The sequence below is a fragment of the Neltuma alba genome, unplaced genomic scaffold, assembly GCF_004799145.2.
Source record: "Neltuma alba isolate B1F8T4 unplaced genomic scaffold, ASM479914v2 tig00010215_pilon, whole genome shotgun sequence".
In the NCBI taxonomy this organism is placed as follows: Eukaryota; Viridiplantae; Streptophyta; class Magnoliopsida; order Fabales; family Fabaceae; genus Neltuma; species Neltuma alba.
Window position 1 is genome coordinate 77890 of NW_021635149.1, and position 72089 is coordinate 149978.

Consider the following 72089-nt stretch of genomic DNA (forward strand, 5'->3'; position numbering starts at 1 on the left):
GCAGGGTGGTAAACACGAAAATTTCGCAGAATTTTAAAAAAAAAAATTTTAACGGCGGTTATACATATAACCGCCGTTAAAACCCTTTTCCACGGCGGTCAAATATAAAACCGCCGTGGAAAGTGGACTTTCCACGGCGGTTAAGTATAAAACCGCCGTGGAAAGTCCACTTTCCACGGTGGTTTATAACCGCCGTGTTTTCCTTACCTTTCAACGTCGCCTTTAACAACCACGCCTTCAAAACCGCCGTTAAAAGCCACTTTTAACCGCCGTTAAAAGCCTTTTTTCTGGTAGTGAATACTAAACTTATTCTAGATGCTCAGAACATTAGGGTGACATGGGAAGTGTCCTAGAACAATTCCATGAAAAATATTTCCCGAGGCCAGTCAGGGATGAAAGGGAAGCAGAATTCCTAACCCTGAAGCAAAAGGTTAATGAGTCATTTGATGAGTACTTAGCTAAGTTTATCCATCTCTCTCACTACTCTAGTTACTTGCGTTACTGAGATGATGAGAGGTGGATGACTGGGAAAATAGTCAGAGGACTGAAGCAATCTTTAAGGGAGATGATTGCTCCCAGGCAGTTCGAGCACTTCAACAAGGCTGTTGAGGCCTGTCAAATTATAAAGAACAGCCTGAACCATCATCTAATGGTTAAGTCTACTCCTAAGTTAGTAAAAGGAGATTAGGGTGGCATCTCTTCTGATACCAACAGGAAGAGGAAGAGGCCATGAGACAACTAAAGGAATAAGAAGGGAGGCAAGCCCCCAAATGGCAAGGAATGCCCAACCTGCGATAAGAGTCATAATGACAAATTATGTATGGTTAGACAGAATGTCAGCTATGCTTATGGTAAGCCCAAACACATCTTAATAGAATGCCCGCAAAACGTAGAAAAGTCGAGACCGAGCACCCAAGGACGAGGATTTGCCCTCATAGGGAAAGAAGGCCAAAAGTCACCATCCAAGGTACGATCATTATTAACAACTCCCCAGTGATTGCAATCTTTAATTTGGGTGCTACTTATTCTTTTATCTTATATGCCTGTGTTAAAAGACTTGGCTTGATTATGAATACATTGCCGTATGACATACATGTGTCCACACTAACACATAGTAGGGTAATTACATATGATGTGTGCTTAAACTGTATAGTTTGTTATGAGCACTGTTGTACTACCTTAGATTTGATATGTATGCCCTTCCATGAAATTAGTGTGGTAATTGGGCTAAATTGGTGGTCGCCCCATAACGGCAAGAATAAAACCCTGATTCTACCCCAAGAGAAATGGAGTTAAATTTGAAAGTTAAGTTGAACTTCGTAACAGAAGCCCAGATAGGCAATAGTACGATGAATGAAACTAAGCAAGACTAGCAAAGGTTAAGAGAAAAGTGTGTTTCGTCATGATGAACTAAGGGAATTGGTGGCGATGAAAGAATATAGAGTGATCACCAAAGGAGATGGTAACTTCCATCACTGCAAATAAGGATTCTGGTCATGATGAATAAACACAATAACTCTCAGACGTTGAGGTGGTATCTCAACGAGACATAATAACTTTCAGAAGTCGCAGAGAGTAAGATAAGTAAAAGTTAGAAAAAGAGAGGTAGCCATTATTCAAAGTTATCAGATTTCCCCTTAAAAGAATAAGTAATGACAAAGAGTTAAACAAGACAGTTAGGGGTTGAGTCTATACACCACTAAGAAGGTGTAGTAGCCACCTAAGCTGGACAAACTCTTACAACCACGTTATGGCTAAGGCACCATGACAGAGTAGCTATCTCAAATCCTATAAGAGATGAATAGGAACTTGGAGATAGTGAAGTCAAGATGGAGAGCCCTAATGAAATTTCTTAAGAATTAAGAGGAAGAGAACGAGACAGATAGCTATGCAAGGAACTAGCTTAGAAGTTAGCATGTTCCCGTTAAAGTTAAGAGATGCTTAGTCACTTAGGGTTAGGTTGAAAGGCATCCTTTTTAGGGGATAAAGTCTTCGCCAGGAGTCTTCCTAGAGAAAGTGAGAAATTGGTCCTCCGAGTCAGAGTTGATGTTGCTCCTAATGGAGCAAGATACCTTATCTGAGCGGGACAAGGAAGCAACTGAGGCAAGGTAAGCGAAGTTACTTTACCCAATGGAAGCATGACTAGCCAAGAACAAAGCTAGGTATGGATGTACCTGAGCTTAGCAAAGTACTAGAGTAAGCAGAAAGAAGAAGAACTTCATATGTCCTCTCCCTATGACTTCCAAAATCAGCTACAAACAGAAAGAGAGGCTCCCCCTTATAAGGATAAGATGTCTGGATGGCATGCTACGGACATGGCAACCAGTAAGAGCTTGTACTCCTTGAATTGAAATGCCAGGCACTATACATGTTAGAGTATGCTCATACTGAAAAGTAAAGTAGAGGAAAGAGAAGTTGCATAAGTCCTCTCTCTGTACCATTCTAAAATAGTAAGAGACGGTAAGAGCAGCTAGAGGAGTAAGAGAACTCCTGAGACAAATTGGCTTAGGTACCTAAAAAGACAAATAGGTGGCTTGGGGAATTAACACGAGGCCTAAGAGAATGGTATTGGTTCTTGGAACAGTCTTGGGGAATTATCAGTTAGGTGACCATCTGAGTGGAGGTGACCTTACTTAGTCATATAGTCTAAAGTCTCCCAGAGATCTTAATGTAGCTTAGACTAACGATAGTATTCCAGGGTTATAGTAGATCCTGAAGAGGCTTATAGTAGAGCGCAGTAGCTCCTAAGGTCACGGTAAACTGAGCCTAAAGGAAGTGTAAACTGAGCCTAAAAGAAGTGGCTAAGCCATAAAATGTAAGAGTATAGTACCTCTTTAGGAAGATGAAGACCAGGGATGAGTTGGAGATATAGAAACCTCCTTTGGTTGTAAACTGATACCAATAGAGTACCCATGACTTCCTTCCAGATAACCTTATCATTGACTAGGCTGGTCTCAATTTTCTTTCGATTAATAGAGGAAAACCAAAGTTAGAAGAATTATAGTTGTAAGACCTGAACAAGAGACATTTAGGCTAGCTCCAGATACAGGAAGAACCCCTTGTGATACAAAGACAGACTAAGTATTGATGGGCAGATCCTTAAGATGAGGCTAGAGACAAGAATGTAAGCTAAAAAGACCCAACTAAAGATAGAACAAGAAGGGTCTAAGACAGTAAAGTACCAGGGTTGGGCCTACCAACATCAGTGCCTTAGATTCCCGTGAGCACTGTTCAGTTAAGCACGCTTAGGCAAGAGTAGCCCAATAAAGGGTGACCTTGGGAAGTAATGTAAGAGGGTGCAAAAGCCAAAAATGTTAGCCATTTTGGCAAGAATGCATAAAGTCCAGCAGAAATGGAAGATAAAGTTAAGACAACTATGAGGCTACTTAATATCCCCAGCAATATTCTTTCAGACTGAGACCTGAGATTTACTCGAAGTTTTGGAGGTCCTTATAGAAAGAAATAGACACTACTCTCAAATTCAGTATAGCTTACCTTCTGCAAACAAATGGGCAGACATAGAGAACAATACAGATGTTAGAAGATATGCTACGCATATATGTGCTTGATTTTGGCGGTAACTAGGATATGTACTTACTGTTAGCCAAATTCACTTAAGATGACAGCTTCCACTCAAATATCCAAATGGCACTATACGAAGCACTCTATAGGAGGAAGTATAGATCTCCCTTATGCTGGACGAAGCTAAGTGAAAGAAATATTTATGGTCCTGATATAGTGAATCAAACTCTCAGCAAATCAAGGCCATTCAACAAGGACTCCTAACAGTTCAAAGTAGACAAAAGAGCTACATAGATACTAGAAGGAGACTGCTAGAGTTTGAGGTTGGTGATCAAAGTGTTGCTAAGAACGAGAGTCAGTCAATCCCTAAAGACTAAGAAATTGAGTCTGAAGTACATTGGATTGTTTCAAATTTTGTCCAAGGCTGGACTATTAGCTTACAAGTTGGCCTTTCCCCTAAATGTGAATCAAATTCATGATGTCTTCCATGTCTCCTAATTAAAGGAGTACCATCCAGACCTGACACATGTCATAAGCTATGATGGCATTATGCTTCAAGACAACCTTCCTTTTGAGGCGGACATGAGTGAATCATCAATCTAATAGTTAAACAACTGAGGAACAAGTAGATTCCATTGGTCAAAGTAGTTTGGAAAGGTCTTTTCCTTAAAGAAGTCATATGGGAGATGAAGACTGAGGTAAAGGAAAAGTATCCTGAACTTTCCATTAAGTTACACTTTAAATTTTGAGGGGAGAAATGTCACATCGAGGAATATAGCAATTAGGAATAAGGATATTTCTAAACATTTAAGGGGTAAAAAATGATAAGGAGAAATAGAAGAATTATGGTAAAATATTTTCAAGCCTTAGAAAATTAAGAAAAAATAAGGATAATATTACTTGACAATTATATGAGGTTATATAATTGGTTTTATGACCAAATTACCCTTGAAAAAATTACAAAGGAATTTAAGAGTAATCTAGGCCAATTTAAGGTCTTTTATTTGGAAAATTCCAAATAAATATTTTTAAAAAGATGAAAATTTTAAGAAAATTCCTATGATATGCCAAGGAATTATAAGAGATTATGGAATTAAAAAGAGACCCTTAAATGTCCAAGATTTTTTCTAATTCCTTTGAAAAGTGGAAAAATCACTAAAAGGAAGGAAATTAGTTTTCCTTTTTATTTAATTATTGAAAAATTGATTTTGAGACAAAGAGGGAATTTTGGAAAGATAAAAATGAGGAGAATAAATTATGGATATAACAAAAGATAATTACAGAGGCTAGATTACTGTAATTATAGAAAAGAAATTAAACCCGGAGTAAAAGTGTACCGATAAAGTGAAGACTAGAGTCTTGCACCTTAAATGACCCACATTTTGCCATGTGTCAAGCTCTTAATGGAGAGGACTTGAAATTGCCAACTGTCATACCTCAAGTAGAGAGGATTTTGACTCTTGGTAGTTAATTTTATTTGGATTTAGTTAATTAAGAAAGAGAATGCAAGAGTAAAAGGGGGATTGACACTTGGATCTTCATTTAATGTGGTGGTTGGGATATTTTAAGCATTAAAGAGAGCTCTTCCTCTCCTATTTTTAGTTTTCCATTTAGCCAAAGAGAGAAGACAGTGAAAAAAAGAGAGCTTGAAGTGAAAACAAGGAGAAAGCAACCATCTTGGATCAAGTAAGCTTGGAGTTAAGGTTACTAGTTGATTTTATGTTGTCCCTTTATTGATTCTCTTGAGTTTTATGGTTGAAATTTCTTGTTTTCTTCCTTGTTGGGTGCTGGAAAAATTGATGTTTGAGTAGGGGAGGAAGTTTTGTTGTTAAACATAGTTAGAACACTATGATTTAAGGTGGTTACAAGTGGTTTGGTGTTGTATTGGAAAGATTTTTTTGTTGAAACTTAAGAGATGCTGCTCGGTCACTTTGAATCTAGAAAAAGGAGATGTATTTTCTTATATCCAAGTATATATTTGGAATCTACATGAAAAATCATGTAGGAATAATCAAGGTAGAATTTTCAGGGCGAAGGAAACAAGCTCTAAAAATTTAAGAACAAAGATGGAAGCTTTCAAGGGTTAAAAGAGTTATTTGAGTTATGTTGTTGATTTTTATATAGAATAGTGAGTAATCTTGCTGCCCCTTTGTGGTTATCATGTTAGGGTTGACATTTGTAAAGGAAAGGAAGAGAAACAAAGAAAGCACAAGTCTTTGGAGCAAGGTAGCAAAGTTGAACCTAACTACTAACATTAACTTTGCATTGTTGATTATTGCATGATTAATTGCTATTATGTGGATGAACTTCCTTGATTGTGATGTGGCTGTTCCTTGCACTTTATTGCCTTGGCTTTTGCATGATTGAAATTGCCAAATTATAAGAATGTTAGTTTTTTAGTGGTAGCTAATGTGGTTGTGCATAATAATGATGCTTGTTGATGATATAGTTGGTTAATTTTGCTATTGGGGTTTCTTGAAATCTCATCCCCAAATATAATCTAACATTTTAGAAGCTAAAAGATCCAAGGGCAAGCTGCAGATTCAAGGTTAATTATAGTGCCAAACCATAAAAATCGTTGACTTTTGGTTATGTAATTATTCTATTTGTTTAGTTCTGTAACCCTAACTGCGCCGTCAAATTGAAGCAACATTTTGACTAAATTCTTGAACGCTTTAGATCATGATATTTGGCATGAATGTAGATCACATACCGAAATTCATTTTGGTAGGTAGCACGTTAAAAAATGACCAACTACACAATGTTTGATGATTTTTCAAAATTAAGGTTCAAAATCTGGAAAAGGAATTTTTACCAAAAGGACAGTAGTGACTTCCACAAAAACTTGACACTTTCTGAAATGGAATTGATTCACAAGATTGTTTTTTCTTAAATGAGAATTCAAAGAGATTTTCATAGAATTTTGAACCACTCCATTTCAATTTTTCTATATTAAGTTATGAATTTTTGAAGTTGATATAGAAAACTAGAAATTTCCAAATGAACAGTCAATTTTCGAAAGTCAGCGGTTTTTTTGGAATTTTTTAGCCCAAGACCATCCAATGTGGTCTGAAATAGTTTTAATTGAACTTTAAGTTGACCTGATAGTAAGATGTAAGAACCATTCCCACCTTCTCATGGTTACATTTATATCCTATTAGCTATAGACTACTACTCTAGGTGGGTAGAAGCAATTCCAACAAGAAAAGATTATGCTCCCACATTTTTCAAGTTTCTGAGGTCTAACATCTTTAGTAGATTTGGTGTGCCCAAGTTATTGATTAGTAATCAGGGAACCCATTTCTACAACAAGTTGCTTACTAACTTATTAGCTAACGATGGGGTTGCCTATAGAGTCCACCCCATACCACCCCTAAACTAATAGCCTAGCTGAGGTGTTAAACAGAGAGATCAAGTGCATTCTAGAGTGTATTGTCAAGCCATCTAACAAGGATTGGAGTTTGAGTTAGATGATGCACTATGGGCCTACCATATTGCCTACAAAATGCCAATCGAAATGTCTCCATACTAGATTATCTGTGGAAAATCATGTCATATACTAATGGAATTAGAGCATAGGACGTATTGGGAGGTTAAGATCTGCAATGTTGATTTTGAGAAAGCTAGTCTAAAAAGACTTCTTCAAATTCAAGAGTTAGAAGATGAGGTTGGATGTGTTACACCTTACTATCAGATCGACTTAAAGTTCAATTAGGACCAATTTAGACCACATTGGATGGTCTTGGGCTCAATTTTATCACAAAAACGCTGATTTTCATATTTTTACTGTTCATTGGGTAAAAATCCGGTTTTCTGGCCCAACTTCAAAAATTCATAACTTAATCTAGAAAAGTTAAAATGAAGTGGTTCAAAATTTTGTAAAAAGCTCTTTGAATTTCTTTTCAAGGAAAAATAATCTTGTATTAAGAAGGTGTCAGGTTTTTATGGAAGTCACCACTGTCCTTTTGGTAAAAACTCTTTTTTCAAATTTTGTTCTTTAACTTTGAAAAATCATTACAAATCATGGAGTTGGCCATTTTTAATGTATTAGTATCAAAATGAAGCTTAGGACGTGATCTAAAATCATGCCAAATTTCGTGATCAAAAGCATTTGAGAACTTAATCACAACATCACTTAAAGTTGGTGGTGTCATTAGGTTTACAGCATTGCCCAAGCTGAATAATTACATAACCAAAAGTCCATGAATTTTTATGGTTTGGCACCATAATTATCCTTCAATCTGCAGCTTGCCTTTGGAAGTTTTAGGCCCTAAAAATGTTAGATTGTATTTGGGGGATGAGATTTTAAGAAATCTCAATAGTAAAATTAACCAACTATATCATCAATAAGCATCATTATTATGCATAACCACATTACCTACCATTAGAGAACTAACATTCTTATAATTTGGCAATCTCAAACATGCAAAAGCCAAGGTAATAAAATGCAAGGAGCAGTCACATCACAATCAAGAAAGTTCATCGACATAATAGCAATTAATCATGCTATAATCAACAATGCAAAGTTAATGTTAGTAGTTAGGTTTAACTTTGCTACCTTTCTCCAAATGCTCTTAATTTTCTTGTTCTTCTTCCTTGCGTCCACAATTTCCAAACCCTAACATGGCAATCCACAAAAAGGGCAGCAATAATCATCAACCAAACTAAACACGAACAAAAACACAACTCAAGGACAACCTTTGTCCCTTAAAGCTTCCACCTTTGTTCTTTGAATTTTAGAATTTATTTCCATAAACCCTAAAAATTTCCTCTTGACTTATACCTCTATGATTTTTGATTTAGATTTTAAATATCCACTTGGATTTAATAAAATAAAACTCTTTCTTCCAGTTCTGGTCTGACCGAACCATTTGGGTTCATTTCCTAAAAATTTCAACTTTGGCTTTAATGCTTCCAACCCTTGTTTTTTAAGTTTCTTCTACACCATTTTTCAATTTGAACCCAATGGAAGTATGAAAACAAAGAAAAATACACCCTAGAGTCTAGTTCTTGCTTTAGCCGAAATGGCCCTCAAGAAACATAAGAAGGAAATCTCTTTAAAACAATCCATAATCACTTGGATCTGTCACATCCGGCAATAGGGTAATTAGGAATAAGGAATATTCTCAAATAATTAAGGGTTAAAAATTTCAAGGATAAATAGAAGAATTTTGGTGGAAAATTATTATTATGGTTTTCCAAGCTAATTATGAAAAGTTTGACTAACTAAGGAAAATTGGTCAAGAATAATTATGGAAAAATATTTCCAAGCCTCAGAAAATTAAGGAAAAATAAGGACAATTTCCTTTAGAATTATATAGGATTATAAAATTAGTTTTATGACCAAATTACCCTTAGAGAAGTTACAAAGGAATTTAAGAGCGATTTAAGCTAGTTTAAGGCCTTTTATTTGGAAAATTCCAAATAAATATTGGGAAGGAGAATAATGTCACATCCAGCATTATGATAATTAGAGATAAGAAATATTCTCAAATTATTGAGGATTAAAAATAATAAGGAAAAGTCAAAGGATTTTGGTAAAAAATAGTTACAGTAATTTTCCAAGCCAATTATAGGAAATTGACTAATTAAGGAAAATTGGTCAAATGTAAATAAGGAAAAATATTTCTGAGCCTTGGAAAATTAAGGGAAAATGAGGATAATATCTTTTGAGAGTTATATGAAATTATAAAGTTGGTTTTATGACCAAATTACCCTTAGAGAAATTATGAGAGAATTAAAGGGTGATTTAGGCTAATTAAGGGATTTTATTTGGAAAATTCCAAATAAATATTTTTAAGGGGAATAAAATTCCAAGAAAATTCCTATGAGATCCTAAGGAATTATAAGGAATTATGCAATTAAATGGAGACCCTCAAGTGTCCAAGATTTTTCCAAATAATGATGAAAAGTAGAAAAATCCCTAAAGAGTAGGAAATTAATTTTCCTTTTTATTTAAATATTAGGAAATTAATTTTGAGACAAAGAGGGCAATTTGGGAAGATAATAATGAGAAGAATAAATTAAGGATCTGATAGAAAATAATTACAGAAGCTAAGCTACTGTAATTATAGAAAAGAAGTTAAACTCAGAACCTAAAGTATACTGATAAAGCAAGATTGGTGTCTTGCAAATCCAAGGGATCCTAATGAGCCAAGTGTCAAGCTCTTGAAGGAGAAGATTGGAATTAGCCAAGTGTCATTCCATGAATGGAGAGGATTTTGACTTTAGTAAATAATTTAATTTGGAATTATGTTAATTAAGAGAGAGGAATCAAGACTTAGTAGGGTAATGATACTTGGATTATCATTAAAGAAGGTGGTTGAGATATTTTGAGCCAATAATCAACTCATTCCTCCCCCATTTTCAGATGTCCATTTCGTCCAAAAGAGAGAGCAAGAGAAAAGAGAGAGCTTGAGAGGAAACAAGAAGAAAAGGAGGCACCTTTGGTCATTCAAGCAATCTTTCAAGGTAGATCTTGGTACTAGAGGTGTTCTTACTTTGTTTTCTTTCATTTTTATGGTTTAAAATCTGTCTCTTCCTTCTCTTATGGCTGGCCTAACTAGTTATTAAAAAAGGGGAAAGGAGTTTTGATTATTACACGTGCTAAGATACAACAACACAAGCTAGATCCTAGTGTTTGCAAGTGAGTTTAAGTTGTTTTAAAGCATTTTTTCAGGGTTGTTGTTGTGAGTGATCATTTCGGCCAAGAGGTAAACTGAACCCTAGGATGAGTTTTTCATTGTTTTAAGGCTTCCATGATGCTTAAAATGAGGAATGGTGTAGGGTAAACCAAAGGAAACAAGTGTTGGAAGCTTTAAAGCAAAGTTGTGATTTTTGGTTAAAATCCCTAGTGGTTCGGTTAACATGAAACTGAAGGAGGCCATTTTATTTTGCTAGATTTGAGCATATATTTGAGTTCTACATGAAAAACCATGTAGGGTTAGGTCAAGGTGTGATTTTTAGGGTTAAAGAGAACCAAATCCAAAAAGTAGTGAACCAAGGTTGAAGCTTTATGGTTCAAGAGTTGTTTTAATTTGTGTTCTTGCTTTTTTCATGGTTGAAAAATGATTATGGCTGCCCTTTTTGTTGGATCACATGGTTAGGGTTTGATATTTGTCAAGGAAAAGAGGAGAAGGAAGAAAAGCTAAGACTTTTGGAGCAAGGTAGTAAGTTAAACCTAGCTACTACCACTAACTAGCATTGTTGATTATTGTATGGTTAATTACTATTATTATGGTTGAGCTTTCTTGATTGTTATGTGGCTGCTTATAGTATCTTGCTTTGGCCTTTGCATGTTTGAGTTTTCCAAATGATAAGCATGTTAGTTCACCAATAGTAGCTAATATGATCATGCATAATAATGATGCTTGCTTGGTGTTATAGTTGGTTAATTTGCTACTGGGATTTTCAAAAATCTCATTCCCCAAAAATGATGTAACATTTTAGAACCTGAATCCTCCAAGGAGAAGCTGCAGATTGAAGGCTAATTTGTGGGGTTTAGCCACAAAATTCGTGAGCTCATTTTGGTTATGTAAATATTAAACTAACAGCGCTGGAAGCACACTGACACTGACTGGTTCACGTGACTTTTGATTATGTTCCCAAACGTGTTAAATCCTAAAATTTGGTATGATGAAAGATAACGTCCCGAGCTTCAATTTGATAGCTAATATGTTAAAAATTTCCCAGTATACGATTTATAATGATTTTTCAAATTTAAAGGTCAGAATCTGGGAATCAGGGTTTTTGGCAAATGGACAGTGTTGCTTTTCTCAAAACCCTGACGCTTTCTCATAAGGAATTGGACAATGAAATTATTTTTCCTTGAAAGAGGACTTAAAGAGCTTTAAGTAGAATTTTGAATCACCCCAATTGAATTTTTGTAAAATAAGTTATGAATTTTTGAAGTTGGGCCAGAAAAACTGGATTTTTACCTGATGAACAGTAAAATCCGAAAATTAGCGTTTTTATAGAAAAAAGTGAGCCCAAGATCATCCAATGTGGTCTAAAATGATTTTGGAAGGAACCTAAGTCAATAAAATAGTAAGATGTGACAAATAAAATCTCAAGAAAATTTCTATGATGTTCCAAGGAATTATAAGAAATTATGGATTAAAAGGAGACCCTCAAATATCCAAGATTTTTCCTAATTATTTGGACAAGTGGAAAAATCAACAAAGAGAAAGAAAATTAGTTTTCCTTTTTAGTTAATTATTAGAAAATTAATTTTGAGACAAAGAGGGCAATTTGGGAAGATAAAAATGAGGAGAATAATTTATGGATCTGACAGAAAATAATTACAGAGGCCAAAGTACTGTAATTATAGAAAAGAAATTAAACTCGGAGTAAAAGTGCACTGATAAAGTGAAGCCTAGAGTCTTGCACTTTACTTAACCCACAAGTTGCCACTTGTCAAGCCTCTAATGAATGGTAATTAAACTTTCTAAGTGTCAAGTCTTAAGTGGAGGAGAGTTTGACTTTTGGAAATTAATTACAATTGGAATTAAGCGATTAAGAGGGAAATTTCAAGAAGGAGTAGGCTTTTGACACTTGGCTTCTCATTATTGTTAGTGGGTGAGATATTTGGGTGCATTAATTTAGCTCTTCCTCCCCCTAAATCAGATCATGTTTCAGCTAAAGAGGGAAAAGAGAGAGCTTGAAGAGGATTCAAGGGAAAAACTACCAACTTGGCTCAAGTAAGCTTAGAGTTAAGGTTAGTGGATATTTTACATTGTTCCTTGCTTGTTTCCCTTGAGTTGTATGGTTGAAATTTCTGGTTCTCTTCCTTTTTGGATGTTGGCCAAAATGTTTAATAAGTAAGGGGAAGTTTGGTTGTTAAAACTTGCTAGAACACTTCAAAGTATGATAGATCCTAGTGATTACAAGTGGTTGTAGGTTGTTTTTGAAGTGTTTTCTTTGATGTTTCTCTTGAGGTTCATTTCGGCCAAAGCAAGAACTAGACCGTAGGATGAGTTATTCAATGTTTTGGTGCTTCCATTGTGTTCAAAATGAAAAATAGTGTAGGCTAAACCTAAAGAATAAAGGTTGGAAGCATTAAAGCTAAAGTTGTAATTTTTAGAAAATGAACCATAATGGTTCGGCCAAGCTGAAACTGAAAGAAGGAGTTTTATTTTGTTAAATCCAAGTAGATATTTAGAATTTACATGAAAAATCATGTAGGAATGACTCAAGAGGGAATTTTTAGGGTTCAGGGAAACCAAACTAAAATTTAAAGAAAAAAGGTGGAAGCTTTAAGGGACAAAGGTTGTCCTTAAGTTATGTTGTTGAGTTTTTTGGAATAGTTGATGATTCTTGCTGCCCTTTTTATGGATTTCCATGTTAGGGTTTGCCATTTGTGGAAGCAAGAAAGAAGAACAAGAAAATCAGAGAGCTTTGGATCAAGGTAGTAAGATTTAATTAACCTTAATGTTGAGTGTTGCATTGATTGCTATGCAATTTCATGTGTTCTTATGTGGTTGAGCTAAATAATGTTGATGATGATGATTGTGTAGCTATACTCCTTGCTTTAAGTGCCTTGGCTATTAAAAGTTAGAGTACTACTGATCAATGTGCCAGACTGTCACCTTTCGGATCGTCAAGAAAGAGAGTTGCACCAGATAAAATGCAGTATAGGATGCAACCAGTCATTCTTCTCGAGGAGCTTGTTATTGGAAATCCTAGTCTAACTTGGTTTTCAAAAACATTGTAAAAAAAGGGGGTTTTAGTTGTTTTAAAAGTGGTGCAACAAATATAAAGTGCAGAAAGTTAACTGTTTTTGGTATTTTAAATGAATGAAGAAATGTTTTGGATTAAAAGGGAATTATGGTTAAACAGTCTCTTGATGATGAAAGCTCAACTATCACTGCTCTTTAGAATGATTGGGAGTTTGGAAAACCTCTAAGTCTGAAGAAAACCCCAAGTAACCACTTGGGTCTAATGTCTTAATTAATGAAAACTCACTTTAATCAAAGTTAATTAACACCTCTTGAGACACTGTTGAAAACCACTTAGAGTGTAAATGAATGAATGATGCAAATGCCCTCTGAATGTCAATCAACAGCCATAGAATACCAAGCACATAGATTAATCAATAATAATCATTGATGATCAAACTGAACACAAGGATTCAAACTGAAATATTAAATAGATTAATCAACATTAACATCATCCAATTCAAATACAATAGAATAGTCTAAACACAAGATTTACAATCATAAACCAAGTTTGATACAAGTGCAGAAAGTTCCTAAATCTAGAAAAATTCAGCACAGCATTAAACAAAGGTTTAGACTATAGAAAGAAAACTCCCCGATTAAGTCCTTGAGCTCAAGCTTTGTCTTCCATCACCAAAAGGCTAAGGGTTTAGCCTCTCATGCCTTCAAACCAAACGCAATCGCTCCAGGAATGAATAGCCATGGTTAAAGCTAAAAATAAGGTTGGAAAAATAGAGAAGAAGGGTGTTGGAGTGATTTGATCGGTTTAGAAATAGAGAAAATGATGAAGAGATGAAGAAAAATGGAAGTTTTGGGTATAGGATCAATGGAGACTTGAGAGGAGATGATGGTGGCTCAACCTTGTGCAAATCTGCATAATGGAAGAGTCCTCTCTTGTGGTGGCTACCCTCCTTAGTATAGAAGCTCAAAAACCTATTCCAAAACGCACAGCTTCACTTAACGCACTCAGGTCGTGACCTTAGGAATGTAAGGTCGCGACTCAGGGGGGTCAGGTCGCGACCTGAGAGGTTCCATGTCGCAACCTGGGAAGACATAGAGCCCTCATCTTGACTCAGGTCCAAAACGCGTAGTTTCATTAAAAGGGCATCCAGGTCGCGACCTAAGTAGTCCATGTCGCGACCTGGGGAGGCAGAACACTCTTAACTTTTGTGTTTCGATCCTTGTAACATGTTGGCTCCATCCATACTCCATCATGATTCTTGGGTCCTTCTCCAATTGCCTGAAAATCACAACAAAGAGCTTTGTAAAGACCAACTGATTACAGATCAAGGCATAATTAATATTTAGAAGAGAAAAAAATGACCCTTTTTACCCCTTAAACAGCAAAATGCAATGCATGACTCAATGTAATCAAATGGATATAAATGCATGCATAATGAGGGTAAAAGTGTTGTAAAACATTAGAAAACACTTGAGAAAACCATATAAAGATTGGGTTCTATCACTCCCCCACACTTGAACCTTTGTACTCTCGGACAAAGACTTGAATCATTCTAAAGAAAGTACAGCTACAATTAGAGAGGCTAGCATGTTCAAAAATGATCTCAAGAGCTAATCGATCAACCTCTTTTTAGGAACACAAGAATGATAACATGAACAATGCCAAGTAATCAGATACAAGGTGCAATTGACTCAAAATGCATGAACAACAGAGATTTTCTCACAAGATATAAGTGTTTGAATTGCTCATCTCTCCTCATTGGGGTTCTTTTCTCTCAAACATCCAAGCAGTAAACATTCTACCATAAGCTTGTAATGACTCTAAAATCTCCACTACTATTCAGCATTCATGTAAAGAATCAAGAGGACTTTTAAGGTTATAGTGATAGAAAGGCTACATGGAACAGAAAAAAGTGAAATCGAGTGTCAAGAATTAAAGAAATGTGAGTTAAATAACATCTATTTTTAGACAAGGAAGTTCAGATCCCAACCTTCTACCACCAAGGGAATACTTTATTCAACTTTATTTTGTTGCTCTAGCTTATGAACATAGAAAGTATTTCTTTACTTTTCTGTGTTTTTTTTTTACTTCTTCTTCTTCTTCTTCTTCTTTTTTCAAACTTCTAAATAAAAGTAAAATTCCCAATTAAGACCCATGCAGATCAAGAAATTGTAATTGTCGAGACGGAATCAACTCAATTAACATCATTGTTCTAAACACTCGAAATGGTAAACAAAATAAAGGAAGTGCAGGCTCAAAAATGGTTAAGCAACGGATAAATAGTTGTGGGTAGTGTTTGGGTAGAAAGATGTAGAAAAGAATGCCTCCATCATATTCAAAATCATAAATGCACATGTAATTTTGACCAAGAGCTAAAACAAGTTCTAGAGAATGTAAACCACATGAATAATCACTCAATAAAGGATTAAGGCTCAAGAATATCCTTCCAACAAGGGTTTCACATCTCAATTGCTCATACAGGAAGTTTCAATCAATATGCACTAGTCACAAGGCATTACGACACTCATCATAAAAGCAACCCATAAGATGAGGATTAAAAAGATCAAAATAATTACTTAAGAACATACTTGAATCTCAAAAGTGACTATAAAGTCATTAGAAAAAATCATTTTCAAAATCAGTGTTCTTAAAAGCCCAAGGATGGCACAGTTTTCAAGAAAAACTGTTTGATGCAATGAGGGTATATTAAAAAGGCAAAGGTTTGCTTGAAAAAGATGCAAAGGTAGCTTAAAAAGGTTCCTCCTACACAGCAATGCAAAAAGCAAAGAGAAGGGAAGTGGTGCACAGTAAAAGAGTCCAGAGGTCGTGACCTAAAAACACAGAGAGCACCAAAAATAGGAAGCGAGGCTGAGGTCGTGACCTGAAAACAGTGAGGTCGCGACCTAAACTCACAGAGAGCCCTCCCTTACCAAAATCACTCTTCGAGTCGTGACCTGAAGCAGCAAAGTCGCGACCTGAAATCACAGAAACTACCAACGAAAACTTTTCAAAGCTTGGCCAACATTTAACAAATAAAACCCTTTTCAGCAAGCATCAAATGATCCAATTCACAGCAATTCACCATCTACAATCAATTCAAAGCCAAATAATGATGATGAAAGATTGGATTTTCAAAAAAAGTTTTACTAAAATTTTTGCAACAACCACAGAAATGATGGAACAAAGCAAAATGAATTCCTCCCCCACACTTAGACTTGAAGTGTCTGCACTGTCAACGAAAAAGGGAAAAGAATAGCAGCAACCACAAAAGAAGAGGAAAGACAAAACAGCCATTGTAGAAAAGCTAAAATACAAAAAAAAAAAGTTAAGCCTTCAGTTACAGACATCAAGGAAAAACAAAGACCAAAGAAAAACTAAAAAGAAAGCAAAGACTATTCTCAGTCTTCTGCTCTTCCTCTCTCTTCTTCACCAGTATCCCCTCTTGCCTGGACATCTCCTTCTCCCATCTCAGCATTAGTAGTAGCAACACCAGCACCAGTACTAGATGATTGCCTTAGACCCTCACTAAAATAACTAGTGGCAGGAATGGTGTTCTCCCAGAAACCCCGCTCATACTCACGGGGGAAATTGACCTTAATAGCCCTGGTCATCTCCAACATCAGGGGATCCAAAAACCTCTGCCTTCTGAATTCGTGAGACATGGAGATAGCTTTGTATGCATCGAACTCCTCACTTAGGTTTGTCACTTGATGACTAAGTTTGGTAATCTGATCATTCAAGGAGGTAAGGTTGAAACTAGAGCCACCCTCAGCTACCTCCTCATTTGGACCTTCCCCAATCACCCTTTTTCCTCTCTTCCTCTCTCTGTTGGTTTTGGAGGCAGCATATCACCTGATCGTGATGAGGTCCAAGAGAGTGTCAGACTTGTGCGCTGGTATGTCATGTGCTACTCACAAATTGGTAATCAAGTGCGGAAACACCATAAGAGTTCAGACGTTGTTGACACAGTGATCAATCTGGTCCAGGGTAATAATAGGAATGTCAACCAGCTGCAAGGTCATCAGGAGATGTAGAAGGAGTGCACCCTTTTCAGAAACATCAGAAATATGGGCTGATGGCATTACGTTATAAACCATGAAGTTCAGCCAAATCTTGGCTTCATCATTCATGTGCTTGCACTCAAAGACTTTCCGCCCACTCTCCTTTATGGTCCACCCAGCTTCTTCTGTCCCGATGGTTTGGAAGACCTCTTCCCAAGGAACTTCAGTAAGTCTGATCTTCCATTATTGGTATTCGCAGACAGGAATATCGGGCAACTTGTAGAACTTCTCAACAGCCTCCCGTGTTAAAAAACATTCACTCCCTCTGAAAGTGATTCCCCTATGTCCGTCCATGGCAGAGCAAGTGTAGAACTCTCTCACCAATGTCAGATTGGCCTTGTTCCTCTTCTTCATAAGTTCCTCAAAGCCCCTCTGTTTGGCAAGCTCATAAAAGTGGTACTGCTGTGTTTCTGGAAAATAATGCTCTTGAACTAGTTAAATAATATTTCCAACGCCCAGCAATATTCCACTCTACCAAAATCACAGCCCTAATGAAAACACGCTAACTACCCCTAAAACAAAACGCAGAAAACTAAACTAGGAAGAACAGAAAAACTGAAAATGAAGAGGGAAGATTAAACAGACCTTTAGAGAGTGGAAGGATGGAAGAACTAAACTTAAGGGTGGAGAGGAGGCTTGATTTCGCACTACAGGAGGGGAATCTCAGAGTCAAGGCACTCAGAAATCAACAGAGACCAAAGAACTAAAGCAACTGAACGGTTGTAGAGGAAGCAACTGTTAAATAGGAGTTGAACAGTTATGACTTTGGAATGAATTTGAAAAGAAGCAGCTGTTGAAGAATCTATGATTGGAGGGTCACGACTTTAGAGAGAAACTGGAAGGCTGGAGGGTCATGACTGGAAGGAGAATGAAATGAACGTGAGAAGGAATGAAAAACTGAAAGGAGGGTTAAGTGTGGTTTTACAAAGGGAGGCTAGGGTTTTGGGTCCTTGCAGTGAATATAGCTTGAATAGGGGGCAGGTTTAAAGGGCAACATGGTAATTAGGGTGGAAATAAGTAAGGGTAAAGAGGTGAACTCGTAGAAAAATCCTGACTTTTCATGTCAGGTCGTGACATGAGGTATACGAGGTCGCAACTTCAGGAGCCAGAGGGGGATTTAGGGTTTCAGAAGACTCCATGTCGCGACCTGAAAACAGTGAGGTCACGACCTAAACTCACAGAGAGCCTTTACCCAGTTTCTTCCCCAAGTTGCGACCATATATATTGAAGTCGCGACTTAAACACACAGAGAGCTCCCAAAACATTAGAGTCACGACCTGTGTACACAAAGAGGCTCTGACACTCTAAACCCTGAAAAACTTCAAACCTAAGTCCCTAAACCAAAATCACTTACCAAAATGCCTACCATAATAACCCAACTCAGCAATCCATCATCAAATTCTTAACAATTCAAAACAAAACTCCTGGACCACAAAACCCAACAACCAAAACACAAAAGCACTTTTAAGAACTCCCTCCCCCACACACTCAAAGCAATGTCCACATTGCGATACACCGTCACACCAAAGCACAAAGCCAAAACACAAAACAACAAAGGTGGAAGTTGTGAAGTTCAGTTCAAGACTGATGCACAACACGTCACCCTTTTAGAGAGAGGAAAAGAGCTAACTGTAAAGGTGGGTAAACTCAAGAATGCAAAGAAGTACATGGTGGTGACAGAATAGAAGCACAAATACAATCATATCAAACTTAAGGCTAGGTAGATTATTGAAAACAAACAAAACAATAGAATTTAAAACTACTTCTATTGAGGGCATCCCTTTCACAGTTTCCAAAAGTCACAGCAAGGTAATTTAAGCACAAGTAAGTTCATGTGAATAGTAGAAGTAAAGGAAAGGGACGACCTGGCCTTAAGAAGGCAGTGCGAGCTCTTCGTAGAGCTTGAGGAGGTATCCATTGCACTAAAACATTTTGACTATGGCCTCCTCCTTGAGCTCTATCATCCTGAAGTTATGCACTTTCGTCACAATGTAGGGTCCATCCCAGCTCGTCTTGAACTTACCCTTCTTGAATTTGAATCAAGCTTGATACCTCAACACCTTGTCACCCTCCTTGAACTTCTTTCTTAAAATGTTGGCATCATGGACAAGCTTGGTTTTCTGCTTGTAGATGTCTGAGCTGTTGTAGGTGTCTAACTGCATTTCTTCAAGTTCTTGAATTTGAAGGAGTTGGTTCATACCAGCTTTCTCCAAATCGGCATTGCAACTCTTTACTGCCCAGTATGATCAATGCTCCAGCTCTACCGAAATGTGACAGGCCTTACCATAGATGATTCGATACGGAGACATACTGATTGGGGTTTTGTGGGCGGTGTGGTAGGCCCACAGTATCGTCTAGTCTCAAGCTCCAGTCCCTGTTGGAGGGCTTGACAATCCATTCCAAGATGTGTTTAATCTCTCTATTTGATACTTTAGCTAGACAATTGGTTTGAGGGTGATAAGGGGTAGACGCTCTGTGGGAAACCCCATACTTTGCCAACAAGTTATTGAGTAACTTGTTGCAGAAGTGGGTTCCCTGATCACTGATTACCACTTTAGGTATGCCAAATCTATTGAAGATGGTGGACTTCAGAAATTTAGAAACCGTAAGTGCATCGTCGTTGCGTGTGGGGATGGCTTCTACCCACCTTGAGAGGTAATCTACAGCTAGGAGAATGTAGGTATAATCATGAGAGGGTGGAAAGGAACCCATAAAGTCTATTCCCCCAGCGTCGAAGATCTCACAGAACAAGATAGGTGATTGAGCTCAAGATATTATTATCTTTTCATTACTTTATCCATGATTTTGTGGTATTTTCTGGCCCTTTTCAATGATAATTGTGCTTAATTTAGATTAAGAGTCTTTACTTTAAGTTAGTGTCATTTTGAGGATTAAATTGTCATAATTGGTTGTTAATTGGATTCAATTGATTTCTAGGACAATTGATACTTCAATTTGTTGCTTTTTTATTGTAGGACACTAAAGATTGGGGCCAGAATTGGAGAACTCAAGGCAAAAGAAGCAGGAAAGGAACCTTTGCCTAAGTTCGCCGCGGCAAACTTCTTCCTTCACCGCAGCGAAACTCATCTGTTAAAGCAAGGCTCTCTGCCATGTTTCGCCACGGCGAACCTCTCGAATCAGCAAATCTCAGACCCGACCATTTCGGGAAATTTTGACCTACCTGATAAGTCTCATTATTTGCATACATTTCTAGCCCTAAACTCATGCTTTTGCCATCGATATTTGCATACTTTGTGCATAATTAGCTTCCATTGTGCATAAGAGTTGGTGAGAGGAATTGTGAGGTTTTGCATGTGTTTTTACATATTTTTATATGATTTTATATGTGTGTACTTTTGATCCTTGCTTTGGTGTGAATTTCAGGGAGTTTCAATTCTGTCTGAGGCGCCACAGCGGATTTAGGAAGGCGCCACGGCGGATTTCCAAGGGGACTCTCGGTAAAAGGCGCCGCGGCGGATAGAAGGAGGCGCCACGGCGGATTGGCATTTACATGTAGCTCAGATTCAATAATCCAAACGACACCGTATTGGTAATCCGCCGCGGCGGATTGACGGAGGCGCCGCGGCGGATGACGCATATCAGCAATTTGAACCAGAAACGATCGAACAACGCGGGAGGAGGAAATTGGATGACCCGGATCATGGAGCTCCATCCTAAAAGGCGCGGATCCTAGCCAGATGAAGGGAGTTAGTTACAAAATGGAAAGAAGGAGATTCGGAGGAGATTACCATTCTTCTCCCATACACTTTCTCTCCATCTCATCCGCATCTCACCATCATCTCCTCTTCTTCCGTGAAGGTTTTGCCATGGTGATTTTGGAGCGTCTCAGTGTAGTTCTCCTTACAGCTATGAGCAGCTAAGCGTCCGTGTTCTTCCTGGAAATGAAGCAAAGCCTGAGTCCCTGATTCGATTAAAGGGAGTTTATTCTAGATTCTTAGCTCTAGTCTGAATCTATAGATTGATTGAGCGAGTTGTTCAATTCAAGTTGTAGTTCAGGATTTGATTTTGATTTACTTCTTCACTGGAGTTGTTGAATCTGATTAGGATTAGTATAATGATATTTCATTTACAAGATCAAGTTGAGATTGTTCCTTCTGATTCCTTAGTCGTATTGCATTGTGGTTTCTGGACAAGTTGTTTCAGTTCTCATAATCAATTCAACATATTTTTAAGACAATACACGGTTGTGATTGTCACAGGAGGATTGATTTATCATTTTATTTTTTCTAAACCAAACGATTCTAGCCTTGTTGTTGATTCATACGAGTTGTAGTCTTGACAGTGAGGAAGCCCAGCGAGTTGTTGGCCAAGTCTTGATTTGGTTGTTATAAGTGGACTAGGAAGGTAGAGCACATTTCCAGGAGAACACTTCACTCATATCTGATATTCTATCACTCATTCACTTCACAATTTCTCACTTAGATAAACCAAAAGATACAAACATTTACATTCTACATTTGCAAAGCCAGAAAATCAATATAAATAACTAGATCACTTCCACTGTTAATAATTTGTGAAGGCATTTAATTGACAAAACTCTTGAACAACAAGCCTCCTTGAGAAGAATGACCTAGGGTTGAGCCACTGCACTTCCAAGCTTAATTCTAGTATTTTTGAGAGCCCCTAACGACAAGGCTTCATCAAATGGCGCCGTTGCCGGGGAGGCACGGTTGCTCAAGGTTTTAGTTGGTTAAGTGTCAGTTTAATTTGTTTTACAGTGTTTTGTTGCTTGAATTCTAGCCTATAGACTGTCCTGTTTTTGATTCTTGTGATTACATTTTGTGGTCTCATAGCTTTGATATGTGAGTATTCTTGTCCCAAAAATTCAGCTGGATCATGGTTTAATCTTTGTATTTTAGTGTTCTTGTATTTCTGTATGTGATTCAGAGTGTTTTCTACTGGTTTTCGAGCTTTCTGTCCAAAGCGCTGCGGCACATTTCACAATCAGCCGCAGCACATTGCCATTCTGCGTTTTATAGCTCTCTGTCTCAGAGGCCGCGGCGCCTCAAGCTAAAGGCCGCGGCGCCTGAGTCTTTCTCATGTTTTCTTGATTGGTTTTGTTTGTTTTGATTGGTTTTAGTGCTTTGTTTAATTGAGTCATGGATTCCTGTTGGAAGGATGAAAGATTTGATTCCTATTATTCTAGACCTAATGATGATTTCCCATATTATGCCCCAATGTATAGGAATTCTCAAGAGGGATATGGGTGTGCACCGAGCTATTCTCATCTATAACATGGAAATTTGTACCCAACATCTCAAACACCATTGTGTTGCTATTGCAATTCACCGTGGCATAATAGATGGAATTGCTCTAGTAAGAATCCTCATGGAAATCCTGATTGGATGAATCAGCCCTACTGTGAGTCAAGTCATCAAAATTCTACATGGAGGGAGGAATTTCATCAAACCCCTATTCAAGCTCAGTGGCAGGATATTAAGTCATCGAAGAAAGATACAGTGGCCCAATTATTTGAAAGGTTGGAAGCTATTGCTGCTAGAGTAGATGCTAATACAGATGGATTATCATCTAAAGTGCCTTATGGAAATGACAAGTCAGCAAGATATGAAGACTACTCCCCGGTTAATTTGGAGAATGCTCCTTCTAGGAGTCAAGCCAACTTTGAGGTTGCTACATATGGTGGAAACAACATGACTCCATGCTCAAAGGCTACCTCTAATGCATCCACACAAGCTAAGGTAGTAGAAAAAGTTAAGTTTCAAGCTCCTAAAGAATCTTCTCTTACCATAGCCCCCCAACAACCTCCAGAACCAAATTGTGAGCTTCACACCAGTGGAATTGAATCTCTTCTTTCAATTCAAAACCATGGTGATTGTAACACCTTATGTTTATACCAATTAACTTTCCTTGCGGAAGCATTTGGAATCACTTTTGAAGGCTACAATTGATGAAAAATCAAGTTTGAAAATTTTCATTTACGGGTTACTATTCATTGTCACCTTAAAATGTGACAAACTTCGAAAATTCATAACTAATTGTAGAAAAATTGAAATTGAGTGATTCCAAGTTCTACAGAAAGCTCTTTGGATTAAATTTTGAGGAAAAATAGTTTCTGAACTGATTGCCTTGAAATTCGAGCTCAATTTCCTTTGAAAAAGTTACTGTTCATTTGGTCATTTTCGGATTTTACTGTATTTTTGCCTAACTTTGGAAAGGCATAACTTTCTGCTCGGTTATCGGAATCGGGCAAACTACCCCTCATTTTAAATAGAAACATTAGATCTCTTTGCTTGCCAAATCTTATGACCTAACTCACTCGTTTGATAGGTCAAACTGGAGCTACAAACTCACTGCTCCAGGACTTACGTTTTATCCCTTAACATCTCTTTAATTCTTTTTATTTCTTTGGCATACATAACATGGCCTTACTCTTTCCCATTCATGCTCATACACTTTCATTCATGCCATAAATATTATAATTAAATACATGGCATCATTGGCATCCATAACATAGTTCACAAAATAGTAGAATTATACATATATCAACAGTCTCATCCATTAACAAGAATAATTCTCCGCTTACTTCTCCCTGCTTCTCATGCCATTATTGCCCATCATTGATTGACCTAAATGGTTGGTTAGGGAGGGGTGAGATTCGGGGGAATCTCAGTAGCAAACACTACCCATAAGCATGCAAGACATAATGCACACGCATGACATGTTATAACATTAACACATGAATGCCATGGAAAGTAAGCTAAAGCATTTCATGCTTCCATAACATATTGCCAAGGCAAAACATAACATAAACTTGCAAACATAACTTTGCAAACATTTCATCATAGCTTAGTCACATCATGGCAACACAATCACATCATGCAAGCATACATATCAAGCACACAGTATAGGTAAGTTCACTACCTTGTAACATGGCTTTCCCCTTGCTTTTCCTTTGGTTTCCTTGTCTTTCCAACCATGTGGACATTCCGTCAACATCACCAAACATCCTCTTGGATGTTCCAAAGGTCCTAAACATAGTCACATTGATCATACAAACCATTAGGACCACTAGATTACATAAAGTTCAAGACTAGCTTTCTTGAACCTCAACCCTTTCTCTTAGTCTTAGGGTTTTCTTTCCAACTTTTATAACATAAATCTTATCATTTCCCATCCTTAAGATCCATTTCTTGTCAATTAGGACCACTTTAGATGGCCTTAGATTCAAAAATACCAAATCTGGAAATTTTGCTTCGCGGGTACTGTTCACGCAGAATTTCCAGAATTTTTGCTCAACTTTGAAAATTCATAATTAATTCTAGAAAACTCCAAATTGAGTGCTTCCAAGTCCCACTGAAAGATCCTTAAGTTAACTTTAAATGAAAAATAGTTTCAGGAACCAGTTCTACGCCGAACAGTACCGGAACTGTACGGAACTCGAAACTCTTCCAAAAGTTCAACACTGTTTCCAGATTTCAAACCCTAACTTTGAAAAATCACCATAAATCGTACACATATCCAAATGAAGTGTTCTACCTATGGATTTAAAGCTCACAGAGTGTACTTTAAGCATGCAAAATTTCAGAATCAGATACGCACAGTAACTAATCCGAAATAGGCATAAAAGCAGGTGCTATAACCACCACATACCGTGTTTTAGAGTTTGATCTGGCTTGGAACCACTTGGCCTTTCTTTCTCCCTCTTCTTTCTCTCTCTAGAAACCATTTTGCAAGAGCTTCCCCATGGATTCCTTATGCTTGGACGAAATGGTAGGGAGGGGAGGGGGTATTTATAGAAAAACAGACTGAATCTGGACCGTTGATCTTAAAAATACGTGGCTCGATCCGGACCGTCCATTTTCTCTTTTGATCTTACGGTGACAAGTGTCCTATGACATCATGCTTACCTCATCATGATGACATCATGCTTACATCATCAAGCCACATGTCTTTAATCCGACCGCACACGTGCCTTGCATCCGACCGTACACGTGTCTTCCATCTAGCCGTACACGTAATATTTTCTTTTTCTCATCTAACCGTACACTTGTCACTTTTATGTCCTTTTGTCATTTATGGCATTAAAATAGGGAGAAAATAAATGGAAATTCGTGCAAAAATATCTCCTTAATTATTTCTCCACCTATCAAGCCAATCTTGCACCATATCAGATACTTTTCGGGTCCTGACTTACCCTGTACCACCAGGACATGTTCTGACACTATTTTCTCATCTTAATTAAGTACATATATGGTGCCACCTTAGAGGAGCATAGATGAAAATAATTAGCTCTACTGACAGGCTACTTAACCTTACTGAGTCATGCAGTAGAGATTTCGCTATAATGGGTAGACAAAAGATTGTCTAAAATATTCCCATACTGCGTTCTGATTTTTATGCTGTCCATAAATATCTTCTGGTGACTCAGCATGATGACTCGTAGGTGTCATGATTACGTTTGATGACTCAACATGATGACTCGTCGGTGTCATGATTACGCTTGATGACTCAGCACGCTGACTCAGCATCGTCATAATGGCTCTTAGATATTTTCTTTGGTTTTGTCTCCTATTTAGGGGATAAAATTATTTAATATTTGACTGGAGCATTTTATTCAATCCAGAGCTCTAAAAATTCATCTAAAAATATCATAAAATTCCTCATATTCTAGAGAAAATCTGTGAATTTTCTCAGGTCATAACTCAACCTGTAGCCCTGCTTAAAAATCATTCTTTAAAATGCCCTTTTTCGGCACAACTGGCTTTTAAGTATTCTTAAAGCCATTTTGCTTGTCTTCTGGGGATGAGACTAATTTTATAATTTTCTACAGTCTCTTAGATCATACATCCCCATTTTACCATAATTTTCTGAGGTTTCCTTATGATTCAAACAATTAAATCTACCTCTACATCTTAAATTGAGCCATAAACTTGTAAATTCCTTTTAAGTTACCTCAGGGGTATTTTCGTCGTCTCTCTTCACAAAAGAGCCTTAGAATATTATTTCCCATTTTCTGGGATTTTCCTAGAATTTTCTAAGTACTTTCCATTTTTACCCCTGATGGCCGTAACTTTCTGAATTTACGGTTTTACCCCTACTTAGGCTCAACCTCATAAAACAATCTCTTTGAGGCTTCTAACTTAACCTTTGGTCTGTATCTAGCCTCTTTTCTCTTTCTGGGCCTTTGAGACTTTACTGGAGCCTCTAACTTTGATTACCCTTTAGCCCCTTAAAACATTCACTTTGCAGTTTAGTCCCTAAAACTGCTTTAACTTTCTTTCTCATCTTTAGGACCTTTACTAAAAAGGGGTCTGGTAGCCTATCTCATTTAGGCTATTTCTGATACTTCTAGATCCAAAAATCAGAATGTTACAGTGATCGCATATATGCTTTGAGGGAAGCAAGTAATCAATTAGAGGAGAGACATGAAAGACTACTCAATGATGCTATGAAGTGTGGGAAATTAAAAGAGAAATTAGAAGAGCTGAATGAAATTGTTGAATTGTCAAACAGACTCATAATGCATATATTTTGGGAGAAATCAAATGGTGAAGAGGGTGAACCATGGTTTAAAGCTCAATATTTGGATGATGAGCAAGAAATTCAAGCTACTGTTGAATCAGAAAGTGAGGCATCCTCTCAAGAATCTGAAGATACTTTAGGACAAGAAATGAGTAGTCCGGCACCTCAAAGTAGAGACTTTGATACTCCATCACTGCAATGCTGTGATAGCTTTTGTGAAGATTTTGGAATTGAAATACACCCAGGAAGTGATACACATGTTACATCACAAATTGACAATGGGGGTAGTCATAGTACTTTAAGTACTGCTACTAATTGTGATAAGCCTGAGACTGAAGTAGCTAAGGAAGAAATTCCTAAGCAACCAAGAAGGATCAAGCTATTTGGGTTTAAGACAAGGAAAAGAAAGCATAGACTTAAGAGGTTAAAGAAAAAGCCGCTGCATGTCATGCCAACAATCCAAGAAATTGAAGAGGAAGAGAAGACCCTATCTCTTAAGGTTGCTCCTACTTCTATTCCTTTTTCTTGTGAAACTATTGTTGATGATATTCCTTGTGTTATTGATATTAATGGAAATACTTTAGAGCCTGATATAATTGAACCCAATCCTCTTGAGCATGAAGATGATGTCTCTCTTGGTTCTTGTCAAGCTTTGAATGAAAATGTTTCAAGTCACTTGTGTGTTGGACAGTATGACAAGCATAAATATGTTGAGAGCAGTGAACCTTCTTTGAGCCTGAATTTAGGAAATCAATGTCATGATGTTAATGAACATGTTGATTGCATGATTCCTATTTCTTCTGGTGTTAAAGTAGATGATATTGATATGTGTAGTGCTAATGAAGGTTCTGACTCCCTGATTAATGGCCTTTCACGTGCACAAGAGTCATTAAATGAATTGGAATTATCTGATACAATTGAATTTGATGATGAATTCACCAACCTCTCTTCTTTCCACCCTCCTTCTTGTTTTTGTGCATGTAAAGGTGACGTGCCATGTCTCATTTGTAAGGAAATTGATTGCTGGCTTCCCACTTCACATGACTTTGATTCATCATTTAATTCAATTCAAGATGATATTTCTCTTGTTTCACTTGATAATGGCCTTGGGAAAGGTGTTTTGCTGGATCGTGCAGGTGCTGGATCATTAAGAGCAAAGGAAGGTGAAACTGGAACCAAAATCACATTACCACAAAATGTTGAATCCATGAAGGGTGTTATCAATAATGCTGTTACCATTATTAAGCCTTCTAATTCTACATTCCTTTTTGATTTCCAGGCTATATTTACTGTAATCAATGCTAAATCTGTTTTGGATGGTACAAATTGTATTCATGATTTTTTGCATCCTACATTGTCATGTGATCTTCCACCTGATATTGAGGGTTTGGAAATTCATGGTTCTAAATTGTATGATAATGAGCATGCCATATTCAGACTTGTGCACAATATAAAATTTGAAATTGATCACCACGGGTTTGCACATATTTTTGACAGCTTGGGTACTAAGAGAGGAGTTGTACAGAACCAAATTTTTATTGCTGTATATGCTCATTGTTTTTCACATGAAATACTCTCTTGTGATTTACCACCGGATTTAAGTATACTTGAGCATGAACATATTGAGTACTCTCCTTTTTGTGCAACCTCTTTTACTGGTACATATTTTGTGAATTTTATTGACTGTTTTGATAAATCTGATCATGCTTTCTTTTTGAAGGAACCGTACATTGTGAGACCTCTTCCTATTGACCCAGATACACCACCTAAGGTACTGGAGCTGAAAAATATCTTGGAAACTCATATGTTCATCATTAGAGATGCTACCTTCTCATTCAAGAGCCTGAAGCGCTTTAAACTATACGGTTGTCCCTTTCCTCCCTTTATCCTTTTGAGTTGCTTGTGAAATCATATCTTGGGCTGTTTGTTTAGAATAAGTGTGGGGGAGGGGGCTAACCCAGTAGAAAAAAATAGTAGTTAATTGTTCAGAATAATCTCCCTCTGTTTTGGTAATCCCATTTCCTGCCTCTTGCTATATATTTGATCTACATGGCTTACATCTTTAGTCTACTTGCATTAAGGACAATGCAAGAGGTAAGTGTGGGGGAAGAATGTGGTTGCTGCTGTCCTGTTTTGTTGAAACTCCCTTTTCCAAAAAAAAAAAAAAAACACTCTTTCCTTTACCACCTTTCCTTGCTTATCTTTTGTTCAGATTTGCATTGAGGGCAATGCAAGGATCAAGTGTGGGGGAGTGAATGCTGTGTTTTTGTGTGTTTTGTGTCTTTTGTAAAATCCTCAGTTTTTCAAAAAACTTTTTGAAGGTTTAAGCTTGTTTCAAGGGTTTAATGTTGCATCTATGATTAATTTTGATTTGGAAATTGATATCATGAAGTGAAATTTTCCAATACTTAGAGATTAAGCATGATGTGTTCTTTAGCTGAAGTGAATGAATATGGAAGACAAAGCCTAGTTGGAAGGATTCTTTGAGCCTTTATATTCATTTCTGGTGTGTGCATTCACTTATTTCTTATGTTCTCTAGAACTTGTCTTAGTTCTTAATCAAGACCACATGCAACATTAGTACTCTTGAACATGATTGAGGCATTCATTCATATTAGCTACTTAGACCAAATGGCCAACCCCTACATGATTTATCCCTTGTTACCCATTTGAGCCTTTTAGCTGAATTTTTCCATTCATTTCACTCTCATTTATAAAATCTCTTTCCTACAAGAATGCATATTTCATTTCATTAATTCCTTCTAGAATTCACTAGCATTTTGATGGATTCAATTGATGGATTGATATGAGGAGATGCATACTTGAGCTGGGGTGAAAAAAAAAAAAGAAAAGAAAAAGAAAAGAAGAAACATGCGAATGAAAAAGAAAGAAAATAGGAAAGTTGAAAATACATGAAAAAGCAAGGAAAGGAAAAGAAAGTGGGAATAAAAGCACCTGTATAGCTTAAGAATTCAAGATCAAGGAATTAACCCTTAAATTGAACATTACTAATGCTATTGAATTCTACACATTGATTCACATATTATCTCCATCCTCATATGCATCCTTGTGCATTTCTTTCCATCCTTTACATTACAAGCCACAAAAGTCCTCTTGATTCTTGAGCACTTATGTATTTAGGTGGTGGAGAGGTAGAGCTATTACAAGCATATGGTAGAGCATTTGAACAAGTGAATTGAGTGAAAGAACCTTAAACATTCGTGAGTTGAGTGATATACTAATTCCCTTGTGTGGTCTTCTATATCTTATTCACTTAGATTAAAATTACATATCATTGCTTGATTTCTTTGCACTAGAATGTTCCATGGATGGATGTTGGTTGAAGAATCATTATTGGCTGTAGTTGTAACCTGAACTTTTGAGCTTGCTTATTCCTTTCTCTCATCCTTCTCTTTCACATTATGTTTAGACTTGATTTGCCCAGGAGTGCAAAAAGCTAAGTGTGGGGGAGTTGATAAGTCTCATTATTTGCATACATTTCTAGCCCTAAACTCATGCTTTTGCCATCGATATTTGCATACTTTGTGTATAATTAGCTTCCATTGTGCATAAGAGTTGGTGAGAGGAATTGTGAGGTTTTGCATGTGTTTTTACATATTTTTATATGATTTTATGTGTGTGTACTTTTGATCCTTGCTTTGGTGTGAATTTCAGGGAGTTTCAATTCTGTCTGAGGCGCCACAGCGGATTTAGGAAGGCGCCACGGCGGATTTCCAAGGGGACTCTCGGTAAAAGGCGCCGCGGCGGATAGAAGGAGGCGCCACGGCGGATTGGCATTTACATGTAGCTCAGATTCAATAATCCAAACGACACCGTATTGGTAATCCGTCGCGGCGGATTGACGGAGGAGCCGTGACGGATGACGCATATCAGCAATTTGAACCAGAAACGATCGAACAACGCGGGAGGAGGAAATTGGATGACCCGGATCATGGAGCTCCATCCTAAAAGGCGCGGATCCTAGCCAGATGAAGGGAGTTAGTTACAAAATGGAAAGAAGGAGATTCGGAGGAGATTACCATTCTTCTCCCATACACTCTCTCTCCATCTCATCCGCATCTCACCATCATCTCCTCTTCTTCCGTGAAGGTTTTGCCATGGTGATTTTGGAGCGTCTCAGTGTAGTTCTCCTTACAGCTATGAGCAGCTAAGCGTCCGTGTTCTTCCTGGAAATGAAGCAAAGCCTGAGTCCCTGATTCGATTAAAGGGAGTTTATTCTAGATTCTTAGCTCTAGTCTGAATCTATAGATTGATTGAGTGAGTTGTTCAATTCAAGTTGTAGTTCAGGATTTGATTTTGATTTACTTCTTCACTGGAGTTGTTGAATCTGATTAGGATTAGTATAATGATATTTCATTTACAAGATCAAGTTGAGATTGTTCCTTCTGATTCCTTAGTCGTATTGCATTGTGGTTTCTGGACAAGTTGTTTCAGTTCTCATAATCAATTCAACATATTTTTAAGATAATACACGGTTGTGATTGTCACAGGAGGATTGATTTATCATTTTATTTTTTCTAAACCAAACGATTCTAGCCTTGTTGTTGATTCATACGAGTTGTAGTCTTGACAGTGAGGAAGCCCAGCGAGTTGTTGGCCAAGTCTTGATTTGGTTGTTATAAGTGGACTAGGAAGGTAAGAGCACATTTCCAGGAGAACACTTCACTCATATCTGATATTCTATCACTCATTCACTTCACAATTTCTCACTTAGATAAACCAAAAGATACAAACATTTACATTCTACATTTGCAAAGCCAGAAAATCAATATAAATAACTAGATCACTTCCACTGTTAATAATTTGTGAAGGCATTTAATTGACAAAACTCTTGAACAACAAGCCTCCTTGAGAAGAATGACCTAGGGTTGAGCCACTGCACTTCCAAGCTTAATTCTAGTATTTTTGAGAGCCCCTAACGACAAGGCTTCATCACTACCCAACCCCAAGAACCGACCCATGCACGCAAGTTTCGGGTTAGAAACCCTATTTTGGGTATGATGAGATCAGACAATGATTATTCAGCCTCCACCAACGTATCTTTCATCCTCTTCTCTCATCTCCACCTCAGAAGCCCTAATCCCATTTCCATTTCTTCCATCTGCTGCTGCCATGGCTGAAGAACAATACCTAGTTGGAGTTGATTCAAGAGTTATGACGAGCTAAGCTTCTCAACTCTTGAATATGGTGGAAGAAGCATGAGTTCCAAGAGCTTCAAAGGGGAGTTAGCTTCATCTATAAGTTCTAGTTATTTATTTCTGAATTTCTAGGTCTAGGATTTGTAAATTTGGACTGAACTATGTTGATTATGGTTGTAATCAATTCTGGATGATCATTTTGTGTATTGGATTAGTTAATGTTGAATTTAAGCTTCAATATATGTGGTTACATACATGTTTCTATGCAACTCTTTTGATACTCTCTGTCTTGCATGGTAATGTGTGATTGTTGAGTTGATCTGGGCTTGCATTTAACCAAGTGCATTAATTAATCTTAATATACACACCAAGTGAGCTTAATAGGATCTTATGAAATGGGTGACATGGATTAAGATTCTAGACTTAAAGAGTTCTTTAAGGTTTTTCATTTAGAAAACTTGGTGATTTCTACTCCCAAGATTATTTTGAACTATGATTGCTTCAAAGCTGTATTCAAGAGATTACATATCATTAATTTCACTTCATTACTACTATCTTAGAAAAATCCAAAAACATAGTAACTTAGATCTGAATTAATTGCATTTAGTTTTGGCATTTCATTAATGGCTAAAAACACCAAAAACCCCCCCTTTTTCATTACTCTGCATAGCATTAGTCTAACCTAGACATCTACTTAAGGCTCCTAAAAGAGAACGACTCGAGTTAGCATTACTGCATAGCTTGGATAAATTTTTGAGCGAGAACCTCTAAGCGAACGATAACTAAGGCTCTCTTTCAATAGGTTGCTGTGGCATTTCATTCCTTCTACTAACCCCCCCAACCGTTGGCATTTATCACATGTCTTACAAAAAGTGAATGCATCTTTAAATAAGGTGGGCCAGTAAAATCCTGCATCTAAAACCTTCCTAGCTATTTTTCTAGCACTAAAGTGCCCCCCACATAAGGTATTATGGCAAGCCTCCAGAATGGCTCGAGCCTCTACTTCCGGGATACATCGTCTAATCACTTGATTAGAACATAACCTCCATAAGTACAGTGGATCCCATATATAATAGAAAGCTTCGCTCCTAAGCTTTTGAACCTGAAAGGTGGTCAAGTGAGAAGGGATTAGACCAGTAGCAATATAGTTAACTAAGTGAGCAAACCATGGTTAAGAAACAGACAATGCACATAGAGATTGGTCAGGGAATAAATCACAGATAATATCATAATTGAGTACTCCCTTGGTTTCTAAAGGTAGTCTGCTCAGGTGGTCTGCCACATGGTTGACATTTCCAGCTCTGTCTTTTACTTCCACATCAAATTCTTGAAGCAATAACATCCACCTCAAGAGCCTTGGCTTCGATTGAGGTTTGTGGAAGAGGTATTTCACTGCTGCGTGATCTGTAAACACAACCACTTTGGAATTTATTAGGTATGGTCTAAACTTATCAAGTGCAAAAATAATTGCAAACAATTCCTTCTCAGTAGTGGTATAGTTTTTCTGAGCTGTATCCAGAGTTTTAGAGGCATAAGCAATCACTTTAGAAACAGAATTTTCCCTTTGACCCAACATTGCCCCCACACTCAAGTTCGAAGCATCACAAGAAATTTCGAAAGGCAGATCCTGTTGGGAGAGGTCAAAATAGGAGGAGTAACTAATCTATTCCTCAATTCGTCAAAAGTAAGCTCACATGCATGGTCAAATTAAAACTCAACATCTTTTTGTAGCAGTTTAGAAAGAGGTAAAGCAATTTTACTAAAATCCTTCATGAACCTTCTATAAAACCCCACATGTCCTAGGAAAGACCTCAACTCTTTCAAGTTGGTTGGGTAGGGCAAAGAAGATATCACCTCTACCTTGGCTTTATCTACCTCAATTCCTTTTTCAGAGATTAAATGACCTAGCACGATGCCTTGATTAACCATGAAATGACATTTTTCATAATTCAAAACCAGCTTTTTCTCAATGCACCGTGCTAGAATTTGGTCAAGACTTTTCAAGTAGTCTTCAAAAGAATTTCCATAAACAGTAAAATCAACCATGAACACATCCATGCATTTTTCAATAAATTCAGCAAAAATGGATAGCATACAGCGTTTGAATGTGCTAGGAGCGTTGCAAAGACCAAAAGGCATTCTTTTGTAAGCATAAGTTCCAAAGGGACAAGTGAAGGTGGTCTTGTCTTGGTCTCTAGGGTCTATAGGAATCTGGAAATATCTAGAGTACCCATCCAGGAAATAGTAGTGACTCTTCCCCGCTAACCATTCAAGCATTTGATCAATAAAGGGTAAGGGAAAATGGTCTTTCCTAGTGGAATCATTCAGCTTCCTATAATCAATACAAACTCTCCATGAGTTTTGCACCCTAGTTGGGATGAGTTCATTGTTTTCATTTTTAACTACTGTGATCCCACTCTTTTTCGACACAACTTGTACCGGTGACACCTACTCGCTATCAGAAATAGCGTATATGAGTCCAGCTCTTAGAAGTTTGTCTACTTCTTTCCTAACTACATCAGAAATTAGAGGATTTAACCTCCTTTGGCTTTGTTTAATTGGCTTGGAATCTTCAGTTAGTAAATTCCTATGGGTACAAATAGTAGAGTCAATTCCCTTAATGTCAGCTAATTGCCAAACCAATGCCTCCCTATTTCTTCTAAGAACTCCCATTAAACTAGTCTCTTCATGCTCAGTTAAAGAACTAGAAATAATGACAGGCAATTTATTCTCAGGCTCAAGATAACCATACTTGAGGTTGAGAGGTAAATCTTTTAGTTCCAAAGTCGGGGGTTGAACAATAGAGGGAATTAGAGTAGGAAAATCAATAGAATTAGAGAAACTCCCCTTTGTAGACCCTTTTGAAATGCACTCGCCAACTTCACTTGGATCGACTATGCTTGCTTCTGTCCTATTAGATTTTGCACCAAGCTCGAGTTGGTCTACAGAAGCAACAAACTTAGGTTGGTCCACCTCCATACCTACATCATTATTAGAGATTAGATCATTCAAAAATCATAAGGTATGGGGTGTAATTTTAGAATGTGTATGAGTAGCAGTTGAATCAAAAAGTATCGGCCCTTTAACCAAAGTCTTCAAGACATGAGGTGGTGGAGCAATTGAAGTTTGAAGTTCAGTAGGTGAAACAGGTGAATCAGGTCGCGACCTCATATATCTAGGTCGCGACCTCACATCACAGAAGCTACCCTCTCGGAATGCCTGGGTTGAAGTCGCGACTTGAGAAACCTCAGGTCATGACTTAACTTGACAGAGGCCACCTTCTTTACAGGCTTGGTAGGAAGTCGAGACCTCGAAATACTCAGGTCATGACCTCACATCACAGAGGCACATTTTCTCAGATTTTGCTCCACTCTCAGCACCGGCCACATCTTGAATACCTACATTATTAGCTAACAAACCCTTTCCAAGGCCAACATCAGTTGTAAATGCAGAAATGGAGTCAAAACTTGATAGGAAGGAAAAGTCTTGAGAAATGGAAAGCATGCTATCAATTTCTAGGGAATTAATGCATAGTGCTTCATCTCCACAAGAACTAGAAAATGAATAAACAGAAGAGAGGGAATTAAAATATTCACCATATGCACTCAAAGATGAATCAAGCTCATAGGATTCATGTGATGATGCAGCAGAAGAATCAATCAATTTAGGTGAACTCATGTCATAACTATCATGCATATGCATCTCATGCTCATCCCTAGCTTGCTCAACAGCTAAATCAATAGCATTTAAACCCATAAATACAGAATTGTCAAAGGGATAACGCATGGCTTCATTCATATTAAAAGTTACAACATGGTCTCCTACTTCCATTGTTATACAGCTGTGTTTCATGCTTATGATAGTCTTGGAAGTTTGCAGGAAAGGTCTTCCCAAAATCAAAGTGCTTTCATTTGCAAGTTCATTTGACATGTCCAAAACATAGAAATCAGCAGGGAATACTAAATCCTTGACTTGGACTACACTTGTGTCTTTTATCCCATTAATCCCTAGAGCCAAATAAACCGACCAAGGCATGACATTTATGGCAGCACCTAGATCTAACAATGCTCCCTTAATGTGAACCTTTCCTATAGTACAGGGGATGGTGTAAGACCCAGGATCTTGGCACTTAACCGATAGTTCAGCTTTGAATAAGGATGACACATTAGCACTCACCTGAATTCTCTCAAAGGGCCTAAGCCTTTGCTTGTCATTACACAGTTCCTTTACTAATTTAAAGTATTTAGGATTCCCTCTTAAGAATTGAATTATGGGCACATTAATTTCTAGTTTGTTAAATAATGTGTAAGCATCAGTACCAAACTCAGCATCAAACTTTTTCTTACCAGAGAAATAGGCTTTAGGAAAAGGAAGGTCTTTAGCGCATACCTCCTTACCTAAAGGCTTAGAGGCTCCTTATGCACTATTTTCTGCTTTGTCTTCCTAGTGTTTGCCCTTGTAAGCTGAGCTATCCACAGTGCTTTCATCTTCTGACACAGCTTTTGGAGGTACTTCTTCTTGTACTTAAGTTGACTTCTCTTCTGGTTCAGTTTGTGTTCTTTCCTTTATCATGAGCTCTTCTTCCTTAGAGCTCTCAGATTTACCAAGCCTCATTGGGGAAAGTGGAGGACTTTCATCATCTTGATTAGCTTTAGTCATATCGACCCTATCACCCTAGAAGTGAACCCTTTTACCACTTCTTAAAGTAATGGCGTTAAGGCCCTTTGGGTTGATCACACTGTATTGGAGGGAATACTTCGTCCATTTTTGGCTTGTATGTCATTGATCGCATTAGACAATTGGGTCAAATGACTAGTGACATCAATATTTTTCAGAGTGAGTTCCTCCAATTTCTTATGAACATTTGCATTGTCCTTTTGCATCCCTTACAATATAGTGGTTATGGAGACAAACCTTTCATTACCCTCTTTCATTCGCCCTTCGATGTTTGTCATCTGAGCAGCCATGCTCTTTAAAAGCTGAGAAGTGTCATCCCGTCTTGGCGGTGGTTGAGATGCCATGGTGTTAGGTGGAGTTGTCACTACAGCTCTTGAAGGATCTTGAAAAGTACTTGAGGAAGCCCCGGCATTACGGAATTGATTGCCTTAGAATTGATTTGGTCTATTTGCTCCCATACCCCATCTAAGGTTCGGGTGATCGCTCCAACCGGGGTTGTATGTATTTGAGTAGGGGTCCCTTTTCTGATATTGCCCCTCTCTTCCTTGGTACATGGCATTCGCTTCTTCAACTGGCCCAGGGCAATCATGAGTAGTATGTATTGGTGAACTACAAAATTCACAACTTGCAGCTACTAGTGCAAGGGATTGAGTCTTGTTGGAATGGAGACTCTCAATAGTATTGGCAAGTTTAGACATGTCTTGTACTAACTTGACCAAGAGGGGGTCTCTTTCAGATTTGTGGTCCCTTGAATCTCTTGCGCTCACATGTTGTCTATTAAGAGAAAAGGTCCTTATTAACTCCCATGCAGCCCTTGGTTCCATATTTTCCACAGACCCATTAGCAGGGCATCCAAGACTTGTGCATCATATGTCAACAACCCATTATAGAAATATTGTACCAAGTGCTCCTCAAGAATCTAATGGTTGGGGCACCGAGTAAGCATCTCTTGAAATCTGCTCTAAAATTCAAAGAATGTCTCGAATGGCTCTTGCTTAGCTGCTAAAATTTCCTTACAGGCGGTTGAAATCTTTGTGGAGGGGAAATACTTATCCAAGAATGCTTTCTTCAAACTGGTCCATGACTCATAAGCATTGTGCACATAGAGCGGCAGGTTCATGTACCATTCTTTAGCTTTGGCCTCCGAAGATAAGTGAAAAACCTTCCACATAACATCATTAATACTTGCTCCTACTAGCTTCATAGACAAACACTGCATATAAAGAGTCTGGAGGTGCAAGTATGGGTTTTCTCCCGCAAGACCATGGAACTTAGGCAATGAGTGGATCAATTGACCTTTAATTTCAAAATCTGCATTAAAAGTAGGAAAAACACTAGGCATAGGTTCAAAGTTTCCATCAGATTGAGTTAGTTCCTTAATGGTTCTACCCCTAGGTTGTTCATTAATCCTATTCTAGCCATTATTTTCTCCTTGCCCTTCATTACCACCATTATTAGGTCTATTATGATTACCATTCCCATTCCCACTGTTTTGACCATTAGGAGGTACTTCAGCCATGATTTCTTCTTCTACTTCATCACTTTCACTAGATGAATGGGCTAGGTCTCATAAAATAGGTGGGCTACGAGATACGGTAGGCCTACCTCTCTTGCCTCTATGCGCTCTAGGCATGCACAATTACTCAAAAAAAAATTCAAGCACGGAAAGAGTTCAAGAAAGAGGTAGGTTCAAAACTGTATATTTACCAAGTGTAAAGTTGCAAATTGAAGCAAAATCAATGATTTCAACTAGTGCTCAGTGAGTTTGAGGTGTATGAAGTGCTATACACTCTCAAAGTATGTGCAAAAAGCAAGGTTATGCAAAAAGAGTAAGTCTGGACACTCAGAAAATTTTCACTGGAAAAACAAATCAGGTCACGACTTGGGTAATCCAGGTCACGACTTCAATGCATAGAAAGCAACCTTGAAAGAAGAGGGAATTGATGTCGTGACTCAAACAGATTGAGAGTAACACTGGAAAACAAAAGGCTGAGGTCGTGACAAGACACAATTCAGGTTGCAACTTAATCACTGAGGTCGCGACTCCAAAGATATGAGGTCGCGACGCAAAGTGACAGAGAGCTATTTTCGCAAAACCTTTGAAAACAATCACTAAGTATTTCAACCAGATGCTGAACAAAATATGCACAGAGTTTAAAATTTCAAGCAGTTGGGTAAAACACTCAGGATCAAGCTAGACAAAAATGCAAAATGCTGTGCAAGAATGCAAATGCAAATGTATGGAAAAACAAGATATTTGATTCTATTTATCAAAAATTTTAATGCTATGAAATGCAATATTTAAGTTCACAAACTAAAACTCCACGAGAATCGACCCAAATCACAATGGTCAAGAAAACCAATTACTAGGGAACCAATTTAATGGCTCCCCGACAACGGTGCCATTGATCGATGTGTCGGACTGTCACCTTCCGGATCGTCAAGAAAGAGAGTTGCACCAGATAAAATGTAGTATAGGATGCAACTAGTCGTTCTTCTCAAGGAGATTGTTATTGGAAATCCTTGTCTAACTTGGTTTTCAAAAACATTGTAAAAAAGGGGGGTTTTAGTTGTTTTAAAAGTGGTGCAGCAAATGTAAAGTGCAAAGTTAACTGTTTTTGGTATTTTAAATGAATGAAGAAATGTTTTGGATTAAAAGGGAATTATGATTAAACAGTCTCTTGATGATGAAAGCTCAGCTATCACTGCTCTTTAGAATGATTAGGAGTATGGAAAACCTCTAAGTCTGAAGAAAATCCCAAGTAATCACTTGGGTCCAATGTCTTAATTAATGAAAACTCACTTTAATCAAAGTTAATTAACACCTCTTAAGACACTGCTTAAAACCACTTAGAGTGTAAATGAATGAATGATGCAAATGCCCTCTGAATGTCAATCGACAGCCACAGAATACCAAGCACACAGATTAATCAACAATAATCACTGATAATCAAACTGAACACAAGGATTCAAATTGAAATATTAAATAGATTAATCAACATTAACGTCATCCAATCCAAATACAATAGAATAGTCTAAACACAAGATTTACAATCATAAGCCAAGTTTGATACAAGTGCAGTGTCACATCCAACAATTGGGTAATTAGGAATAAGGAATATTCCTAAATAATTAAGGGTAAAAAATGACAAGGAGAGATAGAAGAATTTTTTATGGAAGCTTTAAGGAGCAAGAGTCATTTATGATTTGTGTTATTGCTTTTTCTTGGTTGGTTAATGATTCTTGCTGCCCTTTTTGATGGATTGCATTGCTAGGGTTTGATATTTGTGAAGGAAAAGAAGAGAAAGAAGGAAGGCTCAAGCTTTTAGAGCAAGGTAGCAAGTTGAACCTAACTACTAACATTAACTTAGCATTATTGATTATTGCATGATTACTTGGTATTATGTGGTTGAACTTTCTTGATTGTGATGTGGCTGCCATTTGCACTTTCTTGCTTTGGCCTTTGCATGATTGAGTTTGCCAAATGATAAGCATGCTAGTTCACTAATAGTAGTTAATGTAGTTATGCATGTTGATGATGCTTGTTGATGATATAGTTGGTTAATTTGCTATTGGGATTTCAATGAAATCTCATTCCGCAAATGCAATCTAACATTTTAGGACTTGAAACATCCAAGGGCAAGCTGCAGATTGAGGGTTAAAAGTATGGTATCATACCATAACAATTCGTGGACTTTTTGGTTATGTATATATTAAGCTAACAGTGCTGTAAACTCATTGACCCTGCCACGTTTAAGCAACTTTTTGATTAAGGTGCTGAATGCTTTTAATCATGAAATTTGTCATGTTTGTAGATCACGTTATAAGATTCATTTTGATAGCTAACAAGTTAAAAATAGCCAAGTATACGATTTTTAATGATTTTTCAAAGTTAAAGGTCAGAATCTGGAAAAAAGGGTTTTTGGCAAATGGACAGTGTTAAATTTCACAAAAACCTGATGCTTTTTCCTAAGGAATTGGATCACAAGATTATTTTTCCTTGAAAGAGCACTTAAGGAGCTTTAAATATAATTTTGAACCACCCTATTTGGATTTTTGTGGAATAAGTTATGAATTTTTTAAGTTGGGCCAGAAAAAACTGGATTTTTACCCGATGAACAGTAAAAATCCGGAATTTAGCATTTTTTTAAGGTAAAAAGTGAGCCCAAGATCATCCAATGTGGTCTAAAATTATTTTAAATGGAACCTAAGTTGATAAAATAGTAAGGTGTGACATGCAGAAAGTTCCTAAATCTAGAAAAATTTAGCACAGCATTAAACAAAGGTTTAGACTATAGAAAGAAAACTCCCCGATTAAGTCCTTGAGCTCAAGCTTTGTCTTCCATCACCAAGAGGCGTTTAGCCTCTCATGCCTTTAAACCAACCGCAATCACTCCAGGAATGAATAGCCATGGTTAAAGCTAAAAATAATGTTGGAAAAATGGAGAAGAAATGTGTTAGAGTGGTTTGATCGGTTTAGAAATAGAGAAAATGATGAAGAGATGAAGAAAAATGGAAGTTTTGGGTATAGGATCAATGGAGACTTGAGAGGAGATGATGGTGGCTCAACCTTGTGTAAATCTGTAGAATAGAAGAGTCCTCTCTCTTGGTGGCTGCCCTTCTTAGGTATAGAAGCTCAGAAACCTATTCCAAAATGCACAGCTTCACTTAACGCACTCAGGTCGCAACCTCAAGAATGTAAGGTCGCGACTCAGGGGGGTCAGGTCGTGACCTGAGAGGTTCCATGTCACGACCTGGGAAGATAGAGAACTCTCATCTTGACTTAGGTCCAAAACACGTAGTTTCATTAAAAGGTCATCCAGGTCGTGACCTAAGTAGTCCATGTCGCGACTTGGGGAGGCAGAACACTCCCAACTTTTGTGTTTCGGTCCTTGTAACATTTTGGCTCCATCTATGCTCCTTCATGATTCTTGGGTCCTTCTCTAATTGCCTAAAAATCACAACAAAGAGATTTGTAAAGACCAACTGATTACAGATCAAGGCAATTAACATTTAGAAGAGAAAAAAATGACCCTTTTTATCGCTTAAATAGCAAAATGCAATGCATGACTCAATATAATCAAATGGATATAAATGCATGCATAATGAGGGTACAAGTGTTGCAAAACATTAGAAAACACTTTAGACAACCATATAAAGATTGGGTTCTATCACTCCCCCACACTTGAACCTTTGTACTCCTGGACAAAGACTTGAATCATTCTAAAGAAAGTACAGCTACAATTAGAGAGACTAGCATGTTCAAAAATGATCTCAAGAGCTAATCAATCAACCTCTTTTTAGGAACACAAGAATGATAACATGAACAATGCCAAGTAATCAGATACAAGTTGCAATTGACTCAAAATGCACGAACAACAGAGATTTGCTCACAAGATATAAGTGTTTGAATTGCTCATCTCTCCTCATTGGGGTTCTTTTCTCTCAAACATCCAAGCAGCAAACATTCTACCATAAGCTTATAATGACTCTAAAATCTCCACTACTATTCAGCATTCAAGTAAAGAATGAAGAGGACTTTTAAGTTACAATTGTCAATCCCCCTCTTCCTCTTGCTTTCTCTTTCTTAATTAACTAATTCCAAAAGAAATTAATCACCAAAAGTGAAAATCCTCTCCATTTGAGGTGTGACACTTGGCAATTTCAAATCCTCTCCATTAGGGGCTTGACACATGGCAAAATGTGAGCCATTTAAAGTGCAAGGTTGTAGTCTTCACTTTATCGGTACACTTTTACTCTGGCTTTAATCTCTTTTCTATAATTACAGTACTCTGGCCTCTGTAATTATTTTCTATCAAATCCATAATTTATTCTTCTCATTTTTATCTTCCCAAATTACCCTCTTTGTCTCAAAATCAATTTCCCAATAATTAAATAAAAAGAAAACTAATTTCCTTCTCTTTAGTGTTTTTTCCACTTTTTCAAGGAATTGGGAACAATCTTGGATATTTGAGGGACAATTTTTAATCCCAATATCTCTTATAATTTCTTGGGGCATTATAGGAATTTTCTTGGAATTTTTCTTGCCTTAAATACATTTATTTGGAAATTTCCAAATAAAAGCCCTCAAATTGGCCTAAATTACCCTTAAATTCCTTTGTAATTTCTCTAAGGGTAATTCAGTCATAAAACCAATTATATAATCTCATATAATTCTCAAAGAATATTATCCTTATTTTTCCTTAATTTCCTAAGGCTTGGAAATATTTTTCCATAATTACCCTTGACTAATTTTTCCTTAATTAGTTAAATTTTCATAATTGACTTGGAAAATCATAATAAATATTTTCCACTAAATTCTTCTATTTCTCCTTATGATTTTTGGCCCTTAATTATCTAGGAATATTCCTTATTCCTAATTATCCTACTGTCGGATGTGACATTTCTCCCCACTTAAATAAATTTCGTTCTCGAAATCTAAAGCATACCTTAATGGGAAAGTTCGGGGTACTTTTCCTTCATTTCAGTTTCCATCTCCCATGTTGCTGCTTCAGAGAAAAGACCTTTCTAGGCTACTTTAACCAGTAGAATTTGATTGTTCTTTAACTGCTTGACCTTTTGATCAATGATTCGCTCTGGTCTGACCTCAAAAGACAAGTTGTCTTAGAGCACAATGTCATCGTAACTTATGACATGTGTTGGGTCTAGATGGTACTTCTTCAATTGGGAGACATGGAACACATCATGAATTTGACTTAAGTTTGGGGGAAGGGCCAACTGGTACACTACTAGTCCAGCTTTAGACAAAATCTGAAACGGTCCAATATACTTTGAACTTAACTTCTAGTCTTTAGGGATCGACTGACTCCCAATGTTGGTGACACTTTGCTTACTAACTTCTAACTCTAATGGTCTCCTCTAGTGTCTGCATAGTTCTTCTGTCTACTTTGAACTCTTAGAAGTCTTTGCTGAACTTTAACTTGCTAGGAAGCCTGATCCACTATAACAGGACCATACATACTTCTTTCACTGAGTTCTGTTTGGCATAAGGGGGATCTACACTTCCTCCCAAAGAGTGCTTTGTATAGCACTATTCAGATACTTAAATGGAGCTGTCATCTTAAGCAAATTTGGCTAACAATAAGTACATATCCTAGTTACTACTGAAATCAAGCACAGATACGAATAGCATATCTTCTAATGTCTGTATTATTCGCTGTGTCTGCCTATCTGTCTGTGGATGGTAGGTGGTACTGAATCTGAGAGTAGTGTCTATTTCTTTCTATAAGGACCTCTAAAACTTCGAGTACATCTCGGGTCCCGGTTCAAAACAATACTACTGGGGACACTAAGTAGCCTAACAATTTCCTGCCAAAATGGCTAACATTTCTGGCTTTTGCACCCTCTTACATTACTTCCCAGAGGTTACCTATTATGAGGCTACTCATGCCTAAGCACGCTTAACTGAATAGTACTGACAGGAATTTGAGACACTGATTCTGATAGGCTTAACCCTAGTACTCTGCTGTCTTAGTTCCTTCTTGACTCTAGCCTCATCTCAAGGATCTGCCCACCAATACTCAGTCTATCTCTGTATCACATAGGGTTCTTCTTGTATTTAGAGCTAGCTTGAATGTCTCTTTTTCAGGTCTTATGGCTCTAATTCTTCTAACTTTGGCTTTTCTTTGTTAATCAAAAGGAAATTGAACCCAGCCTAATCAATGATGAGGTTATTTGGAAGGAGGTCATGGGTACTCTCTCAGTACTAGGTTACAACCGAAGGAGGTTTCCACATCCTTAACTTATCCCTGGTCCTCATCTTCCCAAAGAGGTACTGATCTCTAGGAGACTTAGACCATAGGACTAAGTAAAGTCACCTAAATGGTTGGTTAGGGAGGGGGTGAGATTCGAGAGAATCTCAGTAGCAAACAATACCATATTAATCATGCTAGATGGATGCTAATGCACTACACGTAACTTGTTTATTCTCTTGTTAATTAGTGACATATTAGCATGCTCAAAGCTAACTTCTTGATGCATGGCCGTGGAGACATAATCGACTCATCATGAATAGCAATTACAGCAGCTAAAACATGTCACAATAACATTCAATAGCATGTACACAGCAACACACAAGCATACAACATCAAGCAATGACAATAGGTAAGTTCACTACCTTGCACCTCAAGCTTTCCTCTTACTTTTCCTTTGACTCCCTTGACTTTCCAACCATGTGGGCATTCGGTCAGCATCACCAAACATCCTCTTGAATGTTCCAAAGGTCCTAAACATAACCACAATGATTATACAATCTATTAGAACCACTAGATTACATAATATTCAAGACTAGCTCTCTTGAACCCCAACCCTTTCTCTTGGTTTTAGGGTTTTCTTTCTAGCTTTTCTAACATAAATCTCATCATTTCCCTTCCTCAAGATCCATTTCTTGTCAATTAGGACCACTTTAGATGGCTTTAGATTCAAGAAGATCAAATCTGAAAATTTTGCTTCGAGGGTACTGTTCACACAGAAATTCCAAAATTTTTGCTCAACTTTGAAAATTCATAATTAATTCTAAAAAAATCAAAACTGAGTGGTTCTAAGTCTCACTGAAGTATCCTTAAGTTCTCTTTGAAGGAAAAATAGTTTTAAGAACCAATTCTACTCTGAACAGTACCATAATTGTATGGAATTTAACACTCTTCTAAAGGTTAAACTCTGTTTCCATATTTCAAACCCTAACTTTGAAAAATCACCATAAATCGTACACATATCAAAATGAAGTTTTCTACCCATGGATATAAAGCTTACATAGTGTACTTTAATCATGCCAAATTTTAGAATCAGATACAAAGAGTAACTTATTCAAAATAGGCATCAAATCAGATGCTACAACCATCACATACCTTGATCTTGAAGCTTGAATCTTGTTCCTTCTTCTTGGCCTTCACCCCTACATTTTTCTCTCTAAATTTTGGTAGAGTTTCCCCTTTTAAACTCAAATTGGCCAAAAATATGAAGGGGGAGAGGCTCTATTTATAGCCAAAATTTGGCTTGAATGGACTAAAATGCCCTTGGTGGCTAATAGAAAGAGTAAGGGCAATCTTGGAACTTTAAGTTAACTTTTACATCATTATTGCATCATCTTCTTACATCATCCTTACCTCATTCTTCTAGAAGATGTCACAAATGTGGTGGAGGAGAAGGAGGATTAAATCCTAGCCATCGGATCAAAACTTAATCCTTAAGTTTCCCTCGAATTTACTTGGCCCACATTTCTCTGACTTTCTTTATGGCCTTCCGGAGCTTTGAAAATTCTTCTTTCTACTTCATAAATTCCCTTTAATTCTAGAGAATATCTATGAATTTTCTTAGGCTATAACACTTCCTTTAAACCATGCATAAAAATTCATTTACCAAAATACCCTTTTATTGGCAAAACCGGCTCTTTAATTTATTAAAGCCACTCTACTAGCCTTTTGGTTGCAGAACTAATTTTATAAATTAGTACAACCTTTCAAATATTTAATCTCATTTTTGTATATATTTTTTAGGTCTCTTGCTATTTCAAATAATTACCTCGAACAATGTACTTTTTACCGGCCATAACCTTATAAATTCCATTTAAGCTGTCTCAGGGGTATTTTTGTCTTTTCTCTTCACAGAAGAGCCTTAGAATATTATTTTTCATTTTGTGAGATTTTCTTGGAATTCTCTGTATACTCTTCCATTTTTACCCCTGTTGGTCATAACTTTCTGAATTTACAGTTTAGTCCCTGCTTGGACCTAACTTCGTACAATCCTCTCTTTGAGGTTTCTAACTTAACCCTTGGCCTGTTTCTACTCTCTTTTCTCTTTTTGGACCTTTGAGACTTTACTGGAACCTCTAGCCTTGATTATACTTGAGCTCCTGAAATCTTTTACTTTGCAATTTAGTCCCTAAAACTGCTTTGACTTCCTTTCTCATCTTTGGGACTTCTGCTCAAAAGGGGTCTAGTAGCCTATTCAATTCAGGCTATTTTTGGTACTTCTAGGCCCAAAAGTTGGGATGGTACCTTGTTGATCTTCATCTTTCTTGATATGATGACCCAAGAACTCTAGCTTTCTTCTTGGCTACTTCTAACTACGGATCCTAAGCTCCATTAGAATAGGGATAGGCACTACAGGTGCCAAGGGTATCACTGGCTTGGTACTGGGTCCGGGAATGTTGCTCGGATGCACACTTGGGGTAACACTTTGGAAGTTTTAGGCCATAAAAATCTTAGATTGTATTTGGGAGATGTCACACCTTACTTATATAGTACCTTAACAGTCATTTAGAACCATTCCAAACCACTTTGGATGGTCTTAAACTTAAAAATTTCAATTTGGACGTTAATTTTCGGAAAATTACTGTTCACTGTCCAGTTTTCAGATTACAGGTCTAACTTTGAAAAATCATAACTAATTCTAGAAAAATCGTATGGAGGTGTTCCAAAATTCTACGGAAAGATATTTCAATACTCTTTAAGGAAAAAAATATTCAACTGAACTCATCCTCAGTGAAAATGTATAGTTTATTGGATTAAGATTACTATTTGTTTGGAAAAATCTGGACTTTCCAGATTCTGCGCCTTAACTTTGAAAATTCATATCTCTTCGTATACACATCCAAATGAGGTGATTTACCACTCATTTTAAAGCTTGGGATGTGCACTATAAGTATACCAAATTTCGTAGCTTAAATCATTCATATGATAGGTCAAACTGAAGCTTGAAACTAACTGCTCCATGACCTACGTTTTATCCCTTAACATCTCTTTACTTTAATTCTTTTTATTTCTTTGGCATACCTAACATGGGCTTACTTTTTCCCATTCATACTCATACATTCCTATACATAACATAAGCTTTATAATTAAATACATGGCATTCACAACATAAGTCATAACATAGGAGAATTATACATTGAATAATAATATCAATCATTAGCATCAATAACTCTCCACTTCTTCTCCTTGCTTCTCATGCCATTAGTGCCAACCATTGATTGACCTAGATGGTTGGTTAGGGAGGGGGTGAGATTTGGGAGAATCTCAGTAGCAAACAATACCATATTAATCATGCTAAATGGATGCTCATTTACTACACGTAACTTGTTTATTCTTTGGTTAATTAGTGACATACTAGCATGCTCAAAGCTAACTTCTTGATGCATAGCCATGGAGACATAATCTACTCATCATGAATAGCAATTACAGCAGCTAAAACATGTCACAATAACATTCAATAACATGTACACGGCAACACACAAGTATACCGCATCAAGCAATGACAATAGGTAAGTTCACTACCTTGCACCTCAAGCCTTCCTCTTACTTTTCCTTTGACTCCCTTGACTTTCTAACCATGTTAGCTTTTAGTCAACATCATCAAACATCCTCTTGGATGTTCCAAAGGTCCTAAACATAGTCACAATGATCATACAATCTATTAGGACCGCTAGATTACATAAAGTTCAAAGCTAGCTCTCTTGAACCTCAACCCTTTCTCTTAGTCTTAGGGTTTTCTTTCTAGCTTTTCTAATATAAATCTCATCATTTCCCATCCTTATGATCCATTTCTTGTCAATTAGGACCACTTTAGATGGCCTTAGATTCAAGAAGATCAAATCTAGAAATTTTAGTTCACGGGTACTGTTCAGGCAGAATCTCCAGAATTTTTTTCCTCAACTTTGAAAATTCATAATTAATTCTATAAAAATAAAATTGAGTGTTTCCAAGTCTCACTGAAAGCTCCTTAAGTAACTTTGAAGAAAAAATAGTTTCAAGAACCAATTCTACGTTGAATAGCACCGGAATCATACAGAACTCGACACTCTTCTAAAAGTTCAACACTGTTTCCAGATTTCAATCTCTAACTTTGAAAAATCACCATAAATCGTACACATATCCAAATGGAGTGTTCTACCCATGGATTTAAAGCTCACAGAATGTACTTTAAGCATACAGAATTTCAAAATCAGATATGAATAGTAACTAATTCGAAATAGGCATCAAATAAGCACGTAATTCTTCCAATTTCCACATAGATCCACTTGATATAACCGTTAATCCATGTGTTCTACCTAGATCTAACATCAAAACTTCCTCCCCCTAACATCATACATTTCGGCCAGCACCAAACCCTAAGGGGACCCATACTTTTCAACCGTATAAACTAAGAAATCAAGGCAAGGAACAATATAGAACAACCTACTAACCTCGGATCTAAGCTTGGTTGATCAAAGGAGGTAGCTTTCTCTTGGTTGCTCTTCAAGAATCCAAACGGCAAGAGTTTCCCCAAGGTGGCTGAAATATGGATCTTGCAAGAGGGGGAAGGTAGCTATTTATAGCCAAAACTTTGGCTTGAATGGACCAAAATGCCCTTGGTAGCTAGAAGAAGGAGTAAGGGCAATCTTGGAAGTTCAAGTGGACTTTTACATCATCATTGCATCACCTTATTACATCATCCTTGTATCATGCTTCGAGAAGAGGCCACATGTCACTAAAGAGGTGGAGGAGAAGGAAGATTAGATTACAACCGTCGGATCTAAACTTAGCCTTTAAGTTTTCTTCTATTTTACTTGGCCCACATTTCTTTGACTTTCTTTATGGCCTTCCGGGATTCAGAAAATTCTTCTGTCTGCTCCATAAATTCCCCTTAATTCTAGAGAATATCTATGAATTTTCTCAGGCCATAACACTTTCTTTAAGCCTTGTACAAAAATTGTTTACTAAAATACCCTTTTATTGGCATAATTGGCTCTTTAATTTATTAAAGCCATTCCACTGACCTTTTGGTTGCAGGACTAATTTTTATAAATTAGTATAATCTTTCAACCACTTAACCTCATTTTTACGTACATTTTTGAGGCCTCTTGCTATTTTAAGTAATTACCCCAAACGGTGTACCTTTTACTAGTAATAACCTCATAAATTCCATTTAAGCTGCCTCAGGGGTATTTTTGTCATTTCTCTTCACAGAAGAGTCTTAGAATATTATTTCCCATTTTCTGAGATTTTTCTTAGAATTTTCTGTATACTCTTCCATTTTTACCCTTGTTAGTCATAACTTTCAGAATTTACAGTTTAGTCCCTGCTTGGACTTAGCTTCATATAATTCTCTCTTTGAGGTTTCTAACTTACCCCTTGGCCTGTATCTAGCCTCTTTTCTCTTTTTGGGCCTTTGAGACTTTACTGGAGTCTCTAACCTTGATTATACTCGAGCCCTTGAAAACTTTTACTTTACAGTTTAGTCCTTGAAACTGCTTTGACTTCCTTTCTCATCTTTGGGACTTCTGCTCATAGGGGTCTGGTAGCCTATCTAATTTAGACTATTTCTTGAACTTCTAGGCCCAAAAGTCTGGATGTTACAGGGGATGAGATTTTAAGAAATCCCAATAGCAAAATTAACCAACTATATCACCAACAAGCATCATTATTATGCATAACCACTTTACCTACCATTAGAGAACTAACATTCTTATAATTTGGCAATCTCAAACATGCAAAAGCCAAGGAAATAAAATGCAAGGAGCAGCCACATCACAATCAAGAAAGTTCATCCACATAATAGCAATTAATCATGCAATAATCAACAATGCAAAGTTAATGTTAGTAGTTAGGTTCAACTTTGCTACCTTTCTCCAAATGCTCTTGATTTTCTTGTTCTTCTTCCTTGCTTTCACAATTACCAAACCCTAACATGGCAATCCACAAAGAAGGGCAGCAAAAATCATCAACCAAACTAAACAAGAACAAAAACACAACTTAAGGACAACTTTTGTCCCTTAATGCTTCCACCTTTGTTCTTTGAATTTTAGAGTTTGTTTCCATAAACCCTCAAAATTCCTTCTTGACTTATTCCTACATGGTTTTTCATGTAGATTTCAAATATCCACTTGGATTTAAGAAAAGAAAACTCCTTCTTCTAGTTTTGGTCTGACCGAACCATTAGGTTCATTTCCTAAAAATTTCAACTTTGGCTTTAATCCTTCTAACCCTTGTTCTTTAAGTTTATCCTACACCATTTTCTATTTTGAATACAATGGAAGCATCAAAACAAAGAAAAACACACCCTAGGGTCTAGTTCTTGCCTTGGCTGAAATTGTAACACCTCATGTTTAAATCAATTAACTTTCCTTGCGGAAGCATTTGGAATCACTTTTGAAGGCTATAATTGATGAAAAATCAACTTTGAAAATTTTCATTTACGGGTTACTATTCATTGTCACCTTAAAATGTGACAAACTTCGAAAATTCATAACTAATTATAGAAAAATTGAAATTGAGTGATTCTAAGTTCTACAGAAAGCTCTTTGGATAAAATTTTGAGGAAAAATAGTTTCTGAACTGATTGCCTTGAAATTCGAGCTTAATTTCCTTTGAAAAATTTACTGTTCATTTGGTCATTTTCGGATTTTACTGTATTTTTGCCTAACTTTGGAAAGGCATAACTTTCTGATCGATTATTAGAATCGAGCAAACTACCCTTCACTTTAAATAGAAACATCAGATCTCATTACTTGCCAAATCTTATGACCTAACTCACTCGTTTGATAGGTCAAACTGGAGCTACAAACTCACTGCTCCAGGACTTACGTTTTATCCCTTAACATCTCTTTAATTCTTTTTATTTCTTTGGCATACATAACATGGCCTTACTCTTTCCCGTTCATGCTCATACACTTTCATTCATACCATAAATATTATAATTAAATACATGGCATCATTGGCATCCATAACATAATTCACAAAATAGTAGAATTATACATTTATTAACAGTCTCATCCATTAACAAGAATAATTCTCCGCTTACTTCTCCTTGCTTCTCATGCCATTATTGCCCGTCATTGATTGACCTAAATGGTTGGTTAGGGAGGGGTGAGATTCGGGAGAATCTCAGTAGCAAACACTACCCATAAGCATGCAAGACATAATGCACATGCATGACATGTTATAACATTAACACATGAATGCCATGGAAAGTAAGCTAAAGCATTTCATGCTTCCATAACATATTGCCAAGGCAAAACATAACATAAACTTGTAAACATAACTTTGCAAACATTTCATCATAGCTTAGTCACATCATGGCAACACAATCACATCATGCAAGCATACATATCAAGCACATAGTATAGGTAAGTTCACTACCTTGTAACATGGCTTTCCCCTTGCTTTCCTTTGGTTTCCTTGTCTTTCCAACCATGTGGACATTCTGTCAACATCACCAAACATCCTCTTGGATGTTCCAAAGGTCCTAAATATAGTCACATTGATCATACAAACCATTAGGACCACTAGATTACATAAAGTTCAAGACTAGCTTTCTTGAACCTCAACCCTTTCTCTTAGTCTTAGGGTTTTCTTTCCAACTTTTCTAACATAAATCTTATCATTTCCCATCCTTAAGATCCATTTCTTGTCAATTAGGACCACTTTAGATGGCCTTAGATTCAAGAATACCAAATCTGGAAATTTTGCTTCGCGGGTACTGTTCACGCAGAATTTCCAGAATTTTTGCTCAACTTTGAAAATTCATAATTAATTCTAGAAAACTCCAAATTAAGTGCTTCCAAGTCTCACTGAAAGATCCTTAAGTTAAATTTAAATGAAAAATAGTTTCAGGAACCAGTTCTACGCCGAACAGTACCGGAACTGTACGGAACTCGAAACTCTTCCAAAAGTTCAACACTGTTTCCAGATTTCAAACCCTAACTTTGAAAAATCACCATAAATCGTACACATATCCAAATGAAGTGTTCTATCTATGGATTTAAAGCTCACAGAGTGTACTTTAAGTATGCAAAATTTCAGAATCAGATACACACAGTAACTAATCCGAAATAGGCATAAAATCAGGTGCTATAACCACCACATACCGTGTTTTAGAGTTTGATCTGGCTTGGAACCACTTGGCCTTTCTTTCTCCCTCTTCTTTCTCTCTCTAGAAACCATTTTGCAAGAGCTTCCCCATGGATTCCTTATGCTTGGACGAAATGGTAGGGAGGGGAGGGGGTATTTATAGAAAAACAGACCAAATCTGGACCGTTGATCTTAAAAATACGTGGCTCGATCTGGACCGTCCATTTTCTCTTTTGATCTTACGGTGACAAGTGTCCTATGACATCATGCTTACCTCATCATGATGACATCATGCTTACATCATCAAGCCACATGTCTTTAATCCGACCGCACACGTGCCTTGCATCCGACCGTACACGTGTCTTCCATCTAGCCGTACACATAATATTTTCTTTTTCTCATCTAACCGTACACTTGTCACTTTTATGTCCTTTCATCATTTATGGCATTAAAATAGGGAGAAAATAAATGGAAATTCGTGCAAAAATATCTCCTTAATTATTTCTCCACCTATCAAGCCAATCTTGCACCATATCAGATACTTTTCGGGTCCTGACTTACCCTGTACCACCAGGACATGTTCTGATACTATTTTCTCATCTTAATTAAGTACATATATGGTGCCACCTTAGAGGAGCATAGATGAAAATAATTAGCTCTACTGACAGGTTACTTAACCTTACTGAGTCATGCAGTAGAGATTTCGCTATAATGGGTAGACAAAAGATTGTCTAAAATATTCCCATACTGCGTTCTGATTTTTATGCTGTCCATAAATATCTTCTGGTGACTCAGCATGATGACTCGTAGGTGTCATGATTACGCTTGATGACTCAGCATGATGACTCGTCGGTGTCATGATTACGCTTGATGACTCAGCATGCTGACTCAGCATCGTCATGATGGCTTTTAGATATTTTCTTTGGTTTTGTCTCCTATTTAGGGGACAAAATTATTTAATATTTGACTGGAGCATTTTATTCAGTCCAGAGCTCCAAAAATTCATCCAAAAATATCATAAAATTCCTCCTATTCTAGAGAAAATCTGTGAATTTTCTCAGGTCATAACTCAACCTATAGCCCCACTTAAAAATCATTCTTTAAAATGCCTTTTTTGGGCACAACTGGCTTTTAAGTATTCTTAAAGCCATTTTGCTTGTCTTCTAGGGATGAGACTAATTTTATAATTTTCTACAGTCTCTTAGATCATACATCCCCATTTTACCATAATTTTCTGAGGTTTCCTTATGACTCAAACAATTAAATCTACCTCTACATCTTAAATTGAGCCATAAACTTCTAAATTCCTTTTAAGTTACCTCAGGGGTATTTTCATCATCTCTCTTCACAAAAGAGTCTTAGAATATTATTTCCCATTTTCTAGGATTTTCTTAGAATTTTCTAAGTACTTTCCATTTTTTACCTCTGATGGCCGTAACTTTCTGAATTTACGGTTTTACCCCTGCTTAGGCTCAACCTCATAAAACAATCTCTTTGAGGCTTCTAACTTAACCTTTGGTCTGTATCTAGCCTCTTTTCTCTTTCTGGGCCTTTGAGACTTTACTGGAGCCTCTAACTTTGATTACCCTCTAGCCCCTTAAAACATTCACTTTGCAGTTTAGTCCCTAAAACTGCTTTAACTTTCTTTCTCATCTTTAGGACCTCTACTAAAAAGGGGTCTGGTAGCCTATCTCATTTAGGCTATTTCTGATACTTCTAGGTCCAAGAATCAGGATGTTACAGAAATGGCCCTCAAGAAACATAACAAGGAAATCTCTTTAAAACAATCCACAATCACTTGGATCCACCTAGAATAACCGTGCTTTTAAGTGTTATAAACAAGTTTGAACAACAAAACCTCCTCCTCCACTCCTTAAACAATTCAGCCAGATCCAACAAAGAAGGAAAACCAACGTTTTCAACCATACAACACAAGCAAGTAAGGCAAGGAACAACTTAGAACCAAAAACTCACCTTGAATCTTGGTTGGATGCTCAAAGTTGGTGCCTTTTCCTCTTGGTTCTTCCTCAACTCTCTCTTGCTCTCACTTTCACTCTCTTGAGCAAAATATCCTAACTACCACATTAATCAAAGTTACAAGTGTCAATCCCCCTCTTCCTCTTGCTTTCTATTTCTTAATTAACTAATTCCAAAAGAAATTAATTACCAAAAGTGAAAATCCTCTCCACTTGAGGTGTGACACTTGGCAATTTCAAATCCTCTCCATTAGGAACTTGACACATGGCAAAATGTGAGCCATTTAAAGTACAAGGGTTTAGTCTTCACTTTATTGGTAGACTTTTACTCCGGGTTTAATCTCTTTTCTATAATTACAGTACTCTGGCCTCTGTAATTATTTTTTATCAAATCCATAATTTATTTTCCTCATTTTTATCTTCCCAAATTGCCCTCTTTGTCTCAAGATCAATTTCCCAATAATTAAATAAAAAAACGAATTTCCTTCTCTTTAGTGATTTTTCCACTTTTCCAAGAAATTGGGAAAAATTTTAGATATTTGAGGGATTCTTTTTAATCCCAATATCTCTTATAATTTCTTGGGGTATCATAGAAATTTTCTTAGAATTTTCCTTGTCTTAAAATACATTTATTTGAAATTTTCTAAATAAAAGCCCTTAAATTGGCCTAAATTACCCTTAAATTCCTTTGTAATTTCTCTAAGGGTAATTTAGTCATAAAACCAATTATATAATCTCATATAATTCTAAAATAATATTATCCTTATTTTTTCTTAATTTCCTAAGGCTTGGAAATATTTTTCCATAATTATCCTTGACCAATTTTTTCTTAATTAGTCAAATTTTCATAATTGACTTGGAAAATCATAACAAATATGTTCCATTAAATTCTTCTATTTCTCCTTATCATTTTTTGCCTTTAATTATTTAGAAATATTTCTTATTCTTAATTACCCTATTGCCGGATGTGACAGGATGCCTATCATAGTTCTAACATCTACAAGCAAAAGACCAAGCTCATTCATGATGCCAATATCCTAAGGAAGCAATTCAAAGAGGGTGATGAAGTGCTGAGGTACCAAGCCCCGTTCAAGTTCACAACAGAAAAATTCAAGACAAGCTAGGATGGAACTTACACAGTACTAAAGGTGTATGATTTTAGGATGATAGACCTGAAGGAGAAGGCCACATGCAAGTTGTTTCACTACAATGGTCATCTTTTCAAGCTCTATGAAGAGCCCACACAACCTTCATAGGGCCAGGTCATGCCTTTCTCTTACGCCTTACTACTAGAATGACTTAGGGTTTATTTGGAATCATTTTAGACCACATTGGATGGTCTTGGGCTCAAAAATCTCATTTAGGATGTTGAGGACGCTACTTTTCAGATTTTTACTGTTCATTTGGTAAGTTTCAGATTTCTGGTTCAACTTTGAAAAATCATAACTTAATCTAAAAAAATCAAAATGGAGTGGTTACAAATTCTGTGGAAAGCTCTTTGAATTCTCTTTCAAGAAAAAATAGTCTTCGAAATTAATTCCTTATGAGAAAGTCCCAGATTTTGGTAAAAATTTTGAACCTTAACATTTAAAAAATCACCAAAAATCACACAATTGGCCATTTTTAATTTACTGCCCATCAAATTGAAGCTCATGACATGAAATTTAAGCATACCAAATTTGATAAAGAAATTGGTTTGGGAACTTAATCAAAACGTGACTCCAAGTTAGTGTCCTGCTTAGGGTTATAGCATCCCATCATCATACATTTACATAACCAAAATATAATTGTTTCCTCATAGTTCACCACCACAATTACCCTTGAATTTACAGCTTCTTTTTTTGTGATTTAGCCTCTAAAATGTTAGGTTACATATGGGGGATGAGATTTCAATAAAATCCTAATAGTAAGATCAATCAACTAGAATATCAACATGCATTATTATAAAGCACTTTAACATTAGCTATCATATGAGAACTAATCTTTTTATAATAGGGAACCTCAACATGCAATAGCCAAGGCAACAAAATGCAAGGAGCAACCATATCAGAAATATCATAGTTCAACCATATAATAGCAAGCATTCATGCCATAAATAACATGCAAAGTTAACATTAGTGGCTAATTAAATCCCACTACCTTGATCCAATGCCCTTTAATTCTTTGACCTTCTTCCTATATATTCTCCTCAATTATCAACTCTAACATCACAAACCATAAAAGGGGCAGCAACAATTACAAACCAAACTATGCAAAACTCAAAAGCAAAACACAAGTAACCTTGATCCCCTTAAACTTTGATTTTTGGAGCTTTGTTTCTTTAAACCCTAAAAATTTTTTCTTGGTTCATTCCTACATGATTTTTCATGTAGAATCTAAATATACACTTGGATTTAAGAAAATAAATCTCCTTCCTCAAGATTCAGTTTGGCCGAACACCAGGGCTTGTTTCTCAAAAATCACAACTTTGATTCTAATGCTTTTGACACTTGTTCTTTAGGTTTACCCTACACCATTCTCCATTTTGAATACAATGGAAGCATCAAAACATTGAAAAACTTATCCTATGTTTCAGTTTTGAAAGTGGCTGAACCACTCTTCAAGTTTAACTATGAAAAACTTTTCAAAACAACACCAAACCACTTTAAACCACCTTGAATCATAGTGTTCTAGCTATGTTTAACTTTGATTGAGCTCAAGTTATTATTATCTTTTCGTTACATTATCCTATTGGAAATTGTGCCCTAGGGGCCAATCATTATGTTATGAACATTGTTGATTTATGAATTTATTAATTACGTTATCATATTATTTGCATGTTTACTGTGATGACTATCCTTGGATAACTCATGGTTTATCCTAAATGTCCCTGGTCAGTCATATATGTGGGAGCAGAGATGAAATAAGACCAGTATGACTTTAAAGATATATAGAGATATAAATTAAAGTCATAGGCACATGTAAGAGTACAAGGTGTTGGACCGACCCGCTATGAGAGAGTTGCATGGGTTAAGTCATAAGCTTCTCTCATATACAAACCAGTCACTGTGCCCTTTGACTTGAGATCATCATGGATTCCTACATGAGAAAAGCTCAGCTTTGACCTAGTCAAAAGTCACTTTTGATCGAGTGATCATAAAGACTATGTTCAGGCTTAGTGGTTTTTCATGCGGAGGAATGTGAATGGTCAAGATGGAATTTGTCCCTCACATTCGTAGAGAGATATTACTGGGCCCCTCGATGAGTGAGTCTGAGAAATGTATGGCCATACTAAATGGAAAGGTAGTTCCATTTCTATATTCAGACTACTCAGGGATCGAGAAAGTAACGGTCATGAATAGAAGGATGATGTTCTCCATGCCTCATCCATGACTAAAATGTCGTGTGACAAAAGGGACATGATATGGTTGTATGAAAGGTTGCATCGTTCAATGATCCTCATATGTTTTGGGTAGTCGTGATGTCTTGCTAGAGACCGCTTACGACTTGTGAGTCATTATAGTTAATGGCCCACTGCCAACTTCATATGGGCTTACAGGGTCGCACACAAAATAGCCTAACACGAGTTATGATGTCCAGATTCATCATTGAATCTAAGATATGTCCAGATTCAATGAATAATATAGGGTGGACGTGTGTGTATATATATATATAAATTCGTATATATATATTATATAAATATAAGAGATATTAATTGTTAGATTTAATTTATAAGGATAAATTAGATCTATGTAAATTAATTCTGTCATATCTTTATTTTTGAATTAAATAAATAGGTGAATTAAATCTGTGAGACGGATTTAATATAAACCGTATTTATTTAATTGTTCTCTTATCTGATTATGCAATATTTGATATTGTATTAATTTCAAAATTAATTTAGGATTAATTTCGAAATTAAATATCATTCATAATACCTATAGCATCCTATATATTTGATATTAGGGAGCTAGGGTTTGAGTGAGTGAGAGTGAAAGCACTTGCAAATAAGAGACGGCCGAAAAAAAAAAAAAGGAGAGAAGGGAGGACGGATTTTTGAAAACCCTAGACGGACAAAGACGCTAGCACGTCATTCGAGATTAAGGGCTATTCGTGTGGATACCGGTAGAGGAAGCCGACCGGAGTTGTTGACTTCGAACGACAAAGGAGGCGAGCAGAGGCATCCTGAACAGTAGAATCACCGAGCCACCAAGAAATCAAACACCGAAGGTAATGCTTCTTACTACTTGACTTAAATACGATCGGTAGATCTGGGCAAGGGATTGAAAGTTTTAAATTTTTAGTTTCCGCTGCGCGTCGTCTTTCAATACCCTACATGTCCATGATTTTGTGGTATTTTCTGGCCCTTTTTAATGATAATGGTGCTTAATTTAGATTAAGAGTCCTTACTTTAAGTTAGTGTCTTTTTGAGGATAAAATTGTCATAATTGGTTATTAATTGTATTCAATTGATTTCTAGGACAATTGATACTTCAATTTGTTGCTTTTTATTGTAGGACACTAGAGATTGGGGCCAGAATTAAAGAATTCAAGGCACAAGAAGCAAGAGAGGAGCCTCTGCCTCAGTTCGCTGCGGCACACTTCTACTTTCACCGCGGCGAACGTCGTCCGTCAAGAAGCAAAACTCTCTGCCATGATAGAGTGAACTTTGCCCGAGAGATTACTGGTGAGATTTCAATTTGGCGCCACGGCGAACTCTATTAATGCTGATACTCTGATCTTGTGTTGTGTCATCCTTTGGTCTTTGATCTTGGCTCCAATTCTCAATTGTCCTACAATAAAAAGCAACAATTTGAAGCATCAATTGTCCTAGAAATCAACTGAATACAATTAATAACCAATTATGACAATCTTAACCTCAAAAAGACACTAACTCAAAGCAAGGACTCTTAATCTAAATTAAGCACAATTATCATCAAAAGGAGCCAAAATGTATGATAAATACCCTTAAAATGATATGAAATAACATAGAATAATTGGGCTAAATCAATTGTGCTTCTCTCCAATTTCATTTTATTTTCCTAGATTTAGGTTTATAAATTGTATTCGGACTAATTCATTCATAGTAGTGGTCATTGTTACTATTTAATTGCAAATACTAGCTACTGCGATTGTTGTTTGCTTACCAAAATCTTTTGAGTTTCATTGATTGATGTCATTCAGTTTATTCTTCTGAATCAAATTCTATCAACTATTGCGATTCTTCTTTAATGAATCCAATTGGATAATTAGAGTTAATTGTTGTATTTGGATCTGATTGATAAGTTAGATCTTTTCTTCTAGTTCAAACTCCATAATCTGAATAGCAATGAAAGCTAAGTAGAGGATCCAAGGGAATGTTCATCACTGTATGTATTCTCTGTTTCATTCTGCCAACTTTCTTCCTTAATCCATTTCATAGTAAAAAGGAAAATCAAATAAACATGTTTTGGATACACTCTTCTTCTTTGATTCGAACTGAACATTAACTTCTATTTTTAATTTGTTCACACTCTTTTAATCAGAAGGTTAAGTAGCTCCCCTCCCTATGAATCTGACCATGGTCATGTCATATGTTGAAAGAACTAGGCAAATGGTGCAAGGACTAGCTCAAATAAATGCTCAAGAGACCTCTCAAGAAAAAGTGTTTCACTCCCAACTCTCAGGGGCAATTTCACTCGACATCCACTTAACTACGCTCTACCATATGCTTGTAATGGTTCTAAGCTATCTACTACCAGTGGTAACAACACAAAAGATCAATAGGACTTTTATTAGGTTGTAATATTGGAAAGGCAAATGAATGGAGGGTTAAATGCATGGATGTAATGGAAGGTAGATAAGGAGAATGGAAATCAGAATGAACCAAATGCTTGTATGCAATTGAATGCATAAGAGTATAGAAGACAACTCCATGAAGCTTACTTATTCCAATAATATATATATATTTTCCTATTCTCTTTCCTTCCTTTCTTTCCTTTTCCTTTTTTTTTTCTTTATATATTTTTTTCTTTCTTTTTTTTCTTCTTTTTTTTTTCCTTTCTTTCTTCATTTTTCTCCTTTCAGGAGAGTTAGTCGCGGCTAACAGGTTACTTCACCGTGACTAAGTATCACAAAATAGGCATACCTTTCTTTCAATTGATGTAAGAGGTCATCTAACTCAAGAAAAGATATGGATACAACACTATTAAGTTCATTTCTATGTGAAAAGGTGAAGAAATGAAAATGATGGGCTCAAAGGGTTAAACAAAGGATTAGTTTTTCAAGATTGGCTTTTTGGTTGAACTAGCTTTTTAAATGAATGCCTATGTCATCTCAAATGTCAATGCAAATGCAGCCTTCAGCAAGGACCAAGACAAGTTCAAGAGAACAATAGACTAAGTGGATGAGTCACACATAATGAAATAAAAAATAGGCTTAAATCCTTCCAACTAGGCTTTTTGTTCCTATCACCCTCATCAAGCCTAGTCTATGCACCACTCTTAGAACTTAATGCATATAACATTCACCCTTCATTTCAGCAAATAAGAAATCACAATCACACATAATGCAATTGAGATGCAAGATGTAACACCTTATGTTTATACCAATTAACTTGCCTTGCGGAAGCATTTGGAATCAGTTTTGAAGACTACAAGTTATGAAAAATCAAGTTTGAAAATTTTCTTTTACGGATTACTATTCATTGTAACCCAAAAATGTGGCAAACTTCGAAAATTCATAACTAATTGTAGAAAAATCGAAATCAAGTGATTCCAAGTTCTATGGAAAGCTCTTTGGATAAAATTTTGAGAGAAAATAGTTTCTAGACTGATTGCCTTAAAATTTGAGCCTAGTTTCTCTTGAAAAAGTTATCGTTCATATGGTCATTTTTCCATTTTCCACTTATTTTAGCCCAACTTTGAAAGGACATAACTTCTTGTGTGGTTATCAGATTCAGGTGAACCAACTCTCATCTTAAAGAGAAAAATCCCATCTATTTGCTCACCGAATTTCATGGCTATACTCACTCGATTGCTTAATTTGACTTTAGTCAAAGTTTAGGTCCATAATGTGGACTTTTATCCCCCTTGGAAGGATAAATTGTCTCACTGGACCAATTACTTGCATACTAATTCTCCTACCATATAATCATGCATATTGGACAACACTAGCATGCTTTCACATATTAACACATAAGCTAGCATATATCTATAACTTAAAACCTTAAAGCATACTCTTAATTACATTTATCCAACATAAGGTTTTTCTTCATTCTTCTTCTTGAAGCAAACTTAACTCTCCACTGTAGCTACTTCTGCTTGAATCAAAAATTTTCAACATAATTGCTCGGATTACTTTTCACTGTTTACATTCAGATTTTAGGTCCAATTTTGAAAAATCATAACTAATTCTATAAAAATCGTATCTCCTTGTGTACACATCTGATTGAGGTGATCTACCTCTCATTTTAAAGCTTGGGATGTGTACTATGAATTTGTCAAATTTTGTGGCTTAACTCATTCATTTGAGAGGTCAAACTGGAGCTACAAACTCATTGCTCCATGACTTGCGTTTTATCCCTTAACCTCTTTTTACTTTAATTCTTTCTATTTCTTTGGCATACATAAATTGGTTTTATGCTTTCCCAATCATCATCATACATTTCTATTCCACCCATAAATATTGTAATTAAATACATGGCATCATTAGCATCCATAACATAAATTACAAAATAAGAGAATTATACATTGAATAATAACATCATTTATTAACATCAATAATTCTCTACTTCCTTCTCCTTGCCTCTCATGCCATTATTGCCTACCATTGATTGACCTAAATAGTTAGTTAGGGAGGGGTGAGATTTGGGAGAATCTCAGTAGCAAACACTATCCATAAGCATACAAGACATAATGCACATGCATGACATGTTGTAACATTAACACATGAATGCCATGGAAAGTAAGCTAAAGCATTTCATGGTTTCGTAACATATTGCTAAGGAAAAACATAACATAAACTTGCAAACATAACTTTGCAAACATTTCATCATAACTTAGTCACATCATGGCAACATAATCACATCATGGAAGCATACATATCAAGCACACAATATAGGTAAGTTCACTAACTTGTAACATAGCTTTCCTCTTGCTTTTCCTTTGATTCCCTTGTCTTTCCAACCCTATGGATTTTCGGTCAACACCATTAAACATCCTCTTGGATGTTCCAAGGTCCTAAACACATCAATACATGATGCAAAACAATTGTTAGAATCAAGTCATCAACTTATATCTACTTGATTCTTTCTTGAACATACTTGAACTCTAGCTCTTGAGTTTCAATTCCAACTTTCCTAAAATTATTTCCACATACTTTTCCCACATAATTTTGTATGTAGAATCCATTTCTAAGCTCAAAACAATCAAAATCCAATCCTAACCATTCAGAATAGTCAAGGACAAACAGAATCACAAACTAAGGGAAAGTTGGATTTCTTGCAAAATCAACACAGAACCACTTGATTCTTGTTGTTTCTAAGCCTTTAAACATGCTTCTAACATCAATTTAATCTTCTCCTATTTTAATCAATTTCATGTAGCACTTCCACATAGGATTTCAATCATCAAAAATCCAATCAAACCAACCACCAGCTCAAAAATAACAAGGGAGGTAGAAACTACATAAAAACGGTACACATACCTTGTTTTAGAGCTTGATCTGGCTTGGGATCACTTGGCCTTTCTCTCTCCCTCTTCTTTCTCTCTCTAGAAACCATTTTACAAGAGTTTCCTCATAGGTTCCTTGTGCTTGGACGAAATGGAGGGGTGGGGGTATTTATAGAAAGCTAGAACAAATCCTGGCCGTCGGTTCCAATTCAATCTCGGCCATCCATTCTTTCTTCTTGAATAAGTAAGCTTTCTCTCTAAGAAATGTGAAGCTTGTCTAGGGTGATGTCATCTTGATATCATCAAGCCACATGTCTTTAATCCAACCGTACACATGTCTTGCATTCGACCGTACACGTGTCTTGCATCTAACCATACACGTAATATCTTCTTTTCCCATCTAACCGTACACTTATCTCTTCCATATTCCTTCATCATTTTGGCATTAAAATAGGAAAGAAATTAATATAAAATTCGTGTAAAATATAGCCCTTAGGTATTCCTCTACCTATTTTGCCATTCTGTACTGTATAGGCTACTTTTTTTGAGTCTTGACTTACCCGGTACTACTGGGACATGTTCTGGCACTATTTTCTCGTCTTAATTAAGTACATATATGGCACCACCTTAGAGGAGCATAGATGAAAATAATTAGCTCTACTGACACGCTACTTAACCTTACTGAGTCACACAATAGAGATTTTACTATAACGGGTAGACAAAGGATTGTCTAAAATATTCCCGTACTGCGTTCTGATTTTTATGCTGCCTATAAATATCTTCTACTAACTCAGCATGATGACTCGTAGGTGTCTGAATTCTTTCTATTGGCTCATAACTCCATTGATCTGTCTCTGGGTTTTATTCTTTCCCTTTCACCACGGGAAATTCCTCTAATTTTTCTTAGGTCAAAAGTCATACTCTAAACAGCTATTTTGACTTTCCTCGGATAGGATATAAATAGGGTTTAGATTTAATTAAAGCTAACCTTGTCAGTTTCTGGGGACTGAATTAATTTTACAATCTGTGTAAATTCCTCAACTACTGTTCCCCATTTTTTCCTGATTATTTGAGGCCGTCTCATAGCTTAAATAATTCAATTTAAGTTACTATCTCAAATTGTCCAAAACCCTGGAATGACTTCAGGGCATTTCTATCATTTCTAGCCTTATATAGACTCTAGGATCCTATTCCCATTTTTCTGGAATTTTTCTAAGTCATTTGGGCCCTTTTTACTAACTCTGAGCATTGGCTAACCAGAACTTTTATTATTTACAGTTAGGTCCCTACTTGGCCTCAGAATCTTTTCTTTGCAATTTAGTCCCTCTTTAAGCCTAACCTTCGGAACCATATCTTACAAGTTTCTGGCATAACCTCTGGCTCTTAGTTGTTTCTAGTTCGTCATTCTTTAGTCCCTGAACACTATTGTTTTACACATTTGCCCTTGGAAAATCTCTTTTTCCTTCCGAGGGATCTCCGAGACTTTCGTTGCATTGGACTTAGTAATCATCGTTTCCTTGTGCTATTACTTGTATCTACGAGCTAAAATTTAGGATGTTAAACAAGACAGCCAATTCAATCTAAAAGTGCATAAAAATTTTACAAAAATTTAACCTACAATGAGTCCTTTTACTAAAAGAGAGTTTGAAAACTAAACACAAACAAACGAACACAACACAAAACTAAACAAACAAAATACTAAACGCTCCCCCCACTTAAACCCTGCATTGCCCTCAATGCAATCCAAAAGCAAGACTCAACAGTATGTTTGGAAATGCAAAGAATAAGGTGGAAGGATAAAACATCACACAAAAAGAATTTAAAAACTACTTGTTTTCTACTGGTATATCCCTCCCCCACACTTGTTCAATAACATAAAGCAGTGAATTCAATGTAGATAACTAAGAACAAGGAAGAGAAGAGATACAACTTTAATCATGGAGGCTTGTAACTAGTGTGGTAGAGGTGGAGGCGGTTGGCCCTTGAGTAAAAATGCTTGCCAAAGCCATCCTTCAACTTGTATTTTCGATTTGAAAGCTTTGATACTACCTCCAAAGGTCCTATCCAAGTGTCTTTGAAGTCTTCAAGAGGTGTGGAGTAGGTAGGAACATAAGCCATGACATAGTTACCAACATCATACTCCTCTTTATCAACTTGAAAAGCTCCCTTGGCAAGTGTCTTGGGATCCAACATCAAAGCATGTAGTGGAAGAAGTGGACTCATCACTTGTTCAGCTGGAGGGTCTAATGATGTCTCTTTTTCTGATGGTGGTGATGAATTTCACACAAGACTTTGACAGGTTGTCCTATCTCCTTTAGTGCTTTAATCAAATCCAATGGCTTCTTAGGTTGAAACCTCACTGCTCCACTACACCCTGCAGAATCATCACAAGAAGTACCTTTCTCTAGCACTTTGGGTTTAGTGGGAGGTTCAACAAGTATAGCATTGTTACATGAGACAATACATGGAGTGGAAGAAGTGTAATCCAATGAACAAGCATTAGAACACAACACATCACTACCATGGGAGGGGGAAATAGAAGAAGGGATAGAGTAGGGGTAATAGACCATGAGTGCATTAGAAGTTGCAACGACCTTATGAGGAGCTCTATCATTGTTAACATGCAAATCATCATCAATTTCATCAATAAAGTGCACATCATGCAAAGAATAATCTTCATTAGGTTGCTTCATGCTTTTATACATGTTAAAATGATCACCTATACTCATAGTGATAGAACCTTCCTTCATTTTAATTCCAGTATTAGCAGTTCTCATGAAAGGTCTACCAAGAATTAATGCACCTTCATTCATGCTTTCCTTAGACATATCTAAAACATAGAAATATGCAGGAATAAGCAAGTCCTTAACCTTCCTCGAGCACCCTATATGGATATCTAACAATGTGGTCCGCTAATTGCAACATAACACTAGTGGGCTTAAGAGTAGTGATACTTAGGGACTCATAGACTAACTTGGACATCATATTAATAGCAGATCCTAGGTCTAGTAAGGCTTTTGGAATAGTGGTCCTTGCTATAGTGCAAGGTAAGGTGAAACTCCCCGGGTCTTGACATTTAACCGGTAATTGAGGCTTAAAAAGTGCACTAACATTGGAGGGTAGTTGGACCATCTAATTAGGCTTGAACTTCTTTTTATATTTACACATATCCCTCAAAATCTTAGCATATTTAAGTTGAGAGGCCAACTCAAGTAAAGGTACATTAACTACTAATTTACTAAACAGCTCAAACAAGTCATCATCTTTCTTTTTAGAACTAGCTTTTTTCATGCCTTGAAGATAAGAATATGGAAAGGGAAGTTCTTAAAGATTTACCTCATTACCTGTATTGCAAGTAAATTCTTAAGTATGAGGTTGACTCCTTTTAGCAGCTCCAACATCCTCTTTATCATTCACAAGTGTATTGGCCTTCTTCTTTAAGATGCTCTTCTCTTACATACTGTCATATGAGGGTATAGCTATAGAGGTTGGTTCTTGAAATTGCAAATCTTCATCCAACGCTTCCTCTTCATCTTCACTTTCATAATCTCTGTCCCCAACTATCTTGCCACTTCTCAAACTTATGGCATTTATGCCTTTATGAGTGGGATTAATCACAGTATTGGATGGCAAGTCTCCTTTCCTAGCAACCTCCTCACTTTTAGAACTTACCATTTGAGTAACATAAGCTTGGAGATTGTTGTTTTTAACCTCAAGTTGCTCCACATTATCACATAGCTTGCTCATCATCTTCAATAAAGTGTCCTCTCTACTTGGTTCTTGAATTGGGATCTCTCTTGTTGTAGACGGTCCAGCATAATTGCTCATAGAAGTATTCCTAAACTGTCCTTGAGAATTCCCAGCACCTCTATACATGTTTTCCTTGCCTTGACCACCTTGAAATCCTCTATTGTCATTGCCACTCCACTTAGATGTGAAGTCTCCTCTCCAACCATTGTTGTAGGTGTTTTGAGAAAATTGGTTGGCTCTTTGGAAGTTCATAGCAGCTATATCTCTAGATTCAACTATAAAGGGACAATTAGGAGTAGTGTGCATAGGACTAGCACATACATCACAAGTGGTAGGGACAAGAGCTTGAGTCATGGGAGGAGTGTGTAAGGCTTTAACTTGGTGGCTTTATTGAGTTTGCATGGCCTTTTGCATACATACCATTTGATCACTTAGAACAGCCAACTGATTCCGAATTTCATCGATTTACCAAGCCCCTACTCCATGTACTTAAGTAGTATCTCTAACTCCAAACTGTTGATTATTTGCAGCCATCTTCTCTAACAAATCCCAAGCACCTTGAGAAGTCAAATCAATTAAAGAACCACTAGTAGTAGCATCAATGGTAGACTTTTGATGATCTAGCAATCCATCATAGAAATATTGAACCAAATATGGTTGAGAAATCTGGTGATGTGGGCATTTGGCAAGGAAGGCTATAAATCTTGTCCAATCATACAAACTTTCTCCAATCCCTTATTGAACACTGTAGATCTCCTTCCTCATTCTAGCTGTCCTTGAAGCTAGAAAATACTTTTCCAAGAATTGCTTCTTCAATTGCTCCCATGAAAGTGTTGCAAAATGTTGAGGCAACATGTGCAGCCATTCCTTAGCCTTGCTTTCCATAGAAAACAAGAAGGCTCTACTCAGTACATCATCTAAGTGGGCTCCGGGAGGCTTCATGGATGAGTGTATCATGTGAAGGTTTTAGAGATGCCTATGTGGATCCTCTCCTGCATTGCCATGAAATTTAGGTAAGGCACTTATCAAAGCTCCTTTCAATGGAAAATCAGTATTAAAATTGTAGAAGCCATAAGGATTATAATCAAAATTAGAAGAATTCATTTCTCTTATGCTTCTATGCCTAACATTAGCTCTATTGTTTTCAGCTTGTTACTGTTGTACATTGTTATTCAAATTAGGCCTTTCTTCCTCTCTATGAACCTCATTAACCCCAAGTGGTTCATTATCTTTAGACATAGTATTCTTATCCATGATATTGATGGTCTATGTAATTACCAAGTGAAGAATTAGATTTAGAAAGCTCAGATGAATCACAAGAATATGCAGAATGTAGTGAAAATGGAGGTGTACATGGCATAGGATGTTCAAAATGTAAACCACTAGTACCTTCAAGTAATCTTTCTTTCCTAAGTGCTCTCAAAGTCTTATTTTTTTCAATGTCAAGTGGCAAAAGTATTTCTTTTCTAGATCGGGTCATACAACACTTAGACCACTTTAAGCAATTAAGCACCCAAAAACAATTCAATCTTCAAGAATTCAAAAATTTGAAAGAACCAATCAAAGAATCAATGAATTCAAGTCAATAGCAGTTAAGATACTAATTCAATAAAGTTCAAAGAATGCTATAGAAGATAGTTTAGAAAAGTCCCTGAAAGTTCTGCAGAATGGAACTTTGTCATGACTAAAGGTAGTGTTAGTCATGGTGAAAAAGTTTGGCTGAATTGAACTTCTCTTTTCAAGTTTTAGTTACAACGAATAGGGTAATTCGCTGCGGCGAACAATTTGGCAGAATCAAATGCCTGATGCAGAACAGAGTAGATTTCAATTAGTTCCTATCACAACCACTTCCCAACTCACTAAGACAACTTCCAACAGCAATTTTCCAACAGATGCACAAGCAAGAACACCAAACAAATCAAAGACTTAATGATACTCTAAAATTTTTGTGGGATTTTCAGAAAATTTCCTCAGAAACCAAAAATCACAAGTAAGGAAAACTACAGCAAAACTCAGTCACAAAATAATATTTGGACACACAATTACCAAAGAGCTAGGCTCCCTAGCAACGGTACTAAATTTGATGAAGCCCTGTCATTGGACTCTCAAATAAAACTAAACTAAATGCAATATAGTAGCACTAACATAGATGTCGATCTCTTGAGGAGCCTTTGAATGCCTTAGTAATCTTATCACAAATATCAATTTAACCAAGTATGATATATGAGGTATGTATATAACCAGTGATTATATCAAAACCTAAGTACAACTATCTAAACTCTTTGTAATTTCTATATTTTAATGAATGAAGTGAATGCAATATATGAATTATCCTTGATGGTCAAGTTCACCAATCATCCTAGTTCCTCTGTTCATTGAGTTCAGTTCCTTTACTAGACTCGGTTTATGAAGATCTTCTACAAACAATGAATTCAATGAGGTAGAACCCTAAACCATCAAACTCACCTAAATGTCTAATATGGATTATGTTCTGCAGAAGGTATTTAACTCTCTTAATTAACAATGCTAGCACCCTAACTGGCCAATCAAGAGATTCAAACACTTGACAAGAAAGAATCAATATAACAGAAGGAAATATCAATTCAACTAATCAATTAAAGTGCATAATACAATCCAAATCTTAGTCTCAATGTAAAACAACTAGATTACACCTCTCTACAATCACAAATCATTGATCTAAACCATAGAAACTACAATCTATGAATATAGAGAGTGAAACTAAGATTAAGGTAGAAGAAACTCCCAATTACAGCTCCAGGAACTCAGATTGGCTTCAATAAACACCAAGAAATGGAGATCTAGGCCCTGTTTGGATAGCAGGCCAAACCATGGTTTGGAGACCCAAACCATGGTTTGGGGAAAAAGCAACCCAAACAGGCACAAATTATCTAAAACCATGGTTTGGGTCAAAACCATGGTTTTGGAACCCAAAACCATGGTTTAGGGAGACGTGAATTCATTCTGCTTCTGGCTCAAATTGGAGAGTATGATTGTGCCTATTAGAGTAAATCTCAACAATAATATGACTTTAACACCCCTTAATTAATTTTTTATAAACATATTTAATCTTATATCTTATAAATAAATATACACATTAATTATTTATTAATTACATTATCTTATGTATTATTAATTATGTTGGTAAAAAATATATTATTAACAATTTTATTCCTTCAAATTAAAATATATCATACAATCTATATTTTATGTAATTATCATATTAACTTATGCTTTTTTTAATAATTTGTACATATAAAAAGTGCTTTTGATAACAATTATCTAAACACTCTCACTTCTCAGAATCACTTTTTCACAAAATCTATTCTTCACAAAATCTATTTTTTCTAGAATCTATTCTCTAGAAGCTATTCTCCAAACTATGGTTTGGTTTCATCCAAACACACCCCTAGCCTCTCATGACTAAAATCACAGCTTCACCAAGTTCTGCAACTTCCATGGCTATAGCAGCAATGATCTAAAGGGAAATGGAGGAGAATAATCAGTGGAAATAGAAGAATTAGGGTAGAAATGGTGGATTGATGATGGAGAATGGTAGGGGAGTGAAGAGAGACAAAGTGGGAGAGCTCTGGACGGAGAAAACAAAGCTTAAATGGAAGAAATCGCAGAATCCCGAACTGGCGTGCGTTCTGGAATTTAAATCTGGAAATTTCGAGTTTTGTCATGACTAATTAATATGTTGGTCGCGACTAACTTAAAAACAACACCGTATGGATAAGTGATAGTGTTTCCTTTGTGATGATCATTAGTCACGGCGAAAACAATATTTGGTCACGACTAATATAGGCAGACCCTTCTTCCAACGTTCCTTCGATCCTCTAATCACCTACAATATTCAAATTAAGCTCATAGTCATCGATTCTCGGGTATGTGGGATACATAGGAGTCAATGAATAAAGTAAACTCAGGAATTAACATATAAAAGCACACAATTGACCATTATACCCCTTATGCACAATAACATCTATCTTAACCCAAAATAACACAATTAAAGACCACAAAAGCATAAGTTTGGATTGGGAAACATGTATAAAATATGAGACTTATTAGTCTTTACTCTTGGCTCTTTTTCTTAAGTGTCTTGAAATAAAAAGAAATGGTTTGAGGTATCGATTCTCCCAAAAATCAATTAAATCAATCAAACAACACTAACTCAGAACAAAGACCCTCAATCTCAATTACGTACAAATATCATTAAAAGGAGCCAAAAAGTGTAACAAAAACATAGAAAATGCTATCAAATAGTTTAAACAATTTGAGCACAATCAAATTCCCTCACAATTAGTCCTTTATACTCTTGGACAAAGCCCAAAAATGATTCAAAAAGATACCAGTGCAATGAGAAACACTAACATGATTAAAGATGATAGTAGAAAATTAGTAAGAAATTCCCACAGAGATTGACAACGGTAAAACAAAGATATGCTAAGAAAGTAAACACTATGGACATTTAATCATAAAGATTGAGCAAAAGAGATTTATCTCAAGGATATGTGCTTAGCTCTCAACTCACTTGTCTTGGGATTATTTCACTCTAAGTCTGTTCAGTCCAATCTCTACCATAAGCTTGTGATAATTCTACCTCTCCACCACAAGAACCACAAATTGCAAATCAAGAGGACTTTGGGGTTTGTAAATTTTAGTGATGGTCAAGTGAAATGGGTTGAATAAAATAGAAAGAGGAGTTCAGTACAAGCATAACAATTATTCTATCCATAAAACAAACATAAACGTTCCTGAAGAAAGGAGCTATTAATAATAATAAATTTTTTTTAAGAATAAAATGCCAACTTTCCCTTGTTTTCACTATTTATTTTATTTCTTTCTTTGGCTTTTCTCACATTTTTTTTAACATAAAACCAAGGCCAAAATGGAATAAAATATTTACAATTTATTTGTATACATGTACTCAAAGTGAAGGTCCAAAGGGGTCGGCAATGATAAACTGTTTGGGCTTGTGTTTAGGTAATAAGGGTTTGGAATCGAATGCCTCTGTCATGTTCACAAAATGTTGATTCATCAAGCTTTGATTAAGAATTAAAACAAGTTCTAGAGAAATATGAAACTAACAGATTCACACAATTTAACAAATTCAGGCCCAAATATCCCTCCAACAAGGCTAGTATCTCAATTAATCAATCTCAAGGTTCAAAAGCATATAATCCTATTTTCAAAGCATACCCGCACTTACTCTTTGTCAAAAACAGTGGGATATGACCAGTCTAAGTTCAACCTTCATTTAAAA